We start from the raw sequence: 72,089 nt of genomic DNA, 5'->3' as shown, positions 1-72,089 counted from the left end.
TAAACCATTTTGGCCAGTGTTTTGTGGTCCTCAATTTGCAAAGATTTAGTAGAAATTGCTCCTGAGCCTCAAGCAGTATATTCTAAAAATATACCCATCCATTTTCAACTGACTCTGTATCCAATGTGCTCCAGTCTACCTCTTCTAGGTGCCGTCTCATACCTTCAAGGTTTGCTTTACTAAAATTGTAGACCATTGTTTTAGACTTGGTCCTTGTTTTTTGAAAGAATGCCTCAAAGCTAACCATATTGTGATCACAATTTGCCATTGGTTCTCTAACTACTGTCCCCCTGACTCTATCTTGGTCATTTGAAAAGATCAAGTCAATGCATGCACTCTCCTTGGTTGGTTCCCTGACAAATTGAGTTAGAAAGCAGTCATTTACCATCTCAACCATTTCTATTTCTGCTTCTGTAGTCCCAACTGGGCTTTCCCAGTCTATGTTTCGGAAATTGAAATCCCCCATTGTAACAGTCACATCCTTGCTACATGCAGTCCTGATTACACTGTACAATGCAACATCTTTCTGAATATCTGAGTTGGGTGGTCTGTAACACACTCCTACCGCTAATCCTCCAGATCTCTTGTTCAAAAGTTTCACCCACAAAGATTCTTTTCCGTTACAGGGATCTAATTTGAGTTCTTCTGCCTCAATGTCATTTTTCACATATAATGCTACCCCACCCCCTCTTCGATTTTGCCTGTCTCTCCTAAACTGTGTGTATCCTTCCAACTTGTATTCATCCCCATCATTTTCTGTAAGCCATGTTTCTGTCACTCCTACAACATCGTAGTCACATGCCAGCACTGTGGCTTCCAAGTCTAACATCTTGTTCCTTATACTCCTGGCATTGAGGTACAAACATTTCAGGACTTTCCTACTAGCAGTTTCCCTTGGTTTTCTTTCCTTAGAGGAACATCTCCCATTGTCAGAGCTCCCTGCCCCCCTGGTTCCTAGTTTAAATGATTCTCAATTTCACTGCACATACGCTCTCCCAATGTATTACCCCCCCTTCTGTTTAGATGTAGACCGTCCAGTTTGTACAGGTCCCATCTATCCCAGAAGAAAGACCAATGCTCCATAAACCTAAACCCCTGCCTGTCTCCCTGGCCTGGCACGTGGTACCAGAAGTATTTCAGAGAAAACTACCATGCAGGTTCTGCTCTTTAGTTTAGTTCCTAACTCTTTAAATTTGTCTTGCAGAACCTCTGTCCTACCTTTTCCTATGTCATTGGTTCCAATGTGGACCATGACCAGTGGATTCCCCCCGGCTTTGGCCAGTAGCCTGTCTACTAGTTTAGGGAGATCTGCAACCTGAGCACAGGCAGGCAAGATACCATGCGGGTCTCCTTGTCACTAGAACACACTGTGTGATCTACACCTCTAAGAATTGAGTTTCCTACTATAACTACCTCCTTCTTCTGGGGGGGAGTGGGTACCATGGTGCTCTGGTGCTCAACTGCCCCCCCATCACCCTCTGAGCTGTCACTGTCCAACTCGGTGTCCAGCAGTTGGAACCTGTTGGGCAATTCAAGCTCTTGGGGTGTCTCTAGGGGTTGTGCACGCCCTTTTCTGCGGTTACGACCTACTGTAACCCAGCAGTTCTCTACGCCGTCCTGCTCTAAGGTCTCAACTCTCCTAGGTTTTGGCGTGCAAACCATCTCTCTCATGGGCTGATTGACCAATTCTTCTATATCCCTAATACAGCGCAGATCGACAAGCTGAGCCTCAAGATCACGAACCTTGATCTCTAGGATTTCAACCTGCCGACAACGTTCACAAATGAAGCCTTCTTGGATGAGTTCATCCAGGAAGGCAATCATTCTTGTACATCTTAGATGTGTATTATGGCCAGGGTTGTGAGGTTTACCATAACATTATTACCGAAGAAGCAAAAGATAAAAGAATGTGATTCAAATATAGTGCTGAAGTTTGCAGACACCTGGAACTCACAGAAATCCAGATAAATGTGCATTAATATTATCTTCCTTGATGTGTATCGGTTCACAGTTTGCTTTCATAGGCAAGTCACTGACCATAATTTTGTTAGTTTGTCTGTCTATACTCACAAGAAACATTTAATGCTGCATACAATACAAATAAAACATAAATCCAAGTTATTTGTCATGTTACTTAGGTGGAGTAGTATAATGGGTTGTAGCACGGGTTCCCAATAAAACAACCTGATCTTTAATCTAAATTAAAAGTATCCATGCTAGCAGTAATTATTATCACTTTGTTTTTGTAGCGAGAGAAACCTTTGTCCAGCAGGGGGCTTTTGAACTGTACTTGACAGTCTTTCTTTTTTCCTTGCAGGGAGCTGATCCATCAGGCCAGACCAGACGAGACGGGGAGGTGCCGGTTGACAGAGCTGCAGAGTCCTGGGTCCTTGGAGCGGTCCGGAGGCCGAGGCGAGTGGAGATTGGGACGGACCGGGAGCGACAGGGGACCTAGCCAGAGGGGTCGGAGGACTCCTCACGGAGTGGGTCCCATCCAGAAGCCCGGCCGACCATCTACCCGGAGCCCGGCCTGACCAGGACTGCTCCCCGCTGACGTCACCAGCCAGGATCCAGGAGAGGCCTCGGATTCCAGGGACCGACCAGGCCGATCGGCAACGTCCCTGAGGGAGGCCTCCTGCAGCCAGGGCCCGGACTTCTCCCCGCAAGGCCCGCTCCCTGCAAGAGCCCCGGAGGTGGAAGCTGCTCCCCAGCCAGGTGGACTTGCCCCGACCTCCGGATTGAGAGCCTCCCGACCCTTCTCCAAGGTAGGAAAGTGCAGCATGGCCCAGCGAACCGCCGGTGTGAGGCGCCATAATGCGGTGCGCTTCAGCCGTGAGGCTGGAGCCGAGACCGCGGCCCTCACCCGGCTGGAGTTCAGCAGGTCCGTGCTGCAGAGGGGCCTGGGCTTTGCCCCTTCTGAGCTGAACTGCGTGGTAAAACTGCCTGGACCTAGGGACGTGTTCGAGGTGAGTTTTAAGAACCCTCAAGTGCTGGAGAGTTTTTGGAACCTATATAGGGAGAAAAAAGACAGCATGCCCCTGAATGACTTTGTGGTCGACGCCCTGACGGATAGAGAGATTAAAATTGTAACTATTCAGTTTTACAACGAAGCAGTGGCAGAGTACGACGTAGAAGTATGGCTGAGGAGACACTGTGAGATCCTGTCTGAAAGTAGGAGAGTTAATGATGAGGATGGGGTCTGGACCGGTGCTCGGCGGTGGCAGGTGCGCCTGCAGGTGGAAGTGGCCGCCATCGGCGGAGTACGCCATCTACCAAGCACCGTGGTTTTAGGAGCAAATAGGGGGCTTGTCTTTTATCATGGCATGCCCAAATTATGTAGGAACTGCGGGGCCCTGGGTCATTTAGCCGCAGCCTGTACCATTGTTAAGTGCAAGGTCTGCGGCGGGGAACATCAGACCAGGGCCTGCAAGCAGGAGAGGGCCTGCAACCTGTGCGGTGGGGGAGGGCACCTCTTTAGGAATTGTCCCTCCTCCTATGCAAATAGGGCGCGGGCCCTCGGGGGTGGTGGAGAGAGAGAAAACCAAGCGGAGGCTCCTCCAAAGGTGATACCCCAAGATGGGGGTAGAGAGGAAACAATCCTCAGGAGCCTCATAGGCTCCCTCTCTGACTCTGGGTCAGAAGTGGAGGCAGAGGGAGAGTGGACAGTGGTAGCGGGGAAGAGAAGGAGGGCTGAGAAGAGGAGCATGGGTAGGGGGGGTATGATGAAAAAGAGGATTCATTCTGCAGATTCTCCCCCCCCTGCCGGCTCCTCCCCCGCTCCAGAGTCCCCTCCCTCTAATTTTTATACACCCCACTCTGACTCCGGAGAGGAGAGTGGTGGGCCTTCTCCACTGCCCCGAGTGGGCAGCCTGGTAGATGAGAGGCCCCCTAGAAATAACATTCCTCCTGCCCCACAACTGAGACTCTCCCAGGGGAGGGGTCAGGTATGCCCTCCCGGCAGTAGTGGGAGAGCCGCAGGTCCTCAGGAGACGAGAGTCGGCGCCAGTGTCCTTTCCCAGAAAGACATCAGGGACGTGATGGCAAGGTCACTGGCGCTGGGGGAGGAGGCCTGCGGCGGCAGACAGCCGGGAAGGGAGAGACCACCCCCTCCCCCACCATTAGTTAAAAGAACGACTAGCGGGGTCTATACAGTTTTCTCCCCAGTTGTACATAAAGCCTCTGCCCTGCCATCTGTTCGTCGGGCCTCGGCCTCAAAGGAACCAGGGAGAACCTCCAGCACCACGGGCCCTGAGCCCAGTGGAGTTTTGCCCGCCTTACCGGGTGGCGGGAGCCGAGCCCCCCCCATAGTCTTCCTAGAGGATCAAGCGGTGAGGCAAATGATTGAAATGATGGGTGCTAGCGCTAAGCTAGGTGAGGGAGAAGAGAGGAGTGGGGAAGAGAAAGGTTTCTTTACATGATTGTTACGGAGCGGGTAATTGCCCTCACAGCCATTATGGCATTAACTATTATTTCAATTAATGTGAGGAGCATTGCTGAGGTGAAAAAGAGGACCGATGTTTTAAACTCTCTGGCTGGAATGAAGGCGGATATTATCTGTTTGCAGGAGTGCGGCATCCCGTTCCAAAAAGAATACAAAGATCTCCGGGACACTTGGACCCTAGGAGAATCCTTCTGGTCGGGGTCCAATGTGTCCCGAGCGGACGGGATTGCCGTACTCCTGAAAAACCCCTTCTTAATAGTTAAAACATTCAAGGTTATAGAGGCGGGCAGACTGGCCAGCCTCGATTTTAAATACAAGGGGGCTGTATTGAGGCTGGTCAATGTCTATGCCCCCACCAGCCAGAGAGAGAGAGTCCTCTTTCTCCCTCAGCTACGCCCGCTCCTGATCGGCACCTTGCCAGTTATCATTTCAGGTGATTTCAACTGTGCTCTGAGGGATGTAGACCGGAGTAAGCCCCGCAACGATAGATCCAGCAGGGACCTCGCTGCGTTCGTGGAGGACTTTGAACTCTGCGACGCAGGTCGGGACCTGGTCCCCTTGTTCACCTGGGTGAGTTCTTCTGGCTCCTCCTTCTCCAGGATAGATCTCGTCCTCCTCAGCAAGCCACTGGAGAGGACCGCCATGTCTTCGGAGGCGGTCTTCTTTTCAGACCACAGGCTCCTGACGACAGAGGTGCTCATTCCGAGCACACGGGAGTCGGGGCCTGGGGTCTGGAAGCTCAACACCTCTCTGCTCGATGACCCTCGTGTGATTAAGACCTTTAGCAGACGCCTCGAGGAGTGGAGGACCCTGAAGGACCTTTTTGATTCTCCCATAGAGTGGTGGGAGATGATGAAGAAAAGAACCAAGGGCTACTTCATTCAGCTGGGGAAACGGAAAGCTCGCGAGAGGCGGGCGAGATATTCCCATCTAAACGCCCGCCTCCAGCGCCTGAGTCTTTTACAGCTCAGAGGCTTCGACCTAGCTGAGGAGGTGGCCCGGGTCAAACTGAGTCTCTCCGCCCTCTATCGGGAGGAGCAAGAGAAGATCAAGGTCCTTTCCAGGGTCCGCATCATGGAGGACGATGAGAAATGCAGCCGCTTCTTCTTCAAGAAAACGAAGGAGAGGCGGCCTGCAATGTCCTCCATGATCGACTCCTCGGGGCAAGAGGTGGAGGGCAGAGAGGCTGTTGAGACAGTGGTGCGGGATTTCTACAGGGAGTTGTACGACCAGAAGGTGGTGGATCAAAATCTGATCCATCACTTTCTGTCCCTGTTGGAGTCCCGCAATGAGGGGGACGAGGAGGAGGAGGAGGATCCAGAGATCACCACCACTGAACTCTCCCAGGTGATAAAGAGTCTTAACTCTGGAAGGACACCGGGTCCCGATGGGATCCCTGCTGAGTTCTATAAGATTTTTTGGGAGGTGCTTAAGGAAGATCTGGGCCAGGTCCTGGGGTCGATGTACAGAGAGGGCAGATTGGCCCCTTCGATGAAGAAAAGTATCCTCTCCCTTCTTCACAAGAAGGGAGATCCAAAAGATCTGAGGAACTGGCGGCCAGTCAGCCTCCTGTGCACCGACTACAAGATACTGGCCAAAGCACTGACGCTCCGGCTGCAGCGGCCACTCCCTCAAGTCGTGGGTCCCGACCAGGTCTGTGGTGCCCGGGGGAGATCGGCGGCCGACAACGCCATGCTGCTCAGGGATGTCGTGGCCTACTCGAACGAGAGAGGGCTTCCCCTGGTCCTAATCAGCTTGGACCAGGAGAAAGCCTTCGACAGAGTGGGCCACGAATACCTGCAGCTCGTTATGGAGAGGATGGGTCTCGCTCTTGGCCTGAGGAAGTGGGTGAAGATCATCTACAGCGGCCTAAGCAGCAGGGTCCTTGTGAACCGCCACCTGACCGAACCATTTCCGGTCAGGTCGGGGGTCCGGCAGGGTTGTCCCCTGTCGGCCCTGCTGTACGTCCTCTGCTTGGAGCCGTTCATGCAGGCGATCCGCCGGGACGTCCGGGTGACAGGTTTCCATCTCCCGGGTTCCGGCGGAGAGCAACTGAAGGCCCTGGCCTATATGGACGACGTGGCCGTGGTCTGCACGGACGCTCCGTCCGTGGCCAGGGTCGAGGAACTGCTGGACGGCTTCTGCAGGGCGACGGGGGCCGCTGTGAACAAGGCCAAGAGCGAGGTCTACCTCTCCAGGGCATGGCCTGTCGGCCGGGGCCCGCCGACCGTGTTCCCTGTGAAGCCGTTTATCAAGGTTCTGGGGATCACGATCGACGGGACCAACACGGGCACCCGGAGCTGGGAGGAGGCCATAGCAAAGGTCCAAAGGAAGATCCACGGCTGGAGCACAAGGACCTTGACGATGGCTGGTAAGGTGCTGGTCGTAAAGGCCATCCTCTTCCCGATACTCCTCTACGTAGGAATGATCTTCCCCCCAGACAAGGGTATCGCAAAACTAGTGACCCGAATTATATTTCGGTTTGTCTGGGGGAGCAAAATGGAGAGGCTGAAAAGAGTGCAGATGGTGAAGGGTACCCTGGATGGAGGCAGGGGGGTCCCGGACGTTGTGCGGCTGATAAAGGCGCAGGGGCTGGCCTATGTGGTTAAGAACATCCAGGCTGCTGGCAAGAAAGTGAGTTTCATGAACCGCTTTTATTTTGCCAGCAGCCTGAGACCATTCGGCCTCTGCGCCATGGACAACACCAGGCCGCACTCGTGGGATCCCCCGCCGTTCTACAGGGCGCTCCGAGCCTTTGCGCTCGAAGTAGGCCTCCATAAAGTCGTGCTGGCCTCCTGGGATTATAAGACCATCTGTAGTCAGATGAGATCTGCCCAGGAGACCAGCCGGATAGAAGATTTCCCTCCCGAAACCTGCCGGTTTATCTGGGCTAACGCTACGCACGTTTGCCTCACGAACACGCAGAAAGATGTCTCCTGGATGGCTGTGAGTCGGTGTCTCCCCACCCGAGTGTTTATGCACAGAAGGGGCATAGCTCCTTATGACACCTGCCCCTATAAGGGTTGCTTGGGGAAGGAGACGGAGGCTCACATTTTTAGTGAGTGCCCCTCCGCCCACAGGGTCTGGCTCCTGTTTTCTCCGTTCCTCCACAGGTTCGCCGTTCCTGCGCGGGCGACCGCCCAGCAGATCCTATACGGTCCGGCAAGGGGAATTTCAACATCAACCCTGAGGTGCTGGTGGCGTGTCGTCTGCGCAGTGAAGCAGGCACTGTGGGAGGGACGGAACATCTGTTTGTTTAATAAGCAGGAGCTGGACCCGATCGTCATCGCGCGGAGGGGCATGGTGTTTGTAAAAGACTACGTCAATCTGGAGGTCCATCAGAGGGGCAAGGAGGAAGCCTTTAAGAACTGGCGTATACAAGATCTGGGGGAGCTCAGGATCCCATGATGGGACCCACCTCCGGGGACGGTTAGTTCCCCCTGCTGGAGCCCGAGTCCAAGATCTTTTAAAGATCTTTTAAAGATTTTATGAATGATTGTTTTTAAAAAGAAGATTTTAAATAACAAATCTTAATTGTTTTTAAAGACTTAGTTGTTTTTAAATCACAATTGTTTAGGGTTTCTGGTATAGTTTTGTTATATTTTTTTGTCAAATACATTGACCGTTTTGGGTTTAATTTAAAATGCATTAGACTTTTTTGTTTGTTTTTTATTTTTACTTTTTAATTGTTTCTTTATTTTGTCTATTGCATTTTCTGTTATCTTCAATGTATTTGACTTTTTTGTTGGTGTGCAGTTTTTGCTTTTATCACGTTTTGTTTATTTGATTTGAGCACGTTTATTTTAAAGTTTATTGTTTTAGTTTTGTTAAAAAAATCACAAGATTTTAAAAATTTTAAGTGATTTTAAGAACTGATATTTTAAACGATTTTAATCATAAGTATTAAAATTGAAATTGTTCTATTTTAAGAAATGTAAAAATACTAAACCTAATAAACAGTATTTTACTTTTCTGCGGTTACGACCTACTGTAACCCAGCAGTTCTCTACGCCGTCCTGCTCTAAGGTCTCAACTCTCCTAGGTTTTGGCGTGCAAACCATCTCTCTCATGGGCTGATTGACCAATTCTTCTATATCCCTAATACAGCGCAGATCGACAAGCTGAGCCTCAAGATCACGAACCTTGATCTCTAGGATTTCAACCTGCCGACAACGTTCACAAATGAAGCCTTCTTGGATGAGTTCATCCAGGAAGGCAATCATTCTTGTACATCTTAGATGTGTATTATGGCCAGGGTTGTGAGGTTTACCATAACATTATTACCGAAGAAGCAAAAGATAAAAGAATGTGATTCAAATATAGTGCTGAAGTTTGCAGACACCTGGAACTCACAGAAATCCAGATAAATGTGCATTAATATTATCTTCCTTGATGTGTATCGGTTCACAGTTTGCTTTCATAGGCAAGTCACTGACCATAATTTTGTTAGTTTGTCTGTCTATACTCACAAGAAACATTTAATGCTGCATACAATACAAATAAAACATAAATCCAAGTTATTTGTCATGTTACTTAGGTGGAGTAGTATAATGGGTTGTAGCACGGGTTCCCAATAAAACAACCTGATCTTTAATCTAAATTAAAAGTATCCATGCTAGCAGTAATTATTATCACTTTGTTTTTGTTACTCCTTTTTCACCCGTTGTGATTTTATGTATAACCAGTAAGGACACCAAATTATAACACTGTCTTGTCTACCGTCTATCATTTCCACTTCCACAAAGTGCAAATACCAGAAAGCACTATCATTAGGTTTGATTAAATACATGTGATTGTGATTTTATTTTAAACTACATGACATTAAATCATTTTCTGGAGGGATATCTACAGGTAAAGCTGAATTATATTTACTTGAGGATACAGATGAGTTGGGAACATGTTGTATCCCAATTTAAATAATAATTTCAGTGAGCCCGTTTATTACTTCCCATTGTTATAATACTAAACTCATGACATATTACCATATATTATTTTGGACCCTTAATCAAAGAGCAATGCATGATGTTAAGTAAAGGTGTCAGCAAAGAGTAGTAATTACAACATCTATAATATGCTGAGCTTTTATTGACTTCAGATCAATTCAGTTACCTCAGAAATCAATGGTTTTATAATTATGTTTGTTCACTATTAAATGTTTGCCAATAACAAAAGCCCAATGCAAGATACAATTTTCACAGCTGGGGTATCAGATTTTTATTGCACATGTATACAAGCATAGAATGAAATGTTCCACATCTTTTTCAAATTTCTACTTCATAAAATGCATAGATTTCCTAACTTTTTAAGGTTCGAGTTTCTCTAAGGCACAGATGGTTGGGGTCAATCACAGCTTACAATCACAGTGCTAACATTAGGTAAACAAACACTGGAAATATCACATAATTTTTTCAGACTGTGCCTATAATACTATAGCCTAATCTCCTGGACATCTCCACATTCTTGCTTTAATGCACTCTCTTAAATTATGCTCCTGATTGCTTGTGTATTTATAATACTTCTATAATTTTAAAATAATTTCTACTGTGCCTATCCCACCCCTTAGCACATACCAGCATTTAACTGTGTTCTATTAAGATATATGATTATTGTATTCTTATTCTTATAATTGTATTTTTCTTCACTTGTTATGCTATGAAAATGTGTTTTGTGAAAAATGTCACCCTGTCACTTTGAAATGATAACTGATTGCAATTTAGCAACCATGGTGGTAAATAACATTATGGAGGCTTTACCGATCTTGGTGTCCACTGTAGGGAATAATGACCAGACATGCAAGACCTTGGAGACTAGAATATGTAGAACATTATTTTTTGTTAAACCATGTCACTTAGTTTGGATGAAGGTGGTGCTACATAATCATATTAAGAGATCTGACAGGCCAACCATTAGGAAAGACCAAGAGGATAAAAGTGTTGGCATGTTTGTCTTTGACACAGCTGGTTTCTTGTGGTATTGATCATGGAAATATGTTTGGTAGTTTAAAAGTCTAGAATGTTGACAAAATGTGTTTTTACAAATTGTCAAGAGGTTTTCTGGTGCTCAAATAATTAAAAAATGACAAGTTTAAACCCCTAATGTGGTAGTCTGGTAGAACTCAGAGGAGTGCCTTTTTTGAAACCAACAAAATGTATCAAGTAATTACAGAATAATTAGTACTTTGCATTTGTATTTGCATGGATTGTTATTTCATAACTCCGAAAATACGCTTGCCCAGTTGGGTCAAAATGTTGCTCTTGTCGTTTGTTATGATTTTTTTGTTGTTGTTGTTTTTGTAAAAAACACATTGAATTGTAGTAAAGCAATGTAATTTGCAGTCTAACACTGATTTTTAAGTGGTGGTTTTCATAGTGGAAACCTGTGTATGCTGTGTGCAACTTACATGGGAACCTACCTGTCTGATTTACTTAAAAAACTCCCATCAACTCCCATAATCTATAAGCAACGTTCCTTTTTGCTAGCAACCATGATTATTACCTAATTTTATATGGGTGAAATTGCATCAACAGCATTTCTCTTCAATGTATAAATGTATCTGTGTTGGAGGAAAATAAATCCACCACCAAGGCTTGATGTTTCTGCATTTTGTTAAATTGTATTCTGCCGAATAACTGCCGAATAAAATAGTAGTGTGGAGTAGTGGTTAGGGCTCCGGACTCTGGAGCAAAGGGTCATGGGTACCCTTGAGCAATATTAGCTAGATTGCGCCAGTAAATGCCCAGCTAAATAAATGGGTAAAATGTAAAAAAGAATATGATATATAGTAACAATTGTAAGAAAGGGTGTCTGCTAAGACATTGAGTCTGCGAATGGATATCGCGCTGCTAAACTTTTGTGGTATTAAATCTAACGTGATTTGCGCCGCAAAACAACCTTCTCGCAGCTCAAGGGAATAAAAGACAACTTTCACACAGCCGCTACTAGAAAACTACACAACTGTGCTTGCTTAGTCACACTTTCATGTTTAGGGCCAGATTAAATCAAAACTTTGACCCACCCACTAATAGCAAACTACAGAACTGTACTCAGTTGCGGCTTCATTTTTAGTAAGATGACACTTTCTTCTAATCATAAATGTAACCGCTATGTCAAAGTTTAGATTTAATCCGACCCTTAGTTAAATGCTACTTTCTTCTAATTTTTAATGTAAATCCCATGATGTACAGTTATGTACTTTGCTATTAGCAGTGGTTAAAGTTGTATTTAATCCCACCCAACAATACAGTAGGAGTGGAAATAACTGTTTATTTCTACAGTAACTGCAATACAGGTGTACAGTGCACCTAATAAATTAGATGTTGCGCACAACATCCACTCAAACGAAATATTGCCTAATGTTCGTGCACAGAGAGAATGTTGTCACGGTTACCTCGTGGGAGGACCGTAAAGCTGTTAGAGAAAAGGACCCAAGTGCAGAGCTACTGCAATGAGCAGACAGAAACCAAGGAGAATCCAAAGGCAAGGTCGAGGTCACAGGCAAAAGGTCGTAATCCAGGAGGTCAAGAGAAACAGATACAGAACAGAAAGAGAGAGATAGAGACAAGGACAGGACAGAAAGCAAAAGAGGAAGGACAGGGAGTGAGAGAGAGACAGGGTTACAGGTCAATTTGCTAAGGAGAGCAAGGCGCTAAGGAGAGCAAGGCTTGGTGATGCAGGGAGAGCTGACAACACTTCGCAAAGAGTGAGGGCAGTGAGGGGTGTATAAAGGAGAGCAGAAACTAGGAAGACAAGAGCAGGACCAATGAGAACAAAGGACAGGAGCAGAAGTGCACAAGGGTGAGGAGGAATGTAAATTGATAGAGTGTAAAAAGGAAAGCAGTGAAGGGAGCAGGAAAAGGCAAGGGAACATTGGCGGCCTCTAGTGGGGGAAGAGGGTCAGGGCTAGGGAACTGTGACAGTACCCCCCCCTCCATGCTCGGCGCAGCCGAATGGGACTGGACACAGCAGGGACAGCCACGGGACAGAAGATCAGGAACAAAGGTAGAGGGGAAACAGAAGACAAGAAGGAGGGAAAGGGCAAGATTTCCAGAGAGTGGCAAAAAGGGAAGGTCGGGAGGCCTGGGAGGTGGCCACAAGTCAGGGTCAAAAGGTCTGAAGGACGGCCATGGGATAGGATCGGGTTCTGGAGGTCTTGGAGGTGGCCACAGGTAAGGAACGGGAGCAGGTGGTCTGGGAGGCGACCTCAGGACAGGAACAGGTTCAGGAGGTCTGAGGAACGGCCACAGGACAGGAACGGTTTTAGGTGGTCTGGGAGATGGCCTCAGGACAGAAACGGGTTCAGGAGGTCTAGGAGACGGCCACAGGACAGAAACGGGTTCAGGAGGTCTGGTAGACAACTGCAGGACAGAGGTAGGATCCAAAGGGCCGGATGGCAGTTTCCGGACAGATGCAGAGTCTGGAGAACTGGAAGGCAATCTCCAGAAAGAGGCAGGGTCCAGGTCGGGCAGAGAAGGTGCTGGAGGCTCGGTGGCTTAACTTTGAATGAGCTAAGTTTGAAGAGTAATTTGTACCAAGTCAGAACATCACATTTGAGAGATACATGTTTTCCTCCTTTGATTAGAAACAAGGAATATGTTTTGATAGTAGTTAGCTGAGCTACACACAAAATATGTGACTTTGGAAATTTGAAAGACTCTCTCTCATCAAAGATGGAACAGTCTGTGGAATCATGATAATGGACTTAGAGAGAGATTACTACGTGAGCAAGGTTTGATACTAGAAAAGACTGTGAACATGTGTAGAACAGCAGAGACCACCCATGCACAAGCTAAGGAGCTGTGCAGGGATAAGACAGATGTGCATGCATTAAAGAGAAAGGAGCAGCACACAAAACGCTCTGCAAAACAAAAGCAACAGAGAGAGAAAATCAAATGTGGCAAATGTGGAGGCAGTCACAAACCCAAGTCATGTCCAGCATTCGGCAAATCATGTAATAACTGCAGAAAAAGAATTATTTCTCAAAATGCTGCATAGCAAAGGCTGCAAAGAAAAAGGCTCACTGAGTCAATGAAGAGACAGAATAATTATTTGTTGATTTTGTGCAGAGCTGCAATGAGCTGTTTCTGAGCTGAATGGGTTGTACCATTGACTGTAAATGAGCTTCATACTGCTTAGTACAGCTACTGATCAAGGAGAAGAGCGTAAAGCCAATCCTAGGACTCAGAACATGTGAAAGGTTCAACCTGGTAGTGACATTACAGACCAAACCTCACTCCTGAAGGAGTACAAAGATGTTTTTGAGGGACTTGGATGTTTACCTGGTGAACACAAAATACACGTGGAAGAGAGTGTGTCTCCAGTTGTTCATGCCTACAGTAGAGGAAGAGATGAACTTGCATGGATGGAGAGGATGAACATGATCAAATAAAATGGATGAAACTACATACTGGGTGAACTGGACAGTTGTGGATATGTCTAGACCCAAGGGATTGCAATAAAGTGAGATCAATGTAATTTACTCACAAGAGAAGAGATTATGTCTTAGTTTGGTGGTGCCAAGTGGTTCAATAAGATGGACACGTCATCAGGCTCCTGGTAAATGAAGTTAGATGAGGCAAGCTCGAAGCTATGCACCTTCAACACCCTGAAGGCAGGGACAGATTTCTTTGTCTACCATATGGGATTCTATCAGCACCAAGGGTCTACTACAAGAGAATCCATATGCTATTCGAGCACATACCAGGGGTAGAGACAATGATGGATGACATCATCATATGGGTGTCCATGTGAGAAGAACAAGAGTGAGACAAGTGCTAGACCTGATTCAAAAAGTCAACTTGAAAGTAAACAAAGACAAATGTGAGGCTGATGTAAAAAACACTTAGCTACGTGGGAGATTGTCTCCAAGGCTGGAATAAAGCCATCGAGAACATGAAATGTACACAGAACAAAGATGATGTTAGACGGTCTCTGGGGGTGGTGATGTACTTGGTGAAGTTCATACCCCAACTGTCAATGCAGTCAGTACCACTCAGATGTTTTCTTTAGCAGAAAAAATAGTGGATGTGGTCCCATGAGCAGGAAGAATGCTTCAAGAACCTGAAAACGACAATAATGGAGGAGCCTGTGTGCCCGAAGAGAACTGGCATCCTGTTGCTTATGTATAGAAAGCATTAACAAGTGCAGAATCCATATGTGCTCTAATAGAGAAGGAATGCCTACCCAGCACATAAGCATGTGAAAGGTTACAACACTACGTCTACAGACAAGTGGGAACTGACCATAAGCCGCTGGTGTCCATCTTGTCCAAGTCATCGAACAATTGTTCTATGAGGATACAGTTTATTTGATCAGACTGCGAAAATGATATATACACCATGAAATGCAATTAACCAAAAAAGTGTAGAATTACAGGCTTACATAGACATGATTCTGACGTCTATCATCTGTTTTTTTGTGCTTCAGGATTCTGGCAATCTGAAGGGTAGGCTCAAAATTCCATCTACAGGGTATGGATAAGAAAAAAATTGCTTCAAGAAACAATTACTGCTTCAGGCATTTAGGAGAAAGAGAAAAAGAGGATTCTACAGTCCAATAGACACAGTCCCTTGAGGCTTGGGAGGAATGGTGTGAAAACACACTATCCACTTTCCAACTGTGCCCAGCTGTTCCTCTCCACTTCACAACACACACATACACATTCACACACTGACACATACAAATATTCCTTTTAAACTGGCATTCTGACGTGCAGGATTAATAATGATTTGCCAAGATTAAGACTGCCAGTCAAGTTCAAGCACACTTTAATAGTTTAATTTATGGCAAAGACAGGGGTTTAAATAAAATCATCAAGTGTGGTCGATTAAGCTCATTAAGTGTTTAAAGGCAGTTAGCATGTGGATCTGCAATCAGATTCTTTGAAAATTAGAATTAATTAGGGCTCATTTCTTACTCATCTGGATTAGAGAGTGAGGCCCAGAGGCCTGGTATTTTAATATATTGGGGTTGGGCTTGTAATTGTCTCACTGACAGTACCAAGGTTGATGAAGGCCTCTGGGAAGTGCTTTTAAAGCACTGGCCCAGTTGTCCTTGTCCTTTCAGCACTTTCAGATAGTGATGACATTATTTTTTCCTTTAGTGCCCCAATGTAGACTTGACACTTCTTATGCAAGGTCTTACTACAGGACACCTGCTTTATACCCCTATTACTGGAAATTGGTATAGTTTCAAATTTAGGATGTTTGTAGCTCAAACTAATGCTACCCATTCCAAGAGGTGGGCAGTGAAAAATATGGGTTCATTTTGCATAGCAAACCTAAACATTTGAAAGGTATTCCTATGTCTAAAAGGAGTGAAAGATCCAGTGGTATCCTGGGGATAGTAATCACAAACCATGGAAAAGAATTGACCTGGAAGGGAGCTACATTTATATTCCCATTTTAATTGTTTGTGCTATATTACTTCAACTGGTGCCAAATTAATAACATTTTTCTAAAGAACACACAGAAGTGATTTATGTGTTCTTCCTGTTGTTGTTTTCTAAATCATTTATTAAGATCAAATTCATCTAAACAATAAAGAAGATCTGATGCTTATGTATATAATTACAATTCAACACAAATTAATATGGATACGTCTGAGAATTACTGGCAGTGTTAATTGCAGCCAATGTAATATATATTCTGCTGCTGTGGGAGTCTCTGTCTTTTAAACTAAGAACAGAATATAGAAAACTTTATTCATGACTGGTATGTCAGGTTATTTTATTTTCTATATGAAAGCTTAAATCTGGAAAATTCAAAAAGAAATTACTTGTGCAACTCTGAAATATGTTGCATATCAATACTGATATGACAGTACAGTGGAACAACATGTAATTCATGTGATATCCCCATTTCATCCTGAGGAGACTTCAAGTAAATGATATTTTTGTTCATTAATTGTCATTATCCAAATTGGTAAATTCCCTTTTGTTTATTTCTGTTACATTTCGGAGTGGAATTAATACATTGTGACAGATTTAGGCTAAGAGCTTGTTAGGGGAGTTTGTTAGAAAATTTTGTAGCTCTCTATATAAATTTGTTTCAAACACAACAGAAATGTGTTTCTGTCTATTGCATAGCAAACATGCAAGAGTACATGGATCAGTAAATGAACAGAGAACCTGTCTAAGCAGGTGCCTGTGTGCTGTATTGATGCCATTTTAAGATCTGTACCAGGGAGTAAGTCTGTGGAATTATATCACTGAGGTTTGGATTCTTTTGCATAGCTGGATCATTAAGGTCTTGTTTACACATCAGTATTCAAAGACAATGGTTTAATGTAATGGGAAGAAAAACACATCACTTGTTTCTATGTTTCTATAGACTACAATGCCTGTAAATAGAATATAATGAACAGATGGTATTAGCTAAGACTTACTTCTGTGGCTCTTGGTTTCTTCAGGAGACAACAAATTGGTCCGCTCTATGATGAAAAAAAATGGATTGACAGAGACCTGGAAACCTACAGACACAGGTTGATAAGATTGTGGAGGATTATTGCTGCTTTCACGTGGGATCAGGCCTCGCTCTAGCTGGGCTGTGCCTAGTCAGACAGCTTTTCCAAGTATTTTGTTTTAATAATCAGATTTCAGTTGAAACCATATGAATAACTCCTGAGTGTTTCGATTATACATTTTTTTCACTTTTGACTGGTGCCTATCATGATTTCTGTGTTCTTTTAGATATCCAGGGCAGACGTTGTATATGTATAACAAAACAATAGTGTATCATCTTCATCTTTCTTCCGAAAATAGGAAGTGAAACCAGGTTGCACTTATGTAACTTTATTTAAACAATGAAAACTGAAACAAAAGAAGGAAACAATGGCATTTTTGGAAAGCACATTAACTATAGTCACTTCAGCTTGAAGGCAGACAACGTTGTAAGAATCAGTATGGGGTGTGACCACTAGGGACTGTGGTATAAACTACTTTTGAAGATAAATGACTTTATGTTCTACTGTTATGGAGCTTTTGAACCCTTTTTTTATCCTACAAAGTAATGTTTTATTTTTTTCATTATTTATCTCTGAATTTTATAGCTATGGCTTCAGTTACAAATGGGGATAGATCTTTAAATGTTAGCACAGCAGGGTGATATACCATACTTCCTTTCTTTTGAAGGCTGCCAACCCCATAACATCCTAACACACACAGTGGTGGCAGAAGGGAGGAAGGGAGGGAGGCTTCAGTATTTGATAATGCAACAGCTGATGCAATGAGATAGCTATGCTTCTCATGTAGCCACACAGATGTTAATACCTTCAATATAAGGCTGTAACTAAATAAACAGTTATATCCAGTCAAATGTTAGAGAGGGAAAAAGGCAAAAAGATAGATTGGCTTTTGAATAAAATATTTGCAGTGTAAAAGAATAGTAAGAATAGCATGAGCTCTCAATTATATTTAGAATCATATACAGACTGTAGTATTCACAGCCTTTCATATCAATTTGGTTATTGTGTAATGAAAATCTATTAGTTTCCTAAAAATTGTCTGTTAAACTATTAAACTATTATCATTGATCTTTACAGAATTTGATGAACAAATATTTGGGGGTATGGTATGCCAACTATTGACTTCCACTCCATAGAAATAATCATATATATATATATATAAAATTACACCCTGTGTGTGAAAATAGTAGAATACCCTCTCTGGGCAGTGAGGCAGTGGTCGCCTCTCTGCTGAACACAGCAGTGGTTTCAGCAACATTTTCATCTCCAGAAGCAGCAGACCTTTTCAGGCTTGTGTGGCCCTGGCCAAAGCACTGGATCCGCAGACCACAGATCCTCTAGCTCTGGCAGCACTTCACCTGGCCATTACATTTTTCTTTGGTTCTGGGTTTCTTTTCATAATAAGTGTATTTTCAGTCTAAAACACACTCGGAGAATCAGTGCTGCCATGTGCTCTGCAGCTCATTATTGAAGCCTGCTTTTCTACTTCCTGTGCGCTACTGATCTACTTCTCTACTTGAAGTTGAATCAGGTCAGCTCACTTCCTAAACATTTGGTAACAATTAGGGCATAAGATAGTTTGTTATTTTGTTTCAGACATACTGAACAAGCATATCGGATATTGTACATATCCCAACTATATTCCATGTAACAAGAATTCAAATAAAAAATATATACATTTGAAAATTGTTTGTTTTAGAAACTCAAAGATTTGTTTCATTACTCTTTGTCAAAGGCACACCTAGGTTGAGCAGCTCACTTTAGGTGAGTTAAATTGAGCCTTGTATTGATAGAAATAATGACTTGCTCACAATAATTATTGAAGTAAAACTGAATATCAATAAAAACTTTACACATCCTGGATACATTACATGCCTCAGTGAAGGTTTTTACTGTTATTTACAAATACAAATACAATTAGTTTAATATAATAAATATATGTGCAGACAATGTTACTGTGCAACAATTAGATAACATTACAAATATGGTGTGGTCAAGATAATATGTTTCTGTAGGAAGTTTCATATTTGTTAAATCCAAAATAAAACCAAACTATTCCCTCATACAATATTGCAATAATGGAATGGATTAGCTGGGTGCGGCAATAGAGATTAGAGGCAATTTTATATTTTTAACCTGGCACAGATGCACTTACTTGTGGACTCAATTCAGGTATTCAAACTCATTAAAGACAATGTCAGTTAAGAGGACTTCCTCAATATCGGCAATGATCCAAGGGCTCAGGGACACAAAAAGTCCAAAGGCATCCATTTCTGATTGTGTTGTATCATTAAGTTACTAGCTGTCAAAAACAAATCAAGCACAATGATTAAATGGTCTCCTCTTCTTTGTAAAGTTTCCTAATGCTAAAATAAAAAGAGAAAGAAAGAAAAGATGTACACATTATCTTCTAAGCAAGTCCATTTGGAAAATAATAGATTGAAACACATTTGGAAAATATTTCAACACAACTGGTTCAGATCTTTAAACACATTATTTATGGCAGCATGGCTCTGCTTTCCCTTGCTGCTCCTTGTCTCCGCAGGTGGGCAATATGGTAGCACATTCTTTGCTGGCATATCATTAAAACTGCCTTTATATATGGAACTGTTGCTGTAGAATACATTCAAACAGAAATATATTAAGCTACACAAATTGGACAGCCCTTTAATTCATATTTTTTCACAGTCATCGCTGGTCAAAAAATAAAAATGCTTTCATGCACCCACAGGTAGTTTGGAATGCACAATTTCTCTCTTATTGAGTCTGATTTATTTTATGTTAATTTGTATCTTTGGGGATATATATTTTGATTTGCAGGGCTGCATGAGTGTGTACAGGGAGTAGGGGTGGGATTCAGTTTTTAGATTTTACGCTTTAAAAAATAACAGAAAGGATCACATTGCCACAAGCAAAATGTTGAGATAAAAATAAATAAATAAATAAATGGTTTCATTTGATCCTCAGTCAACATGAAGGACAATCTTCTCAGTAATTAATTTGTTGAATAGACTAGGGTATGCATGTTTGTGTTTATGTGCGAGAGTGTGCCTATGTGTGTGTGTGTGTGAGTGTGATAACATAGAAAGCTTCAGGTCATTCACAAGGGCAACACAAGTCTAAACACATCTTCTTTTGATCAAATAGAAGAAAAGGAAAACAATCAGACAGAGTGGTATGGGGAATTTAATGGGGAGTTATCCGTATGCATTCGTGGTAACAAACTCAGAGTGTTTCTCTCAGATGCTGTAACTGGGTTCTATATATGAAGATCATAGTAAATGTCTACCCTACCCTATCTCCTTTTGATGTTTTGAACTAAATTGCTTCAATAGTGGTGCAAGTCTGAAAGAGAAAGCAAGCAAAACAAACACAAAGGATCAGAATATCAAAAGTACAATTAGTTTCATTTTCTTTAAAATGAATACCAAGACTTAAATGTGTGTGTGTGTAATATATATATATATGAAATCTAAGAACAATTAAGATAATTGGGGATCTCCATGGGGACATCCTTTTTATTGGTATTAAATATTTTGTCTCCATAAAACGAGCTGATAATTTTGTACTAGTAAAAAGCAGTTAATGTTGTTAAATAAATACATACATACAGACATACTTACATAAATAAATAACTGCTTTTTATAAACACAATGCATGTATCACTCAAAAGCAAATGACAGATTTTTGAAAGCCATAGTAAAGTGATTTCTCAACTGACTATCACATACATAGTATAGCTAAGCTGCATGTTCGTACCAAGCAGGCTGAGTAATAAAAAAAACATCCTTTCATTCTTTTAAATGTGTTGACAAGAGAAACAGTAAGTAATACGTCTATTTGCATGATAGAGTGACTCACACTTCATCTGTTTCCTCACCATTAACACTGAATGACGGGGCCAATGCTGTTAGAGTTGCTGATGCCTGAAAAGACAGTGTGCACCACTGTCATTTTTTACATACATTAATGTTTATTTTACATGTTACTTCTGACTAAGATGTGTATAAGTCCCTGACTTCTATCCACATTTGTATATTTAAAAAAATAATTTGAATGTCGCTTGAATAGAAAAGAAAAACAGATGTTGCTTTGCTTTTAAGAGTGAATGCTAAAGGATATCTCTCTTCATACCACTGAATCTGGATATCTGTAGTCAAGAGGTACTTTTACTTCAGTTTTTGACATTGCAATTGGCAATATACCTGATAATGCAACCTGTGACACATAACATCAAACGCAAATAGGTATTTTGTTTCAGAACGGTTGAACAGGCATCATCTTTCAGTTTTTTCTGTTACTATGGTAACACTCTGCTGGAGGCAATGCAAAGAGAAACCTTTATGAAGTTCAATATATTTCTGAATGAGACGCACATTATAACTATGTCAGAACAGGAAAAATGAGGCATAAACAGGACAGATGAAGCCAGAATTCTATAACTTACTTTGTTGTAATGTTTATCTCCTATTGTCACAAAACATGTTTACAACTCTACAATGAACTTGGTAGACCAATTCCCAGTTGTCTCAGTGAAGTCATTCTGACTGGCAAAGTAAACATGTTATTTAAGGAAGAAATCACATTCACTTAACTAACTTATACTCATGCTCGCACACAAACACACAACGCACGGTTTATGTATATTGTAATGCCATCAGCTGGTCAGCTCTGGTGCTAGAGGCCAGCATCAGCCAAGCATGACCTGATTCAGCACGCTGATGATGCATGTGCCGCTGGGGGACCCGAGACCCTCCTGGCGGGGAGTTGCAGACGCTGGGGGGCACCAAGTTACTGCCAAGGCGCCAAGGCAGAAACTGATGTGGGAGGGTCAGAATGGACAAGTGCCCAATCTCACCTGTCTGACTTCATACATGTGGGTAACTGCACGGTGAAGGGCATACAGCTTGCTTTGGCAATGGCTGCGGGCACTCAAAATGAACTGGCAAACAGAAGGAAGCAGTGTGGGGAGAGCTTGGGTGTGATGGCGGCGGACATGAGATACCTGGCTCAGCAGGCCTATCCTCACAACCCTGCTGAGATCCAGACTGACACAGTGCTGCAGACGTTTCTGCGGGCTCTCACCCTGGAGGAAGTTAGGAGAGGAGAGTTAAGGGATGCCGAGGGTAACGGAGATAATGAGGATTTTACTAACATGGTGTGCAACAGGTGTGGGGAGTTGGGCCATGTTACCAGAGCCCAGAGTTCCAGAGCCTCATGTTAGGGAGTATAACACCAAAGGGCACCAGCAGAGCAACCAGAGGAATGGCAGCCCCTCCCCCTGTATCGACCCTTCCCTCTCTCTCCCACACTATCGAGACAGCGGCCTGTACTTTAACTGTGTGATTGATAGGGTAGGCTCCAGTGATAAAGGAAGGCCATGAAGCCTACCCCAACACATGATGTTGATATATATTTATCACTGCTGTATAAATATATATCAACATCATGGGAGGTTGTATGTGTGTAGACATTGGGCTTCTATTTGATTATCCTTTTTCGATGCATTCTAGTTGATTACAATTACAATTACAATTGGAATTCCATATGTTGTTTCTTCTGTTTCAACATTACACTACATTATTAGGTCTTTGGACTATGTCTTTGAGGTACCCCTGCTGTCAGCGTAATGTGTTGAAGAGTGCCTGCCCAGCTGTAAGTCACTCCATTGATGTTGAAAAAGCCAGACTATGATTTGTCCTTTTTGTTTGCAAGGAATGGTTCTTTGATACAAAACACCATATGTTGGCTTGATTTAAGGGTTCATGTTTCTTAGGCTCACTTTGGACTGTCTTCCTTTTCTGGCTGCACCAGTCATCATTCTTAATTTCTTCCTGTCAGAAGCATCTACTCCACCATTTGAATATTAATCTGAATAATATCTGGCAGTTAATTATCATATTGATCACTGATGTTAATCAACTGCTATTTCTTGCTTTTTCTGAGAGCATACTCCAATATTAATCCTATCTTAATTGTTCTGAAATTTAAGGTACTTAAATTTAAACTTTAAAGTACTGCTTTTCCCACTTTAATCTCCCCACACCCCAATAATAGAAATAGAAACTAAACTCAAGCCCGGTTTTCTTAAAAGGGACTGACTTTCCTGAAAAAGACATAGATTTTGATATTGATCCATGCATGTTTTTCTGGCTTTGAAAAACCTTAGTCAATAGATCTATTAGAGGAAGTACTAGCAGTTAACTGAACCACTCCAAACTTCAATAATAGCATGCAGATATATATTAACTAACCTGAAAATGGTCATAACTGGACAGTTCAGCTGAGTTAAATCATTCTCTTTAAAGCATAGGGTTTTATAGAATAATGTGCAAAGTGAATGTGCATGTCACACATATTGCAAACTTTTCTTATTTTATTTTATATTCCCTCGATTGTGTGGCTGAAGTATTACATTATGTGGGACTGAGAAGTCCACAGTTCACAATTAATTGAATTTATTGTAATTCACATAAATTGAATGATTGTATGGCAGATTGTAACTAATATGTGACCAGGAGGAAAACATAATTATCAATAACTACTTGATAATGTATGTATTAAGTTAGTTGTTAATTGTTAGTTACAGATAATCAGTTATTTATCATTTGGTCTCAGCTGTATTTTTGAGGACTTGGCTGAGGTTTAATAATACCAATGTTACAAGATTTACCTTGCTTCTAACTGTTAGCTAATGCAAGAGTTGACTGCTATTGATTGTTATGAACACATGTATAATAATGTGTAACATGTTAAGGTAATAGTAAATTGCTTACTCTATGCTAATACTACCAATCTATAATCATCATCATCATCATCATCATAACAACAAAGCCTCCAATAAACATGTTATGTTTATATTACCTTGTTGTTAGTTAATACCTGTAGCAATTGCCCCTTACAATAAAGTATGCAGAAAAAGCAGCAGATTGTTTTAAATTCTTGGAAGTCACAAACCTTGGTCTTAACATAAAGTTTGGCATACCCATTTCTCTAACTTAAAAATATCTGCTTAAAACCATGTTACAACAGCACAATCATTTTACACCACCCTCTTTTTTATTTGCGATTAAGTTCTATGCAGGATTAACTGTTAGAAGTAGGAGGGAGAAAAATAAAACAAAATCACAAAAGACCCTGCTGCAACACTCTTGATTTCTCCATAGCTGAGATTCAGTCAGATTTGACTCAGCTTTCTGTATTCATTTGCATAGTAATGCCGACAGTTTGTGACTCTGGATGCGAATCAAATTGGTGGACTAGTCACAAACTAGCTGGTGTGAATCCAGGCTGGTGCAGGCACGACTCTCAACATACATTCAACACCATACAGAATAATAAGAACATTAAGAACAATAAGTCTTTAATGTACAAACAGTCCTCCCAGAAATGTGATTTCTGAGCAAATGTTTCCATGTTTTTTTGCTTTTCGTTCTTTCTCTCTCTCTTACCCCCATTGATATTTAATGCAGCAGCCCCCTGGATATGAAAACCAACTGCCTATATTAAAAACGAGTTTTCTTCTAGAGGTCCCCATAGTTGCCTTGATAGACAGCTTAGCCCGCAGTCCTGCTCTTTTAAGGTTTTGCATCAAAGATTTTGTGTTAAACGAAAGAAGAAAAATGAAACAATTATGTCTTCCAGTGTTAATTTTTTGAAATTGTATACTACTAGTTGAAATTCATGGTCTAAATTGGCTTAACCATTTCAATACCCTCCAAGCAGGTTGGCTGCTCTTTTTTAGTGTGTTTTTCCCCTCTGTGATGAACTTACTCTACAGTTGTGTATTTCATGATAGTTCTGTAATAAGAATGTAGTATGTATATGTTTGTAGAATGTAGTGTACAGTGGTAATATGTGATATGATAAAATCTTACTATAATACTGTGTAGTTAAAGACTAAAATATGGCACAAGGAAAGCTGTGTTTTCTACTTCTGAAATTCGTTTCACAGCTGTGGCAAAGGTGTGACAATATCTGTATATTGTTTAATTACAATGGTGCAACTACAAACTGTGGATGTATATATATATAGATGTTCTGCTGTTTCATTTGTGAATATAATAGATAAATAATAATAATAAATACTGAACTGAACTATTTTAAGTTAATATTCATCCAATTCCCCACACAGGACAATTATTTTAAAATATTTAGATATAAGTTATAAGAGTAAATAGTTGAAAATATAAATGAATAAAACTACCCTCAACAACAACAGGTGTAATTGATAATTGATTAAAGGATTACAAGTACAGGAGGTAAATCTGGTTTGAAATCAGAGTAATGATTAGGCTTTAATTATTGTTTGCTATAGAATATGTCAGCTGTTTTTGTCACATGTCTGTCTTAAAGTTTCACTCCCTTAGCTTTATATGCTGAGCTACAAGCAACCTGAAAATATTGGCAGACTAGAAATTCACACCTCCTTAGTAACTTAGTGCCTTAAACCAGTACAGACCAATATAGCTTGGTGAGAGACCAAAGAATGGAATTAATTATTTTTATGCTTGCTTTCTATGACATATTATACACTACATATAACCAACCAATCAGAAATTAATCAGATACTAAAGGAGCATTTGGGAAAATCCTATATATCATATCTAGTGCATAAATGTCACCTTGTGCATGGTATCTCAGTGTTTGATAATACAGCACAACCATAAAATGCAGACAATGGGCAAATCTGGATCTATCAATCCTACTCTAGGGGCTAAATAACTGTTGTTATGATTGCTAGATATTAAAAGGCTAAAAAGAAGGGACTGCCAACCGAGATGTTGAGAGAAAGTGATAAAAGAAATGCTAATATGTGAAAATTGGCAGAGTTCCCATTTTAAAAACAATCCTTTCAAAAACAGGCAGGCAGATGTTAAAAGGAATGTAATGTACACAGATCCGATTCACAATTTAATAATATGTTCAAGTAACTAAAGGGCCCTTGCACTTTCACCCCACATATCCCTGTTGAATGTTTCAGCATTTGTTTTAAGAATTAGTCTATAGTAGACAAGAACAGAGCTGAGTGTTTCCTTAATACAATGTAAACATTATAGCTGATACACTGTATGTGGGAAAACTTCTTAATAATGTGACTGACCTATATTGATAATCAATGTCATTTGAAGGGTTTCTCATATGGTTTAAGTGGGTAATCTCCAGCCATGGTCCTGTAGAGCCGGACATAATCAAGTCTTAAGTCAGAGTATCAATATCATGCTAATATTCACTAGTTCAGCTAATGATTGAGTTGAAAATATGAAATTGTTGTGTAGGCCTGTCTACCTTTTACAAACTTTGGCTGTTCCTACCTGGTTTTAAACTCTAAATAGTATTGTTAATCCATGGTTGTTTCTCAAATACATTTCAGATTTCTTATGACAAATCATTCACATCATTAATTTTAAACTGCAATCAGGTGATACAGAGCAATAATTAATTATTTGATAAAAAAAAAAAACTCAGGTAAGAAGATTTTCTCTGCAAGAGTCTTTACTTTTTATTTGAAGAATTGCATTACAGCCCACTGACTGTATCACTTGAAATGAAGGAAGCTATGAATAATGTGTGATCCTTTGAATCACTGTGATTAAAGTGAGACATGGACGTGTATTGTAAAATTGGTTTCGTGGTGAAAGATCAAATATATGAAATGCATTTAATATGAACACATACCCTGGTGGACTTTTAAAAAGTGGTTTTGTACCACTGTATAAATCAGTCACTCTGAGAAAAAAAAAATGTAAAAAAAAAAAGTGTAAACATCGCCAAAGTACTGTGCTGAGAACCACACCAAATGTTCAGCTGTAAGAAATAATGGGTGGCAGATTGAGACTGTCTTAGTGGGACTTTATGTGGTGTTTGAATTTCGCGATATAAAAGGGACACAAAACTTAATAAAACAAAAACAAAATGTGGTGCTTTGCTTTGATTAAAATGTCAGGTTGGCTACAACACATAACACTTGAGAAATGTACAGAAAGCCCTTAATTATGTAACCACGATCCATTTATCAATCTTTCTGCCCGCCTTCCCACCTGCTTGTCCACATATCCATCTGTTCATTTTAACCACAAATGCCAGTACCACTTAAAAACAATTGAAGAAATGAAAGGGATGCCCAATATGGGTAAGAAGACAACAAAAAAACCTTCAGAATAACAACCAAAAATTATGCTTGTTTCCATTTGTTGTTCAAAGGAATAGCCTAAGAAGAGTAAATGCAGCCTTTCTAATGCACTATACTATTTTAAAGCAAAATTCAAATGCTTTATGCCTCAGATATACAGAATATTTGAATCCCATACAAGATTTGGACCTCTGCAAACTGTTCTTTAACATCTTGCAAAATTCTAATGTATTGGAATATATTCTTAGTACTTGACATTTAACTAGTAAGAATACATGGAGTCAGCCTGGAGAAAGCGGCAATGATTAAACCTTGGACTGCAACTACACTGGTTTATATTCTAATTACCAATTACCAATATGTATCTCTTTGTCCATTTAGCACAGGCTTAGCTGATATGTTGTTAAATCTATTTATTTATATAAAATAAACTCATAAACAATTAAACTCATAAACCTATAAAATAAAAGTATAACCTTAACCTATACAGATAATCTTAAGATTTGTAACTTTGTTTGGAGTTCATTCACCAATGTCAAATATCCATCACCATTTGGTTTACTTGAAACATAAAAAGTAAAATGCAATTTAATATCAAGTTGATGTTTTTTTAATTTTGTTTTGTTAAAAATCATGTAACTAAGCATGCATTTTCAGCAACTATACAACATAAATCATTCTCAAAAATCTTTAAATAGTAGTTTGTTTTATATGCACTGTCATTTCATTTGTTCCCCATTATTCTATTAGTTTGTTCTTAAAAAAAAACAGCATAAACATTTTTAAATGTAATTGGACCCAGAGTATTTATAACAAATACATTATAAGCACTTTCTTTATATGTGGAATATTAAAATCAATAAAATACAACTGACAATATAGTCTGGGCTTCGTGATAAAATCAAACTTGATTGTGATTATAAGTATTATAATTCTTTCAAGTACTAACAAACTGACAAACATCATTCTACACATTATTTGTATTATTATTATTATTATTATTATTATTATTATTATTATTATTATTATTATTATTGTGGTTATTATTATTGTTGTTTTTGTTATTATTATTATTCATTTTATTAGCAGCTGTCAACAATCACAATACAGTACATATAGCTACCCAACTTTCAAGTCTGATCGCCCTCCTACTAAGCTCATCAATATGGTCACACACAACCTTTATAATCTCATCATGATAACACTGAAAACCACAATGCCTTGATGAGTCACAGAAAGAAACATCTTTTCATGTGTATGCTGAAGAATGTAGCTGCACCGGTTTTATGTCGTTTGAAATCCAGGCGGTTCAAGTGTTAATGAAATATAAGTATCACTACAAATGAGCATAATATTGAATTGAATCCTTAAATAAACAATGGCACATTGGGTTATAAATGAGAGGAGGCCATTTTACAAGTTAGTCAGTCTCAGAAGCGAATCCACCTCATCCAGCCAGGAAACCAGTGACATAGCTACATAGCTGGGCAGCTTGTGTCAGACTCCTACAAACTCTTTTTGTAAAGAAGACCTGTTTTCATTAATAAACACTTCTTAATCTCCTGGTCCTGTTTTTGTTGTTGTGGGGTGTGACATTATGCATTATTTGTAGTCTTATATACCTGAATTTCTTAGCCTCTAATTTGAGAAGATGTGAATTTGACAACATACACCCAGATAATGAACTGACTGTCACCAGAAAATAAAAAGATGAATGCATAGAAACTATTAAATGAAAGTACATCAGCTGCTAATATGGATTTTAGGGGGACATTATGGACAAAGGCTGATGATGTATTAACAAAGAGTCTAGACATAATGAAGCATAATAAGCAAGGCAGTCTATTGTTAACCTGATATTCTTCAAATAAAATGTTTGTTAATACTTTTATAAACATTGTGCATCCACACATTATTACAACATGTTTTTTCAACAACTAAAATTGTTGTGGTCTGGTTTCACAGACCAGCGACAGTCTTGGATTACTCTACTTAATATAGCATTGGGTAATTCAAGACTTTGGATACCCTGGGTCTGTGAAACCAGAATAGTTATGGTAAGTATGGTACCCAAGCCGACATGTTACCTGTAGTCAAGATAACTCATGTGAAAATGTGATGTTTATTATCAATATTACATCTATACTTTTTACATACAGTAGTCTTGTGGCCTTGGCATTACCCACAAGGGGTCCCATTCCAACGGTAATTAGATGATGATTGTCTGCCTGACTGACAGTGGCAATGGCAACCGTAGTCAGGGTCAGGTTGCACCAGATACCCCCTCGGTAATGTAGCATGTCAGAGAGGTACACCTCCCAACTAGTGCTTCATGCAGTGGTATAGGGCGAGCTGTACGTGATTAGTCTTGTTGAGGACTAATTAATTTTGCACATTGTTGTATGAATACGAGGCACAATTGTGGGAGGGTCCCTGCTAAATTAAGTCCCTATCATGAGTATGTTTAATTGGGTTATGTTATCTGACATGTAGGGTGAATTTGTGGGGACAGATAACTACCAGCAGGGGGGTTTGACCTGCATGGTAGTCACACATAGAAATACAATTGTGTGGTATACCTCAGGAACATATTATGTATGAAGGCTATTACATAAATAGTTGGATAGTTGGCAAGGAAGCTATTTTCCATCTTCTATTTTGTGACTGCCAGGGCCAACACATAAATATCCATATTCATTACCTTCAGATTTTTTTTTTTCTGAAAACTTGAATCTTTCACACATTCATTATTTAATGGAATTCAGAAAAAAGATTCACTCTGTCATTTGTTTTGTTGTTGTTGTTGATGATGATGATGATTTTTTAATCTAGAACTGAAAGCATTGGTGAACCATTTTTGCATTCAGACTACAATGTCAGCATTCACATTTTTCAGCAGGGACATCACAGCTTTCACCAAGACACCTGACTTTAGGCAGTTTAAAGCATTGTATTTTGGAGAGGCTTTGACATAAACAAAATGCATGATTTGGACTCATTTAAACATTTAAAGTCCAGGAGGGCATTTGTATGCTATTTATCTTAGTTTTCATTTAATGCAGTTGCATCAGGAGAATTCATGCAACATTTGAATATGCAATTTATTCAATTTACTTCTGACATAAAACAGTACATTGCATTGTTTGATCTTATCCTTGGAGCTACCCCTGTACTCATACAAGCTTGTCAAGGCTTAATGTGCCCTGACCAGTGCCAATTAAAGGGCAGAGTGCCTGTGTAGCTGCCTCTCCACCTTAAATGATGCGAAAAGGCAGAAAAAACTGGGTAGGAGACGACAAAATCAATCACACAAGACAACATGATGAGTGTGGTCAGCCTATACATCCCTTCCTTCACATTTCTTAGACTGGAAAAGTTTTTTTTTATTATTACTAATAGAATGGTAAATTGAACAAACTCTGAGATTAGTAAACACACCAAAGGTATTGTAAATATGATTCGGTATTGTTCATAGATTTGGGGATGTTTGTGATGAGTTCTCCACTTTAACCACTGCTTAATTCAATGGTTTCAAAATATGCATGACCTGTTGTTTGCTTTCTTTGTGTTTCTAGTGAATTAATGTGTGCAAATGCAATTTAAAAAAAAAGGCCTGATGAGAATGGTAACCTCAGTGCACATATAAAATATTCACCCTATAGGAGAAAAAAAAAAAGATATGTCCTCAATTGACAAGCAAAAAAACTAAAACTAAAATATAACAAATAGGTGTATTGGATTATAGGGGCATTCTGTATGATGGAATAACTAGGAAAAACAAATCAGAATCACTCTCCACTTGAAATCAAATATGGCAAGATGATTGTTATAATTTATTTATTGTATTCATTTTTAAATCACATGCTTCAAACTAATGAGGAACCTATACAATGCAATGAACTTCCAAGGACACAGAGGCAGTTTTTAAAAAGGTATTTTAAAATACAGTACAGAACTTGGATCAGGTCCTGTACATTATCCTTACTCCCTCAGTTCTCAGGCAATTACAAATAAATCCTTAGACTTAGTAGCATGGGAGCAGCTATCATCATGTCAACAGTAGTTGCAAGTGATTATTAAAATGGATGGAATTTCCAGGTAGACTAATGTCTTGTTTCCACTCAAAAGTGGCTGGGATGAGCCTCCATTTCTGAATGTTTTGCAAAATCAGATAATTGTGGAAAGTTCTTCACATGCTGTAGGAGGTCCCAAAGGAATTGTGGGAAAAAATTGTGTTTCTTGTGTAAAAGCAGGAACAGAAGTAATAGAAGTATTTTTGTATATATTAATTTGTGTTGCACAAACAGTTAAATTAGCACAAGGAAGGGTAAGGACAAGACAAAGAAACCCTTCTATGTGTAACAATTAAGTAGGCTTTTTATTATTGTAACCTATGAAGACATCACTCCATTATACTATTAAAATCTTAATTTCTTAATGATTCCACAGATCTGACATAGTTTATGTGTGTCTCCATATCCAGTTTCTCTACAGATATCCTCATTAATCTAAGGTGGCAGTCAGTCTTTGGTGTTTAAGAGCATTATTGCCCATGACAATGCAAAGCATCAACATATATAACAGCTTCCTACTTCACAATTTCTAATAAGCAACTGCAAAAACAAAAGTTTTCTGACCTGCAACAGGGCTGTAGAAATATATTGCTAAAAGTGGGCACTGTAAAATAAGACACATTGACCAATCCACAGCTGATATGTTGGACATTTCAAAGGAGGCAGAAACCAACGGACGAGTTACATGTGAAAACAGTTTGAAATTATGTTTTCATTAGGGCCCTGCGTTTTACAAGACCTGCACTTAAGAATATAAGAAAGTTTACAAATGAGAGGAGGCCATTCGACCCATTGTGCTCGTTTGGTGTCCATTAATAACTAAGTGATCCAAGGATCCTATCCAGTCTATTATTAAATGTTCCCAAATTTCAGCTTCATCCACATTGCTGGGTAGTTTGTTCCAGATTGTGACAATTATCCATGTGAAGAAGTGTCTCCTGTTTTCCATCTTGAATGCCTTGAAGCCCAATTTCCATTTGTATCCCCGGGTGCGTGTGTCCCTGCTGATCTGGAAAAGCTCCTCTGGTTTGCTGTGGTCGATGCCTTTCATGATTTTGAAGACTTGAATCAAGTCCCCACGTAGTCTCCTCTGTTCCAGGGTGAAAAGGTTCAGTTCCTCAGTCTCTCAGTAGGACTTTCCCTTCAGACCTGGAATAAGTCTGGTTGCTCTCCTCTGAACTGCCTCTAGAGCAGCAATATCTTTCTTGAAGTGTGGAGCCCAGAACTGTACACAGTATCCAGATGAGGTCTAACTAGTGCATTGTACAGTCTTAACATTACTGCCCTTGTTCTAAATTCTACACTTTTGACAATATACCCTAACATTTTTTTTGCCTTTTTTATTGCTTCCCCACATTGTTTGAATGGAGAAAGTGAGGAGTCCACATAGACTCCTAGGTCTTTCTCATGCGTTACTTCATCTAGATCTGTACCTCCCATAGTGTAATTATAGTGGACATTTTTGTTACCTGCATGTATTACCTTGCACTTGTCCACATTGAATTTCATCTGCCAGGTGTTGGCCCACAAAGTCCCTTTGAATAACCTGTATCTGCTGAGCCACCTATTTTAGTATCATCTGCAAATTTGACAAGTTTGCTAACTATCCCAGAGTCCAAATCATTAACATAGATTAGAAAAAGCAAAGGCCCTTAAACTGATCCCTGTGGAACTCCACTAACAACCTCACTCCAGTTAGAAGCAACTCCTCTTATCAACACCCTGTTTCCCATACGTCAGCCAGTTCATAATCCATCTACTTACATTACCCTGAATGCCTACAGCTTCCAATCTGAGGATCAGTCTTTGGTGTGGAACCTTCATTCCTCCCAGCACGGTGGTTATGTACTTAATTAAACTACCTTTGATTAAAAAGCTTGAATTATCTCAAGTAGTCATTCTATTATCACATGTTGATTATGCGGCAGCAACTACAGACATACTAATTTAATAAATTAAATATTTTGGTTTACTAGTAGGAACAATTTGTCAATGAAAGAGTAAAAACAACAGCACTGATTCCCAGAACAATTTATATAAAATACTGAAATTTTAACATAAATTCTGTAACTTACATCTTCGTGCAAAGTTGTTCACAAGCAGCACATTAAGTTACACAGTTTCATGGTAGGAAATATTTTGTGCATTACTTTTTACTATTAAATGTAAGCATTGCCAGTTGGATAACCCTGCCTTTTTTCATAGAATGACGTTGTTCTGTAAAAACTTGGTCTTAAAAATAAACACTTCTTTCAGCATCTAGAGAATTGGTAACAACTGTCAAATACTTTTTAGCCTTCCATGTTAAATTTGGAAATCATTCTTCAGCTGTCAACCAAAATTAATTAAAAGTCATTCTATTGCCATTTTTTTTAACATGATTTACAGACATTATAACATCCTGCAGTAGAATAGAATGGGGTGGTTTCCAGATTCAAACACTATTTGGGGGGTTGAATATCCTAATTGCCATCAGAAAGCTGGTTGAATAAAACATGGTTTCCTTTTGCATTGAGTAATTAGTCAGTTTTTCAGAAACATCATGGAAAGTTTTTACACATATTTTGTTTAATGTGGCATCTGTGCTTTGTACTTCTGGTACCATTGCTCTGTATGTATTTATTTATTCTGTAACTGTATATGTTTGTTTGCACTCTCACTTCATGGCTTTCAAACCACTGAATCACATCCACAAGTCCCATGCTGTGCTTTGCAATCAGGGTGAGTTAAGATTTTATATTTTAAGCATCTTCAAGCAAATTTGGGAGATCATTTAGCACTAGTGTTTGGAATGATATTCAGGAGCAGGATACCAAGTGCCCCACAATGTTATGCATGGCTCAGGTATTGAAGTTGATCTTCTGCATCGGTAGACTTAAATACAGTAAATACAGATACAAAGTCAGACATATTTTCAAGTTATCTTTACATTTCGAAACAGTTCCCAAGGGATTATGGGACATCACCTTTCACTAGGAAGCACGCAACTTTAAGTGCTTGCTATTTCGAGCTGCTTCAGTCACATCTCTCTGTGCATCCTTCTTGTTTGCGTTTTGCAGGCGATGGCTCGAGAGGTCCTTGCAACCGAACCCTGCTTTCTTCCTAAAGTGGCTGCAAGGACATCTAGGGCATAACAGTTGAATTACAACAGAAAAAAAAGTTGTATAATGGACAGGACCCTAGTTATAATTTAATGTAATTAAAATAATAATCTAATTGACTGCACCAGTGGCACAGTAACTGGTGCATTTGCACCTGATAAGGTGAAAAGACCTTCTCAGCACCAATAGGCAAATAAAACACAAATTGTAGGAGCAACAGATCTTGGGAGCAAAATGCATTAGCCACGTGGGGCGAGAGGAAAAAGCAACGTGGAAACTTGCACATGCTGAGCAGATATGAGCCTTTGAGATGTGCAGAATTTGGAGGGACCATTAAAAATGATTGGGTGACCACAAATGTTTGGCATGTCAATTTAAAGTAACAGATTTGCTGCCGGTTATGAGGAAGCTGGAGTTAGGTGGTTACAGTGCTCAAAGGAATGGCTGTGTACTGAGAATACAGTGTGTAAACATAACAAGAGTATAATATTTAAGTGTGACAGCTGAGAGAGCTGTATGAGAAAAGCGCTGTTTAAAGGTTTTGAAGGGCAGCAGGAACCAAAACGTATTTTAAGGGCTGTTTTATACATTTGATTTAATCCCCCCTATAGCAATGACCCACTGCTTTCCAATACAAGTAGCCTGTAATGGGGGAGGGGGATGTCATATTTTCTTACTTTTTTAAAGGACTTTCCAATTCTTTTAACTTGCTTTTACATTTAAGTGGAATTGGACTATAACCTATTACAGAACCCTTTTCACACATTCTGAGCATACATTTTTTTTTATTGTTTTTATCTCTTAACTTTTTAACCCTTTTTTATTATTGGATTTTCTTTTTTTGTTTTGTGAGAGCATTTCAATTTCAATTTTATTTTAATCTCGATTTTTTTTGGACTGCATTGCTGGCAAGGGAAAGGATTAGAGTAGACTTTGCACTAAGGACTTCCAGACCCTGATAGAAGGCAATTGGCACAACCTCAGTGCCACCAGGAATGCAGCTGACCCAGAGGCACCGGGGATTGAAAAGCAATCATGGCCCAGGCTGAGAAAAGTATATCTGTCTGGGGTACCCAGCCACAGCAGTGGTGTACGGGCCCCTAATTAAATGTGCTATTGCCTGGTGTCTTTGCCACTCCCCCTTATTTTCTGTCTGTCCCTCCATCTGTTTATTGGCCTTTCTCCTCTAGGTATCGTGTAGGTGGCTGGATCTATGCATACTTTGTGGTGCGACCTGTGGAGGCGAAAGAATGTAGACGGCTTGGGGATTTTTACTTTTCTTTCCCTCGAGGTGCATGTGTTGGCCAGCATACTTTAGAAGAGGTAGCAGAACTAAGTCAAAATAAGGGAACAGGTCGTAACTTTGAATTTATTGGGGCAGGGGAGGAGGCACTTATGATTGAGGGGGGAAAAATTAACACTCACTCAATATCTTTATTCAGAAAACACACTTACTCAGCTCTTATAAGATCTAAAGGCTCAATTCTGAGACACATACTGAAGGAAGGCTGTTTGAGACACATTCTGACACAGCCAGTGGGAAGACGGTTACAGAGGGAAATGGGGAACAAGGGAAAATAACACAGACCCTTTCATCTACAACATACTGGTCTCTCCCCTCCCCATTGTCCACAGTCCATCATTTAGTCCAAAGGCTGCTGCAACCAAGAATGAGTTCTAGTGTGCTAATGCTGGAAGCAGCCCACCCAGTGCAGCACAGTTTGGCCAGGGAAAAGCGCTACAATATATTACACATAAGTCCTCCATTTAGCTCCTTTTATCTAGCTATACATATAGGTTATACACACATAATGTCTACACTGCAATTAAATGCATCAAACATTGAATATTATCACAATTAATGGGTCATTAATTGTTACTGTTTGGTGTGCATCTCTTCGATATAAGAAAATGTTTGTGTTGCTTTTTCCTCAATTCACAATGCATTTCAATAGATTCAATGTTGTCTATAAAAAATATACTTGCTTTAGTCTAGCAATGTGATACCACTTCCCTTTCCCTCTCAGCGATGCTTTGAAATTGACAGTTGTCAACTCTAAAGGGAATTGTATGATATCTGACCATTTTGCAGGTCTTTTTATATTTTTATTGGCTTTCTCAGAGACTTTCACAGTGTGATAACTTTGATTTAATTTGATTTAATTTGATTTAATTTAATTCAATATGAAATTAGACAAGTGGTTTTATACACACCGTTCCATGCTTTTAACAAAGTTTTGGTTTGATTCTCAAAATATAGCAAATGAGAACCAAAAAGCAATATGTGCTGCTAAATACAATAAGGATGAAACAGGATACAAATGCAATTAAATGAAGAGCAGATATCCTAAGTAAGACAAAAGTTGTGAGACTAAAAATCACAGACAGGATGGAGAGCATAAATTGAAAGGTGGCAGGAACAGCTACTGATGTGGTTACTTATGTACAGTGAGGGAAAAAAGTATTTGATCCCCTGCTGATTTTGTAAGTTTGCCCACTGACAAAGAAATGATCAGTCTATAATTTTAATGGTAGGTGTATTTTAACAGTGAGAGACAGAATAACAACAAAAAAAACAGAAAAACGCATTTCAAAAAAGTTATACATTGATTTGCATGTTAATGAGGGAAATAAGTATTTGATCCCCTATCAATCAGCAAGATTTCTGGCTCCCAGGTGTCTTTTATACATGTACTGAGCTGAGATTAGGAGCACTCTCTTAAAGGGAGTGCTCCTAATCTCAGCTTGTTACCTGTATAAAAGACATCTGTCCACAGAAGCAATCAATCAATCAGATTCCAAACTCTCCACCATGGCCAAGACCAAAGAGCTCTCCAAGGATGTCAAGGACAAGATTGTAGACCTACACAAGGCTGGAATGATGAGAAGGTGAAGGTGACAACAGTTGGTGCGATTATTCGCAAATGGAAGAAACACAAAATAACCGTCGGTCTCCCTTGGTCTGGGGCTCCATGCAAGATCTCACCTCGTGGAGTTTCAATGATCATGAGAACGGTGAGGAATCAGCCCAGAACTACACGGGAGGATCTTGTTAATGATCTCAAGGCAGCTGGGACCATAGTCACCAAGAAAACAATTGGTAACACACTACGCCGTGAAGAACTGAAATCCTGCAGTGCCCGCAAGGTCCCCCTGCTCAAGAAAGCAGATGTACAGTCTGAAGTTTGCCAATGAACATCTGAATGATTCAGAGGAGAACTGGGTGAAAGTGTTGTGGTCGGATGAGACCAAAATCGAGCTCTTTGGCATCAACTCAACTCGCCGTGTTTGGAGGAAGAGGAATGACCCCAAGAACACCATCCCCACCGTCAAACATGGAGGTGGAAACATTATGCTTTGGGGGTGTTTTTCTGCTAAGGGGACAGGACAACTGCACCGCATCAAAGGGACGATGGACGGGGCCATGTACCGTCAAATCTTGGGTGAGAACCTCCTTCCCTCAGCCAGGGCATTGAAAATGGGTCGTGGATGGGTATTCCAGCATGACAATGACCCAAAACACACAGCCAAGGCAACAAAGGAGTGGCTAAAGAAGAAGCACATTAAGGTCCTGGAGTGGCCTTGCCAGTGTCCAGACCTTAATCCCATAGAAAATCTGTGGAGGGAGCTGAAGGTTCGAGTTGCCAAACGTCAGCCTCGAAACCTTAATGACTTGGAGAGGATCTGCAAAGAGGAGTGGGACAAAATCCCTCCTGAGATGTGTGCAAACCTGGTGGCCAACTACAAGAAACATCTGACCTCTGTGATTGCCAACAAGGGTTTTGCCACCAAGTACTAAGTCGAAGGGGATCAAATACTTATTTCCCTCATTAACATGCAAATCAATGTATAACTTTTTTGAAATGCGTTTTTCTGTTTTTTTTTTGTTGTTATTCTGTCTCTCACTGTTAAAATACACCTACCATTTAAATTATAGACTGATCATTTCTTTGTCAGTTGGCAAATGTACAAAATCAGCAGGGGATCAAATACTTTTTTCCCTCACTGTATATGTGAGAGAGAGAATACATTACATCCTCAAATCGACTGTATGACTATTATCCCTGTGACCGATATTAAGTGTTTGTGTCTCAAGATATCAAATGATGGCATAATACATTTGGTTTGCTGTTACTTCAGAAATCTCTTAAACATTTGTTCACCATACATATCATAATTTACATTATACAGATCTATGTTGATGGGCTTGAAAGCATATTTAAAGCATATTGTGAACTGCTATTTTCAGTTCAGAACACAAACTGACTATTGGACCATTTGGCCATAGACTTGGATGTGTGATTCCAATCGTTATAATGCTGGAAAGTCCATTTTCAATCAAGCTAGGGTTTTAGCTTGTTTCTTGCTAAAATGCTATAGCTAGTGCTAAATTTTAGAAACCATCCTTTCCTCAATTCTATGAAAGGCACTAGTTTTGAAGGATGAAAATCCACTCCAGAAAAAAACAAATCTTCCTTCACAGCAGGTATGACCACCTATTTTTCCACATAAGCTTTCACTTTTTTTTTTTGATGCATTTGATTACTTGTATGACTAATTAACAAGCAAATGTATAATTGCATGATTGTCAAAACATTTTATTTGTTGGGGTCTTGTTTGTAAGTATGATGTTTGATGTTTCCAACACACAGTAATTAAAGCTTGCATGAAAGTCGAAAGCATATTTTGTTTTTTGTTTTGCAGAGCAAACAAAATCCAGCTATAACACATTAATAATAGTTAAGACTTATGTGTTTCCTACAGAAACAAGCTGAATAAAAAATGCATCAATCCAGTTACATATTTTCATTTTATAGACATAAATCTGCTTGCCTGCTTTTTGTCTACAATATTAGTGGCACACACTACTTTTAAAATGTACTGTGAAGAGTACCTTTCTAAAATAAAGGATTTTAAAGGAACCATTATCTTCCTTTTGAAGCATTTTAGATCTAATGAACCATGGGGAGTGGTACTGAGAGGGGGTGGATTTCAGACTAATTTATGATTAGTATCTAGTTTTTCCTGACTGTGCAAAGCAAAGCACACAGACACACACAAATTCAATACCTTTAACTTGAGAGGTAATGCTATCAATTGGATTGTCACTGTAACAAATTGCAGTTCTACATGGTTGTCTATAAAGAGCTACAAAACCTTAATCCGTTAAACCTGAAGGCTGGAGACTCAAACAAAAAATGGGTACTCTTATGGACTGGAAGAGCAATGATTATTTGCATTACAGATATTCCCTATGGTGCTGTATTTTCAATCTTATATACATAGATTTCATGGATATAGATCTGAACAGTAGGCCTCAATGAACTGCGAAATAGCACAGACAGAGATTTACTGAAAGGAGAATGGCCACAGTGTGTGTTAACTAAAAGAGAGGCAAGAAATTAATTCAGTATTTTATCTTGATCATGTACCTATACAGAATAGATATCATTCACCTTTGATATTCAAGAAATTAAGCTTTCAAATGGAAGACCATTACTGAGCAGATGTTGAACATCTTGATCATGAACAGGAATAGCATTGCTTGGCTGTTTAAAGATGCACAAATGTGTAGATGTAGATGATTTATAAATAATGCAAATGCACCTTTCTACCGGAAAAACTGAAACTTTCTTATCTCATGGACAGTTATCTGTGGCTCTGTTACTCCAGCAGGCATTTGATATATCTGATTTGAAGTGGCATCTCCCTCAATAATAAAAATGCTCATCATGTTTCCCACAGAGAGGGGCAACAACAATAATATTAATATGAATAATAATACAAACACCACCACTACTTTTACCTCTTCTAATAATAATAAGCCATACCTTGGGAAAATTACATTAATATTACTGGCTCTTGAAATGGAAACGATAAGCTTAGTGAGTTTTAAAAGCACACAGTTACATAATTTTATATTAATAGCTCAGAAGAAATATATACTAGTAGCCATACTCTTGATTTTAAACAATGTTATCAGGTTGTTAATTTTAGTTTAATAAATATTGTTTTGTTGAACATTGATTATGCATAATGAAAAATAAAGGTTCCAGCATGTGGGTGACTTATACCAATTATTATTTGTCAATGGAAACATATGGTCAATTTGGTCTATATGGTTCAAGTTGATTTATCTTAGTATTATCATAAAGAGTTATCAAGTGTGCTGCCCAGTTTGGGTCTAGGTTTTTTTGGAAGAGGCACAACCCTCCTTCCCTAAGGTTGCAAGATGCTGTCTAAATGAGATTTCAGAGTATCTTGTCATATCGACAGCTGCTGTGTAAATAAGATCTCATGTACATCTTATGCATGTGCATCTGTTGGCTTAACACAGGCACAACCTTGAGGGGTTTCAGTCCAGAAAAACTGATGAATAAGTAATAAAGTTCCTATTTTCTGTGATAATTACAAGTATATTTCAATTGGCCCTGAAAGTTCTCCTCTTTAAAATTTAGTGGAGAAGAAACTAAACCTGAGTCAGCAGGGGTTTTCCTGCTTCTGGAGATTTGCATGTGTTAATGTATATTTTTCCCTTTTGGTTCTCATGGCATTTCCCTATCAACTGTAAGATGTAGTTGATAGCTGTTTAATGTTTTCTGATCCCCCCCCCTGCCCCCCTCAACTTATATTTATGGAAAGCTTATTCTCCAAGGGCTTGCCCCAGTAAAAAAAAAATTAACAGGACCTTGAGAGGCATGAAAAACACTTTATTTCATTATTGAAAGGCCATGAAAAGCTGCTGTAAACCCACAAGCTTAAAAAAATACAAATACTATGTATTTTTAAATGTCAGTCAGAATAAAATTGCATATACCATTTTTTCAACATGTTTTGCTTGCAGGAAATGTGTGGTTATCCAGTTCATAAAATGAAACCAGGGCCGTCAATGCAATTGTGACAATCCATTCCTAAAAAGATAAAGAGAGCCTTGTGCTGCCATTAATACCCCATTCACACTGAAACAAATTCTGGCTATATGGTGGCATTTTGTTGATGGCAAGGTCTGTGTGAATGGGTTTATGCCTGCATTTCGATACCAGCAATTTTTCATCTCGGATCCTAGTCTAAATGCCAGCAACTTTCAGTCAACGGGTCTGTGTGAATGGAGCAGGAAAACGAATGCCTGCAATTTACACGTCACGTCCTCGCGTTGTTGATGCAGTGCGTCAGCTGACTGACATAACCAATCAGAATAGGGGCGCATTTTCGCACTTTGACCACAACACGACAAGGTTAAGCCATCATTGAACAAGAACTTGTGACCGTAATGAAAAACGCACCAGGTTGTTAGAAATGGCGGAGGTTGAAAATAATGTAGTCGCAACAATTCTGAGTGTTACTAATGAACCAAAAGGATAGTGATGTAATGCTAATAAGTGTCACACATATGTCAAAAGTTATTGTAACAAGGTGGTACAAGCCTGTTGGCTTTCTTTTCGCAAGGTTTTTATTTTTAAGTTTGGGTGTTGAGCACTGTGTGGGTTGTGGGTTCATTAACACGCGTGAGAATTTTGAATTTGGCATTTTAATTGAGCACGTCTTATTAATTAGTAGTTAGTCAGTGCCAGGTGTGTACGGCTGTGGTTGTTCCCATTGCTAACCTGTGTATATACACTGACCGACGAGTTAGGTAAGGGGGTAAGGGGTCGAAGGTCTGCTGCGGTGCCGGGCAGCTGTACTGTGCCAGCTGTGCCAGCTGTGCCAGCTATTGTGGACTATTGCTGCGTGTGGGGAAAACAGGACACTGATTGACACTCATTGAGAGCAGACCTTGGCAGATACCCGGACGGCATTTTTATCGTTTTAACTAGTGTTTCGAATGACCTGTCCCTGTAGTATATGTAATAAATTGGTTAATGAAAATTCTAGTCCCTCTTGTACAGCTCTGGTATCAATGCTACAAAGAACCGGGTAAAATGGGCTGTTACATTACCAATAAATCATGCCAAATATAATCTCTATACAGGCAAACGTGTTAGACTGCAATACAGTTTACACTGACGGTAGTTTGGATCAATTGCAGATCTGCACACCCAGACTTTTGGTAGATATAGATATACACACTATGCAATGTCATGCTATTTTCTCATTTATTTTAGGTGATTTAACTTTGCTGCAGTATATGTCAAGACCAACACAATGCCTCTTGTTAAGCTGGGTCTAGTGACCACACCGCAAAAACACAAAACCACACAGATTGGCGAACTGCTCATAGCGTGAAAGCGCACCCTAGATTGACATAGCATTTGCGTTTCCCTCTTGACTATTTGTTCTTGCTAGTGAGTCTGAACTGAACCGCCACCCTGGTTAGAACCAATAGCCCGTTAAACACAATGTAAGGAAACTGACAAAACGAGGCAATGAACTTTTACAAACACGTCCAGAATATTGGATTGTGTCTCCTCTCCCGAGTGCACGTCGCACCCATGGCTACAGCGCTCTTGCCGGCAGTCTCTGTTTTCTGTGTGAATGGGTACACCCTGCAATTTGCTGGCATTCAAAGCCAGTGTGAATGGGGGTACAACAGGAAAAAATGTTTAAGATTCCAGGATTTTTGTTGTGTGTGTGTATTTATGTGTGTCGATCTGATTGTTGTACATTATGAGAAACGATTGCTTTTGCTTTATCATGAGGAATGTAGAGATACTGTATGATCATATTATGAAGTCATGAATGTGCAGGTGATTTTCAACCAAATGTAAACTTCGTCATTTAAATAAGTGGAGTCCTACATTTTTTTAATTAATATCCATTAAATCCCAATAAGGCTGTGCACAGCAGATATACAGAATACTTCATTAAAAAATAGATTAGAGTATGTCAAATGACCTGCAAGTCACAGCAATAGGAGACATATGATGAAATCATTCTGACTCTACTTCTCCTCAACTACTTCCTTTCTTCCATACCACTTTCCAATTAAGTAGCCCTCAAGTGGCTAGAGCTGCGAGAAATAGTCCACTAGTTGATGAGATCTGAGATTAGCTGTGCAGGTTAGGAAAGCAAACAGCAGTGTCTCCGTACATGACTTACAAGAGGATTTCCTTTGGGGAACCAACCATGAGCTTGTGTTGCAAGAACCTTTGAGATGACATTTTTCTTTCCACCCTTAAGATTTTTATTAAAATAGTTGGAGGGAGAGATTTTATCTTTTTTTTCCAAAACCTACTATTACCCACACTTCTCCTATGTTTCCTATACATTTCTGTAGAAATCCTGCACTTTATATGCATGTTTGATTTTTGAAGTAGGTACACACTACTTTCATTTACAGGCACTTATTATTATCAATTATACCTTAATCCTTATTCCTGGACTCAAAGCTTCCATTTAGCGGAGAGTAAAGATGTTTTCATCACTCCAGATCTATTCCTCATTGTTAAACGTTTAGTCATCATTAATTGTGTAGCCTTCAGGGATTTTCTATGCAGTGGTCGTCCACAGTTTACACATCTCGGTCTAAACTCAGTTCAGTCAACAGGGATCTTTACAGTTCTTCCTAGGCTGAATCAGTGTCATGCAAACTTTGGAAATATATTTTGACGACTTAATAATCTGATGGAAATGTCTAAAGTATAATTATAGTGTACTTAACTGAAATTTATTTTTTATAAGAGTGTGGGGGTCTTGGTTTATTTTAAGATGAGTCCAATTTCAGACAAGACTTGAATGAGCCTGGGAACAGTTCTGTGTTTGCAAAATCACACTTCCAATTCCTGGTTGCTGACTACATTGCTGGTGATGCTTGCTTCTGCTTTGTTATTTATAAACATGTTCCAGACATCCCAGTGATGCAGCTCCACAGGGTCACCTCAAGTGATAGTTACAGCACAACAGAAGTTTTCAGCCTAAGTGATTTTAATAAGTATATCCAATGCCCTTAAACCTATTACCATTCTCTGCTATGAGACTGGAGTCTGAAAGAGTCACAAACAGCAGTAATGTAATATTAGATGACACATATTAGCTTCTTATTTAAACAACAAAGGGAATTAAACAACAGAGGGCCTCATATCAGCAGAGGAGGTATGCAAATACCTGCTGTATGGCTCTGATAAAGTTTTCCTTTTGGATCAGATGAGACTGAAGAAATCAGTGTGATCGACAGGCAGCTCCTCTGAACAGATGATTCGGGACAGAGGATATAAATAAAATATTACAAAAACAAAAACACACCTTTTATGAAACTCTCAGAACAGACACAGCTGTGATTCACACATCATGCTACAGTGATAGCAAGTAAAATGTGAGATTGCAGCAGCCATTCAGCAGCTTGCCTTCAAGGGCGAAATGCAATTCTTCAAATTTAAAGTCAGAATATTTCATGAAAACTTTGCTGACAATTGCCTCTTTGTCTTTTTTTGTTTGCCACATGTCAGCATTTTTGTTAAAGTTATTTTTACCAGTAAATATTTACCAAAAAACTAAAAACTATATCTATTTTTTTCCACTTTCTTTCACTTCAGAAATGAAAGAAAGAAATCCTACACAAATAAAAACATTAGAAGTCCATATTACCAGTATGTAGCAAAAGCTTGGTTTCTTGTTACTTTTTAATTAAAATGCTTTTTGTGGATTCATTCTGACACCTCTGGGTCTGGGTCTGCTTCAAGTTTCTACACGGAAGCTTTATTTTCCATAAGTGTAGGTTTCTTTTCAAAGCATTTCACAAACAGATGTGGGCTTAAGGCTGTTAGTATAAACCACAGCTTTCTATAACCCTTTGATCACGCAAAACATTAGAGAGAATGCCTCAAGTTTTCATATGTGCAAAAATAATAATAAAAAAGTGCTAATAGAACATCTTTTGAACCAAAGTTCTCCAGGATTTTCACTTCAATGTGAGTCAAATGTTCCTGGATGTATCACAGAGGAGCCCATATTTATGTATTAATTTATTTATTCAGAATTAGAAGTTAATAGACTTTTGTCTGCGCATAATAATCTTCATTTAACATGCCACTGATTTTACAGTTTTCTGAGACATCTGAATGCTCCTACCTGTATGTTCAACGTTCATTACATTATTTTAGTAGAGCTTACCATAATACATAATTCATGGATGTCATAAAATTTTGAATTATCCACATGCTTTAAAAATACAAATATAATAATAATACTGTAGAACTGTAGAACTGTACAGCAGAATCTACACCATCAAAATTATTATCAAAATTATTATAGAAATAAATGTGGAGTCTTATTTTTTTATTTTTCAAATTCAGAGCAGCTTTAAATAATTAGGGCACTTCCAAGTGTTATATACACACACTATGTTCTTCTTCTGAGATAGCTGTTACACATTTAAATGTCCTGATGGAGAAACCGGCATACAAACTGCTGACCTAGATGTTTGATGGAACTTAGTGTGGGGGTTTTACAATTATCTTCCTGGTACATGTGGGGGAGTACATGTGTGTCTTGTATCCCTGTGAGCATTTTCAAATAGTTTATTCCATCCATGGGACAAGCTATAAATATTTACAATTGTACTTGAAAGTATCCGAGCCCTTCATTTGAAACGATTTATATGTCAATACATTTAGTTAAATTAATATTCTTTTTTAAACTATATATATATATATATTTATCAATGGTATCTTTCCAGAGACACATTATTTATGGAACTGAAATTAATGATTGGACAACACAGTTTCAAAAGGAGTAATTTAATGGAGATTATCTTCTGAAGCTGTACAGAAATGTTTTAAATGAATAAGTAACACTAGATCAGCTGCTGCCAATTACATTTATACATAATTTAATGTAAAATTAATGTTAAATAATTGGTAATAACTACATACTAACTGACCTGTACTTATGATTATATGTGTGTTATTAACAGATTGCGTATTGGTCTTTTGTATATTCTTCATTTATAAACTTATAATTCTGTGCTAAGAGATTTGTTTATAAATAACGTATTAAGTGACATTTGCAACCCCTTAACTGTTACTGATAATTGTATGTTCCTAGGAAAACATCTAAAACTAAAAAAAAAAGTATCATACAGTATCAAAGGATAGTTGTGCTAGGGTTCTGCTTTAAGGAACACAATTAAGGATTTTGGACAGGTATCTGCAAGCTACATTAAGAACAGCAGGTGGCAGATTAATTGAATAAAATTACATGGTGGCTGCCACAGCCTTGATTGGCAAGGCACAGGGCTAAATGACAGAGTACTCACTACAAGATCACAAAATTCAATTTTGAGTTAGCTGAGAAAGCTCACTTGGTTCCTGAATTCCTTTGTTCACTCTAATAATATTTGTCTGCTAATTGTTTGAGGTTGATTACATTAAGTGCATAAAGCAATAGCAATGAGGAAATAAGAATTATTGATAACTTGTAGGGACTGCATGGATTCTTAGTAGACACCTAGAATCCAAAGCAGCACCTGGATTCTTTAAAGTGTAGTTACATGCTTTCTCACCCAAGTAAGCAAGGAAAGACTTCTAGGTTGCCCTGTAGGAGTGAACCTGCCATCTAAGGTTTACTGCAGACGGATTTCATAACGGAAAGTGACAACTAGATGAGGACCTTGTTAGCCAGTGAGAATGGAGTGTGTGATTATACTGCTTGTGCTCTTCCAGCTGGGTGTGATACAAAGGTGGCAGTGTTGTACAGCTTGTAGGTAGCTCCTTGGGTCATAACTCAAACCGGTGCTTCTGCCCCTCAGAAGTCAACTTTATCATTGCAGAGGTTCAGTGAAGATTCCACAATGCATTGACAAACATGAAGATGGGCTGGCATCATGGAATTGGCACAAAACTGAGATAGCTGAGCGTAGCCGTGGTAACTTAGAGAGATTCACCCGGAGCTGTGAGTTTAACATGTATGGAAAGCACATGGGGTTTCACTACTATTTTTCTATGACAAAATTTTTCTTCATTTAACTTAACCCTTTATTTATTTATAACACAACTTCACTTCTTATGACAAACTTAATATGCGTTTCAAGAACTGACAACAGTACTCATATTAATTTAGACACTTGGAAGCAACAATAATGACCTGGGTTAAGACATCATACCTCATAATCTCACATTTGCCTGTCATGCTGTCAATTCCAATACTGAAATTGATTAATTTATTTGTCTGAGGATGTCTGTAGGAAAAGCTCCAGCACTGTTTGTAATGCATGGTTGTTGGAAGCTTACCATAGTACCAACTCAAAACATATCTGTCACTGAAAACCCTATAGATAATTCCATACACAAAACAACATTTAAGTGACAGTAAGAGCTGAGAAAGCCAAACAATACAAGAAATGGTGATACACTGCACTAAACTACAAATCAGAGCCAAACTTCAAAAATGCCTGAAAACAATGATTACTTTATTGACATTAACTAATTTACATTAAAAGACAACATATGAACATAAGAAAGTTTACAAACAAGAGGAGGCCATTTGACCCATCATGCTCATTTGGTAACCATTAATAACTATGTGATCCAAGGATCATTAGCAGTCTATTTTTGAATGTGTCTCCAGTTTTCTGTCTTGAATGCCTTGAATGCATGCTGATCTGGAAAAGCTCCTCTGGTTTCATGTGGTCAATGCCTTTCATGTTATTGAAGACTGGAATCAAGTCCCCACGTAGTCTCCTCTGTTCCAGGGTGAAAAGGTTCAGTTCCTCAGTCTCTCAGTAGGACATTCCCTTCAGACCTGGAATAAGTCTGGTTGCTCTCCTCTGAACTGCCTCTAGAGCAGCGATATCTTTCTTGAAGTGTGGAGCCCAGAACTGCACACAGTATCCAGATGAGCTCTAACTAGTGCATTGTTCAGTCTGAACATCACTGCCCTTGTTTTAAATTCTACACTTTTGACAATATACCCTAGCATTCTGTTTGCCTTTTTTATTGCTTCCCCACATTGCATGGATGGAGAAAGTGAGGAGTCCACATAAACTCCTAGGTCTTTCTCATGCGTTACTTCATCTAGATCTGTACCTCCTATAGTGTAATTATAGTGGACATTTTTGTTACCTGCATGTATTACCTTGCACTTGTCCACATTGAATTTCATCTGCCAGGTGTCGGTCCACAACTGAATATTATCTAAGTCCCTCTGAATAACCTGTGCTGATGAAATTGTATCTGCTAAGCCACCTATTGTAGTATCATCAGCAAATTATACAAATTTGCTAATTATCCCAGATTCCAGATCATTAATATAGATTAGAAAAAGCAAAGGCCCTAGTACTGATCCCTGTGGAACATGGATAAATAGCAGTGTAAAAAAAAAAAAAAAAACATATATATAGGGAGTGACTCATATCTCAATTCCATTCAATTACAAATACACTTTGAATGAAGATCACTTGTGCAAGTTACAGATCCAGATATTCTGATAAAATCGTATTTATTAATTTGTAGGCTAGCTATCACTTTGAACTAGTGAATATGGATATTTATCTGTTGCTACTGGCAATACTTGGAGATGATTGGAGCATCCTGGTAATAATGTAAATTTCACAATGATCTTAAGTATTACTTGTCCTTGGTATAACGTGATTGTACTGTATACCATGAGGATATGTGTTGTTAATGTTTAATGGTTATTAAAAACATAAATTTAGTAGGGTGCAAGCAGGAACAATCCTGGGATATCCATGGCAACCAGAGTCCACCTCCCTTTGAAAAGGTATAGGCTGTGCACAATGACGCTTGTATAATGTAGAGCAAATTAACATTACATTAACATAAACAAACTGTATTATCAGGTCCTATCTTCCTCAGATGTCACATATAAAATTTAGATATAAAGTAAAATAATAAAAATTGTCATCTTGATTTTATCAGCTCTATTAAATACTGTCTGAATGACAACTGTAAGACTTAATATCCAAACAGATTATGTGAATTATCTCTGAAGAGATTGCCTATATTTAAAAATTGAAAATGGCACAGCTGACCTTCCAACAACTCCAGCTCCCCTGTGCACCTCGCTTTCATGAAGATAGAAAAAATCTACTTAGTCATTCAGCACATTTCAGGGTTTGTTTTATACCAGTAGCTAAGGCAATGATAATCAATTGTTTTTTAAATGATCCCCAAAATGAGAAAATGATTGGTTTGCATTCTGAGCTCCTAATGAGTCTCAAATATATCTACATTGTCGACAGCAATTTTCTATTTGTATCCAGTATCATGTAAGTCATGTAAGTTTTATGCAGTTCTTTTCTTGTTTGTTTGTCTATTGTAAAGCAGTGTTTACTTACCTCATTATATATGTTTTGTAATTGCGTATTTGGTTTTCCAATTATTTTGCACTTGTTCATAGCACTGCCACCTAATGTGGATTTTGGTAAACAATCTGCGGGAGATAAAAAGTGTCATACTGACATTGGTTTCCAGTCCATGGCTTGAATTCGTGGAATAAAATGGATGATGCAAGATTGGTAGTGTTCTGTTTACAAACAAGAATAATATAACAGTAATCTGAATTTGTACCAACTGGTATTTGTATTTATTTAATTAGATCAACCCGATTTAAGTTGCTATTTAAGCTTGCTATGCGTTTTGAGCTTTCTCACTCAGTTATGATATTCACCCTCTCACAAGGCTAGAAGTGTAACATTTAATGTCTTGTTCAGAGATGCAACCTCAAAACCATAAAAAACCTCTGGGATTACCTGGAATAGCGAATCAGGAAGAGAGCACAGAAACCAGTTGATATCTTGCACTTTAGACTGCACTTTGAGAGGAACAGTACTGTTTCCACCAGCCATCCATCTAAATAATTACAGCAGTCATTAAAGCCAGCAGTGGTCCTACAACCTGTTAAATACACTGTGAAGTCTTGTAAAATGTGTTTGTTGCTACAACATACATATATTTTGTATTAATAAAACCCCACTGAGATGTAATCTGCCTTTTTTCTTATTTTGTTATAGAAGAAACATAAAAAATATAGAAACAAAGCATTTCAAAAAAGTTATAAATTGATTTGCTCAGCTCGTCCACAGAAGCAATCAATCAATCAGATTCCAAACTCTCCACCATGGCCAAGACCAAAGAGCTGTCCAAGGATGTCAGGGACAAGATTGTAGACCTACACAAGGCTGGAATGGGCTACAAGACCATCGCCAAGCAGCTTGGTGAGAAAGTGACAACAGTTGGTGTGATTATTCGCAAATGGAAGAAACACAAAATAACTGTCAGTCTCCCTCAGTCTGGGGCTCCATGCAAGATCTCACCTCGTGGAGTTTCAATGATCATGAGAACGGTGAGGAATCAGCCCAGAACTACACAGGAGGATCTTGTTAATGATCTCAAGGCAGCTGGGACCATAGTCACCAAGAAAACAATTGGTAACACACTACGCCGTGAAGGACTGAAATCCTGCCGTGCCCTCAAGGTCCCCCTGCTCAAGAAAGCACATGTACAGGCCCGTCTGAAGTTTGCCAATGAACATCTGAATGATTCAGAGGAGCTCTTTGGCATCAACTCAACTGGCCGTATTTGGAGCAGGAGGAATGACCCCAAGAACACCATCCCCACCGTCAAACATGGAGGTGGAAACATTATGCTTTGGGGGTGTTTTTCTGCTAAGGGGACAGGACAACTGCACCGCATCAAAGGGACGATGGACAGGGCCATGTACCGTCAAAATCTTGGGTGAGAACCTCCTTCCCTCAGCCAGGGCATTGAAAATGGGTCGTGGATGGGTATTCCATCATGACAATGACCCAAGACACACAGCCAAGGCAACAAAGGAGTGGCTCAAGAAGAAGCACATTAAGGTCCTGGAGTGGCCTAGCCAGTCTCCAGACCTTAATCCCATAGAAAATCTGTGGAGGGAGCTGAAGGTTCGAGTTGCCAAACGTCAGCCTCGAAACCTTAATGACTTGGAGAGGATCTGCAAAGAGGAGTGGGACAAAATCCCTCCTGAGATGTGTGCAAACCTGGTGGCCAACTACAAGAAACGTCTGACCTCTGTGATTGCCAATAAGGGTTTTGCCACCAAGTACTAAGACGAAGGGGTCAAATACTTATTTCCCTCATTAACATGCAAATCAATTTATAACTTTTTTGAAATGCATTTTTCTGGATTTTTTTGTTGTTATTCTGTCTCTCACTGTTAAAATACACCTACCATTAAAATTATAGACTGATAATTTCTTTGTCAGTGGGCAAACGTACAAAATCAGCAGGGGATCAAATACTTTTTTCCCCCACTGTATATATATATTTGATTGTTTCTGTCATAGTCATAAAGGTTGACTAAAATGTCTATGAGATATAGTCACATTTTAGTCATAAACTCTTCTTTATTTTTAGTCAATTAAAAATGTACTAAAATCTTTGTTTGTTTTAGTTAACTAAAATTACACATTTCATATTTACATATTTAATTAATGAAGTCTTCAAAATCATGAAGGCATCGACCACATCAAACCAGAGGAACTTTTCCAGATCAGCAGGACACGCGCACCTGGGGACACAAATGCAAATTGGGCTTCAAGGTATTCAAGACAGAAAACAGGAGACACTTCTTCACACAGAGAGTTGTCACAATCTGGAACAAACTCCCCACCAATGTGGCTGAAGCTGAACATTTGGGAACATTTAAAAATAGACTGGTTAGGATCCTTGGATCACTTAATTATTAATGGACACCAAACGAGCATGATGGGTAGAACGGCCTCCTCTCATTTGTAAGCTTTCTTATGTTCTTCTTATGTTCTATTATTATTTATTTCTTAGCAGACGCCCTTGTCCAGGGGGGCGACTTACAAATTATAAGAGCAATACAAAGTGCAATAATACAGTGCAGTTCAAGGCATAATACATTTTACAAATTCCAATTTACACAAGTGTATACAAGATATACAGTAAATAATATATAAGGTCTTACATCCTAGATTGTAAAAGCTGATACAGTATCTTGCGAAAGTATTCACCCCCCTTGGCATTTTTAATTACTCTAAGAATATATAAGAATCATGGACTGACTTACATTCAAAATAATTATTTGACCACCAAAGCCTTCACATGTTTGTCTAAGAAATAAATTAACACACAAATCTTGATTTCACTCTTTAGATTCACTTCAAATTAATTGAATTATTGTCATATTGTAGCCACATTCGGTTTTGTTTCCTGCAGTTAATATCTTACAAGATGTTTTCTTCTTTTGCTCATCAGATATGAAGTACTGCCAGACTGCAGATTTCTTTCTTCCAAGTACTGAATTAATGGTTACTCACAATTTATGAACTAACCAGTGGTAGCCTAGCAACTTTTTCTTTTTTTTGAGGAAATGATTGCACTCTCAAAACTCTTGGCTTTGCGTTCGTGTAGCACAGATTTTCGAAGATCTGTGCTGCTCCACCAATGGGATCGCTGGAATTCTGCATATTTGCGCTACAAGAACACAACATTAATTCTCCTGAACTTTCCCCACTCCTCCTTCACCAGCCCGTTATAAGCCAATTATAAGCTGCACTATTATTATTATTTATTAGAAGCGCTGGTCACAGTGCTGGCGGGTGACTATGATGCTGTAGGAGTGATGGAAACATGAGTTACAGAAAATGATGGGTAAGAATACAAGTTGAAAGGATACACACAGTTTAGGAGAGACAGGCAAAATCAAAGAGGTGGTGGGGTAGCATTATATGTCAGTAATGACATTGAGGCAGAAGAACTCAAATTAGATCCTAGTAATGAAACAGAATCTTTGTGGGTTAAACTTTGAATAAAAGATCCGGAGGATTAGTGGTAGGAGTGTGTTACAGACCACCATGTAACCATTCAGATACTCAGAAAGAAGTTGCATTGTACAGTGTAATCAGGACTGCATGTAGCAAGGATGTGGCTTTTATAACGGGGGATTTCAATTTCCCAAACACAGACTGGGAAAGCCCAATTGGGAATACAGAAGCAGAAATAGAAATGGTTGAGATGGTAAATGACTGCTTTCTAACTCAATTTGTCAGGGAATCAAACAGAGAGAGTGCATGCATTGACTTGATCTTTTCAAATAACCAAGATATAGTCAGAGGGACACTAGTTAGAGAACCAATGGCAAACTGTGATCATGATATGGTTAGCTTTAGCATTAAATCAAAAATGTTCGCAAACTGCGAACGCAAAAAGTCGCGGAAGAGTTGCAGGAGGGGATCTCGCAGCTCAGCTCCTCGCTGAATTAAATCTAAACTATGAGGAGCAATTGAGGGGGGAGGAGCCTGTTATGAGGGCGTGGCTTCTGGTATGGGCGGGCAGCACGAGTCACCGCGAGCCAATCACAGTTTCTGAAATTGAAGCGAAACCGGAGGCGGAAGAGCAGGACGAGCTGAGAGGAGCTTTGCGACCGAACAGGATTTCCAAATCCCACCTAAACTGAACAATATATTTAACTTGCATTAGCGAAACCTTTGCTGAGATTAATCCTGTGATGGAATTGCTACCGAACACAGGGATGTTACTTTGATCGTATTTACTTACTGGCTAATTAAATATTAACAAAATAAAAAGTAAATAGCAACCGGTTGCATGGTAATCTGGTACGCCTAAACACAGCAGAGACTGTCCACAAACAGCGAGAGCGATGCGTCACAATGGCAGACACGGGAAACTAGGCGAGCTCTTGGAAAATGTCTTTGCCGCCACAGGAGCCTGTGTCCGCCCGCGTTGTCTAAATGTCGCTGCTGTTTCTCTGGGATGTCGCTGTTGTTTCAATGCCTCTGTCATGTTTCAGGTGTTTCCACTCTTTCTCTCCACTGGTTGCTGACGTGTTTTCAAAGTTAGCGCCCCTCTCTCTCTCTCCTGTAGCAGCAGCGCCTTCTTCTGACGCTGCTGACGTGTTTCAACTGTTACAGCCCTTTCTCTCCTGTGGTCGCTGCAACGTCCTGTTAACGAGTTTGATTTGCTTTTGCAATCCTCGGCTTCCGTAGATTTGCCGTAATTCCTTAGACTACAATGGGGAGCTAAATGGTGAAGGCTCAATGCATGTACCTTTGTTTCCGGTGCCCTCCCCCCTCGTCTCGTTTGCATTAAACATTCTTCTGCTAGGCGCTTCGATGCATGTAGAATCTCGAGGATCGGGTGTTTAAATTACAGGTTGTAATGCAACAAAATAGGAAAAACGCCAAGGGGGGTGAAAACTTTCGCAAGGCACTGTATGCCATTTTTTTCCAGCCAATCTGAATACTAACACGAAGGCAAAAATATGAACACTAATAGGTTAGGTTAGTTAGCTTGTGTCTTCGTTTTACACACAGCATGTCTGTTACTAGCTGCCATCTGAATTAATGGGCACTAAAAGAAGCAGGAAAAAAATAAATGTGCAAATCATTGATCAAAGCAATGGATTAACAAGCTCACCCGCCACAGGTGGTGAGGCAGACAGGCAGAAAATGACTTGTTTATATCTTCCGAATTCTCACCCCAATGAGATGCTGAACCTCTGATGTGCCATGAACAATTCTTCTCTGTTGGCTGTCTTTGGTTTCCATAGGAACTCCCTCTCTCAAAAAGTTTTTTGAGAAAGTGTAAACGTTTCTGACCGGAGGTAAACCTGTGCAGTCGAAAAGAGATGGCTTGATTTGAAAATGCAATTTAATATAATTCTCTTTAAGTAGGAAAAATAAACCACGCATTTTAGTAAAGCTCTATGTAGAGTGTTATACAACAGAATTTAATTTATATTAAATTATATAACATAAATTAAGTCAGTTGGTTGATTAGGGTGCAGTAAAGATACTTTTTTAATCTCTCAGAAAGATGGAATTATTTAAAATTTACCATCAATATCATTTCTATTTCCATTTGAACCTTTTTTGGGGTAATATTCATTGAATTCAGCCCATCTGTTGACTTCTAAGTTACATATTATAGGAGTTGATTAAATGTCCACTAAGAATGCATTTATGAAAGTCAAAATGTTCCTGTATGTCTAATTTGCATTTGAGTTTTGCAGTGTTTGCATAAATGTTTTTGCAACTGTTGCTGGTAGATGTAAAGTATAGAGATTATAAATAAATGATTGGTTACAACTAATATATATTTTTAGAACATAAGAACATAAGAAATACTCTGAAATACTTCCGGTACCATGTGCATGGCCAGGGAGACAGGCAGAGATTAGAAAGTTTAACACATGGTTGAAATCGTGGTTTAGGGAAGATGGGATAGATGGGACCTGTACAAACCGTACAGTGTGTGTGTGTGTGTATATATATATATATATATATATATCAAATATATATTTTGGTTTATACTTGATCTCAATAGATTATATGGCAGTTTAAGTCCTTGATCTGTGTGTTTTTGGGCCATTCTGTTCGACTTGGAAATGTCTTTGTCTTTATGTAGGAGTTTTGATCGGTAGTGTAGATGCTATGTGTAGGAGAGAAGGCCTAGTCAAGAAGTTGAGTAACTGAAGAAAACAAAAAATGAAGAAAACTGCAATATATATAAATTCATAATTACAATCCAATGTTGAAAATAAATGTACAAATTTCATTCCAAGGTTCTTGTTGTCCTGGGCTTTGTTGCTCTCTCTGATGCCATTCATTGTGTTGTCCTGTTCAACCTTTTGGAGAGAATTTGTAGTTATCTCGGGCACCTATCTTTGTCTTGTATTCTATTTATTTAATATGAAGCCATTTATAATAATGGACAGTTTTACATCTGTTAGGAGCTGGTCTGTCCCTCTGGGCTCTATTTTGGGATGTTTGTTATTCAGTATTTACATACAAACATATGGCCAAATAATGTTTCATTAATCTACCAAAACAGCACTAGGGTCTAGTTACAATACTTATTAAAGTCCCCTTGTTTGTTAATGATTGTGATTAAAATTCCCAGATGTGACTGAACTCCACTGAGATGAATATGTTACATAGGTGAGGCACCATGATCAAAATTGTTTCTATTTTCATTATGTCATAATTACTTTATGATCTTTCTGAAAGCAAAATTTAAGTGCTTTAACAACTGCTTCTACACTCTCCTATGATTACTGTGCCATTTAAATACCAAAATGATTGTGAGTATTCATATCCCAGCATCAGAAATGATCAGAAAAAAACATGTAATTATTATGGTATAAGCAAAGTATGACACATACACATATACAAGAAATAATGCTGGCAGTACAAACATTTTAGTGTTATTTTTGTACCATTTGGTAAATGGGACCAAAATGCATGTGAGGCCTTTGATGTGCAATGACCCCAGTTGTTAGGACAAGAGGCCCAGGTTGGATGAAATAATTGTTTAAACCATGACATAGTGGTATTAGAAGATGCAGTATTTTCTTTTCAAAAACATCCATACACAGCATGTGTTTGCAGCAACAAGAAACAAATAGTGAGCAAGACAAGAGTGAGCAAAAACAAAAAATACAAATTAAATTCATAAACATTTAAAAAATAACTCAAACTCATCCTTGCAAGGGAATCAAATTACAAATTACAAATCCCAAGCTTGCACAAAAAATAAGAAATAAATTAAGGGTCCAGCAGTGTTAATTTTGGCAGCTATTTTAGATTTAGTTTTACATTACATTATTTGTCATTTAGCAGACGCTCTTATCCAGGGCAATTTACATTTGTACCCATTTATACAGCTGGGCACTTTACTTGAGCAATCTAAGTGAAGTACCTTGCTCAAGGGTACAACAGCACTGCTCCACCTGGTATTTGAACCCACAACCATCCAGTCCAGAGCCCTAACCACTACTCCACAATTTTAGTCTTACTCTTTTGACTAAAATGCTTAGTTTTAGTCACATTAATCATTCCATCTTTCATTAGTTTTAGTTAATACTAGTAGATTTTAGTCACATTTTAGTCCATGTATTTTATTTTTACTTCATTATCACCATTATGCATTATGTCTGATGTCAGGTGTCAATTAGTGGATGGATGCAAAACATAAACATATTGATTGACTTAATTTGAATTTTCAATTTATTTATGTAATCCCACAGCTGCATTTTCATTTTCCATTCATGCACGCGTTATTTAGATAAAAATGCAAACATAATGCCATTTGTATTTTTATATTCCATTACACACATTCCCTGACAATATTAACATTTCAAATGTTTTTTCCATTAACATTTAATATTCAAAGACTTCCCCCACAGATACACAAACGATTGGATGTTTAAAGTGATATTAAAAGCATAAGCATCTTGTTAAGCCCTACTGTAGCCAAGCGTGAATTGCACTTCATGCTGTAAGCGCAAAACGTGTCTTACTGTACATTAACCAATTAGATCCTAACTTTACTAATTACAAGATCCGCACTTACTAGTCCTATATACAAAAGAACAGGCGTATAACGTCAAACAATCTGTATCGACTTCACGTTGAGCCCAATAAAACCACACCAAGCACGTTCAACGTTTAGCGAAACACACGCTTGGGTACAATCTGGTCAGACTAATTAATGAGGTCTACAAAACTGAAGAAACTTCAACATGAAATAGCTGGAGAAGACATTTGAGAGCTTCACATCGTGGTCTGCACAGGGTGCTTTGCAGAATACCAGCCAGGGAAGCTAAGCACATTTATTTTGTGTGTTGGGATATACACTCACCTAAAGGATTATTAGGAACACCTGTTCAATTTCTCATTAATGCAATTTTCTAACCAACCAATCACATGGCAGTTGCTTCAATGCATTTAGGGGTGTGGTCCTGGTCAAGACAATCTCCTGAACTCCAAACTGAATGTCTGAATGGGAAAGAAAGGTGATTTAAGCAATTTTGAGCGTGGCATGGTTGTTGGTGCCAGACGGGCCGGTCTGAGTATTTCACAATCTGCTCAGTTACTGGGATTTTCACGCACAACCATTTCTAGGGTTTACAAAGAATGGTGTGAAAAGGGAAAAACATCCAGTATGCGGCAGTCCTGTGGGCGAAAATGCCTTGTTGATGCTAGAGGTCAGAGGAGAATGGGCCGACTGATTCAAGCTGATAGAAGAGCAACTTTGACTGAAATAACCACTCCTTACAACCGAGGTATGCAGCAAAGCATTTGTGAAGCCACAACACGTACAACCTTGAGGCGGATGGGCTACAACAGCAGAAGACCCCACCGGGTACCACTCATCTCCACTACAAATAGGAAAAAGAGGCTACAATTTGCACAAGCTCACCAAAATTGGACAGTTGAAGACTGGAACAATGTTGCCTGGTCTGATGAGTCTCGATTTCTGTTGAGACATTCAGATGGTAGAGTCAGAATTTGGCGTAAACAGAATGAGAACATGGATCCATCATGCCTTGTTACCACTGTGCAGGCTGGTGGTGGTGGTGTAATGGTGTGGGGGATGTTTTCTTGGCACACTTTAGGCCCATTAGTGCCAATTGGGCATCGTTTAAATGCCACGGCCTACCTGAGCATTGTTTCTGACCATGTCCATCCCTTTATGACCACCATGTCCATCCCTTTATGACCACCATGTACCCATCCTCTGATGGCTACTTCCAGCAGGATAATGCACCATGTCACAAAGGTCGAATCATTTCAAATTGGTTTCTTGAACATGACAATGAGTTCACTGTACTAAACTGGCCCCCACAGTCACCAGATCTCAACCCAATAGAGCATCTTTGGGATGTGGTGGAACGGGAGCTTCGTGCCCTGGATGTGCATCCCACAAATCTCCATCAACTGCAAGATGCTATCCTATCAATATGGGCCAACATTTCTAAAGAATGCTTTCAGCACCTTGTTGAATCAATGCCACGTAGAATTAAGGCAGTTCTGAAGGCGAAAGGGGGTCAAACACAGTATTAGTATGGTGTTCCTAATAATCCTTTAGGTGAGTGTATGTCATTGACCAAGAAAAGACATTGTGGGTTATGAGACATTTTATTTTGATCGCCCCTTACGCTGCCACTTTTGCTGGCCGTGTCTCCATTTGCAATCTGCACCTGCAAAAGAAAGGAGAAAAGAGAGGAGTTAATATACTGAAAAACTCATATTAATTTCCCTTTTCACTTACCTGGTAGTTCTGGCATGGCGGGGTCCCTTGAGTGGCAGCAGATTCCAGAGTCCTCAGGCCAAGGAAAGCTGTGGAGAGAGAAAAGCTCAGCAGGGTGGTGAGAAAGGGAGAAAATAATAAAAGTGAATCCTTCTAACTTACCAACGTTTGTGGTGCGTGTCCTAAGATCTCAGTCGAATCTGCACGGGGTTGGGGGGTAGTTGTGGTGGTAGTGGTATAGGGGTTGTGTAGTCACTTATAGGGCTAGAGGTACCCCAAAGACACCACCCACAGAAAAGAATGGAGCATTCCAGACACACAAAGGACTGTATGTAAGCAGGTGCTTGGATCCTGGAGCAACAGTGTGTAAAAACTATCCCCAGTGGGGAGAAAAGCCTGAGGCTTCAGATTGAACCACTGAGAAAATAAGTCATGTTTTTATTTGAAAGTTAACATGAGTAGAGAAAAAGGCATCTAGTATTTCTCAGAGAAAACAAACATTAATGTTATACACATTGTCTATTTATTTTTTCCATTAGGGATCCTCGTAAGTGGGCCAAATGAAGCAAGGTGAGTTTTTTTTTTTCTCCAATTAATAAAGTCTTATTTTCTGAAAAAAAAAGAAAATATTAAAAAGTCCTCATTGTAACTGAGAAAACTATATGGGAAATTAACTAATTTAATTAAATTGAATTGAGGGCAGGACCTAGTTCGTTAGATACTCCCCCCCCCTCAAAAGTCTGTCATTATCAGCAGAACTAGATTTGCACTTAAACAGCTGGAGTGACCGATTCCAATGAGATATGTTTGCATTGGTGTTCTTAATTTTCTTCTTCCATTGGAGAGTTTATAATATATAATTAACTATTCTTAGCAGGTAATAGCACAAAGTGTCAGACACTCCTTTTCCACCACTAAATTATTATTATTGTCAATAATTTATTAGCAGACCGACTTACAAAATATAAGATATCTGGTTTCTCAGGGGAACTCCCTACTAATATAGGTAACAGGATGTAGATCAGATTCCTTCCCTGGCAACAAAACTGAAGTACCTGTTTACACTTTATTTTTTGTAATAATGGATTGTGGCGCAGACTTTCTTTCCGCCGAAGTGGAAGTCCAACTCAATGGATTGCCAGCCTCTTTGCAAGTCAAATCAGTGTAGACAGTTGCTTTGGTAAAAAAGTTGGGGATAAAGTGAAGGTACCAGCCCCTCAAAGCCTAACAAGGACCACGCTTGTTTCTTGGTGGTTGGCCGAGACTTGATCCAAATAACTTCAACCTGGGAGAATAGTGTAATATGTTTCAACTGAAGTTTTAACGCTTCTCCTCTAATGATGTAACCCAGATACTGAACTTCAGCATGGGCTAAGCACCAGAATTTACAGTCCTGGGAGAACTACCACCTACTTTTAGGAGCTGCATTTCCGATTGTAGAAGTGACAAAATATACAAATATCACACAAAGCTCAGATCAGAAATTATTACTATTAGCATACCAAATTTATTATATAAACAGATTTTTTGCACTGAATTAATTTTCATTATCACTATCACTTTATAGTACATTTATAGTTAGTTATTTCTGAAACCGATACTCAGAATACTACATCAGGTGGATTCACTGATATTTGTTTTGTGGTGTATAATATAATGGGTCAATTAAGCAACTTCTGTATTGTAATCACTGATAATATACATGTATAGAATCGGGCAGGTAGGATTGGGCTCCTAGGGATATTTATGGCTGTGTTTGATGTGTTTAGGGTTGTTTCTTACTATAACGTATAGTGGGGTGGTGGGGGGCAGGCATATTTGTTTTCACAGTGCACCTTATATGTACAATAAATGATTAAAGTGCAATATTTATTTCTGAGTTTCTAACGTGTTCTTTAGCTTAGCTAACTTCAGTCTACACTAAACAGTCTATACTAAGTCTATAGTATAAGTTGGGGCTGGGTATGTAAAACTATTTCTAGAAATGTTTTGCAATGACTTACCTGTCACCTACATAAATTTCATTACAAAGTACTGAGACAAAACAATATCTTTGCTGTTGGTATCCAACAAATGTGATTGGCTAAACCTCTTAAACACATTAAATGTGTTGATATTGTAAATGTTATATACCTGCCACTCTCTTTCATGTTCTCACATAACTCCTTTGTGTTTCTTTGTGTTTTTCACTGTTGGCTAGCATTTTCAAATTTTCAAGCAAAGTTTGCAAACACCTTGTGGTTCTTTTTTAATTAATCCATAGTAAGAGTTGTTTCCACAACTTAATCAAGGCATCACAATACAGAGAACACAGACACAATTACAAATAGACTGGATGTGATCCTTGGATCACTTAGTTATTAATGGACAGCAAACAAGCACAATGGGTCGAATAACCACCTCTCATTTATAAACTTTCTTATTTATGTTCTTATGTTCTAATAAACACTTGGAATAATTAAAAACAGCTGACAACAATGCATAATTTGCTCTGTACAGACAAACAAACATTTAAGCAATTCAACAAAACCATTTTTTGCACAATGCTATATAAATACATTTTGAGATATATTTATTAATTTACTGTAATCTATAAAGCTGTAAAGTGCATCATTAATCAATCTACAAAGCTTTTATTAGCTAAGAAGATTTTGAACACTATGTGAAAACATTTTCCTTTGAAGTCCTTGCTAAGTCTATAAATGCATAAGTACATAAATGATCGATACAAAACAGCTTTAATCAGATGAAACAATTCAAATGAGAAAGTAAGATCTGAACTAAGATATGAAAAGATTTTAAAATGTAATTCTTCATAAAGTCCATAAGGATGTGAAGTGCACAAATAATTAATCCAAAAAGCCTCATGTCTTTTATCTATTTTGTTCCAAATTGCCTGATCTTCTAGGTTAATTTACCATGCCTGTATATCTAATATTAGCAATATCATGATTAGCTCCACAAAAAGTACAGCTACAGGATTATTAAAACCGTTGCTATGTATGGAACTTCTGGGCTCTGAAATTCCTGTTTTAAGTTCTCGTCCACTTTCTCCTACATACGTACACTTATTTCTTATTTCTTTCTCTTTGAAGAGCAAGCTTCATAATGCCTTTGATGTTGATACATATTTTTAAACTCCAGTGGGCGAGTTATTTCCAGGTTATTTATTGCAATATACGCTTCAAGGTTTGGAAATACACAGTGAGTAATGAATGCAACTACCTTTGCGAAGGTGCTTTGAGAAATGTTTCACCTGTATTTTGATACTATCAGCAAGGTATGCTAGGCTGTGAGGGAGTCCTTGTACTCAATAGAAGATTAACAAAAATTGTGATTGTAAAAAACTGTTGGCTTTAATGTTTGCAAAGACTGATTTGTTACTATTGTGTCTATGGCAACTCTGATTTCCTGATGCTGCTTGAAACAATGTGCAAAAATGCAATCTTTCCACTTCTCCTCTACTGCTATTGTTCTCACAAATTCTCTTCACTCTCATACAAATCAAATCATTATTCAATTTTATGCAGCATAGGATTGTTTTGAATTGTTTGGGCCACAATTAGATAAGTAAATTTACTCTCTTGAATGAATTAGTAATTCTAATAATGATACCCCTAACTAAGAGCTTTCATTGTACCCTAGGAGAAAAAACACAGCTCCAAAAGACCATGACTAGACAGCTGGTCAGCCACCTAATTCATAGTTTTTCAGCCTAGTGTGTTTTCATTCTAACCAGGACTCTGAATTATTTCCCTTAATTGAACTATTTCATTAGCTTTTTTGTAAGATTTAATTGTGCCTTGGTTTCAGAAATCCCCAACTTTAGAACAATAAGTAATAGAATGTGCTTCTACACAGAAATTCAGACATCAGTATTAACCCTTCAGTACCATATACAGAACAGAACAGACATAATCATTATTAAAACTAACATAATAATCACATCTGTTTGAATGATATAAAACAATTTGGTGATTCTGCTAAGGTTTACTATGAGGCCTTCAAAATGTTTAGTTTGGGGAACATTTATGCATCAGTTTGGCTGTTTATTAGCTCTCAAGTTATTGTGATCAGGAAGTCGAATGAAATGTACTATTTTGCAGTTTTAACGAGCTGCTTTGAGTTTGTGACTGTGAGTGAAGAACGTCCTTTTATTTAACGTCCTTCTTTAAAGTACACGTTAGTTTCTTCTGTTCTGATTATTAATCTCCTCAGTCAGTGTCATTCTAGAAAACATTATCCTAATAACTGTATAATTACTGATGTTTTATGTACCTTAGTTTCACTGCATACCTGTTTGAATACTGGAGGAGGGGCGAGTGGGTGGCAAGTTAAATTAAAGGAAATTAGTACAGTAAGAGATAAAGGTAAGTAGGAGACTGCTATGTGTCTTTTCTCTTTTTTTAAAAAACTTCCCTTTACCTCTACCTTTTCTTTGTATGCCCCTCTTGCCACAAAATTACAGCTTGTCACAGTATTCAAACAGAATTAGTAGAATAAAAATAGGTATGGATTTTTGAACTTGCTAAACAAATATGTCACACAAAGACTTTCTGTCACTGGCAATCTCTCTGAATGCTGTCAGTTTTATTTATGAGACCCCCATTCATAGCCTCATAGTAGTGCTTACATAAAATCCACTTAGTCGTACACTAAGGCTAAAGAACTATGGATAGAGGATCTGGAATTATAATGACAACAAGAGCTCAGCGGTTGCCAGGGATATAAGTGCTAGCATACTGTGTTTAAACGAGGGAGGATGGATGGGAGGATGGATGGGGGGGGTGGTCTGATCCGGGTCAACTTTTAATACAACAATGCCCATAGCCAATCCCTCTCTGGACTCGAGTGTGTGCAGGTAGGGGCAAAAAAAAAAAAGACAAAGAGAGGAATCCAGACCACCTGACTACCCTATCTTGACACACAGGATTAACTGTCATACCTGAAGCCGGGAGCAATCACAGAGAGTAGTGCAGATGTAGGAACATGCAATTATATAGGCCTACAGGGAAGGGACACGCTTAAATAGACCATTTACTGAAGGGCTTTGTAGCCTTGCAGGTGAGAAAAGAAATCTGAAAGTAGAGGCAGAAATGTGCTTGGATTGGGAGCCATGTGGTTCTGCCCAGGTTTTTTGTTTTAATACATTTAATACAAATTAATACAAGAGAAACCAAACCCAAATCTTTAAGAAACACCTTTGTGTGCATTTTCTAATAAATAAAAAAGATAATACATGCAAATACTCTACTAAATACGTACTTAATACACATAATACATATTAAATACTATTTGCTTGATTGCTCCTTTTCTTCAAACTAATGTTGGTTCTTTAGATAATAGGCATTCAAAAATACTAATAACACTGTACCAAGTCCTGGGTGTAAGTTTTCCCTTCTTTTAGGTGAGCTGCTAATTTAACCAGTTGACACAAACATAATTAACATGGGTGTATTATCTCATTTTTTAGTTTCTAGTACAGTGTGAAAATAAAAAAAATCTTACAATGAAACATCTTCAAAACCCCAAACACTTGAGAAGCACACACTCTTTACGAAACACCCTTTTGTGCATTTACTAATACATGCAAATACTATACCATACTGCCTCTATTGTCCTCACATTCTAGTATAATGTGAAAAAAAAAAAAATCTTATAATGAAACACCTCTACAGGTCCATAAGAGAGAGGCTGATCCCCCAGACCCCCCTCAGACACATTTCTATTTCCCAGCTAGAGACCAAAAAGAATAAAACAAAGGAAAAAAGCAGTCTGGGGGCCCATGGAATGAGTCCATCCCAGGCGGTGTGGGTTAAAGTGACGATCCATTTCTGACAAGAGTGTCAATACAAAGCAATTTACGAGCGCATGAAAAATCGACCCGAGGTAACAGGCAATTTCTCCGCTCCACTGGTTAGATGGAGAAAGTCCAGAGAGCCCCAGCTACCATGATTAGAGCTCATTGGCTTGCCGGAGACACACGCAGTATCTAACTGCCTTGTATTTACCGCCGGGCGAACGGAGGAGGGAGCTGAGTAAATGTGCAGGTTAGGCATTGCTCTGAACTAGAAGGGGAAGCAATCAGACCCTTTTCTGGGGTATTAATCACAATGAATGTAAGGGGCGGTCTTGCTGGCTTAGTTTTTAGGTGTAGGGGAGTGGAGGGGGTTGAACTCTCAGCATTAATTTTAGACTCCACAAAGTGACCAGTCTTATAGGGTAACAAGTTCTTTACAAATAAGGTATCTGGACATTCATAGTGTGGATTTCAGATAAGAAGATGTTTTCTTTATAGCCTGATTTAAGTAACAGAATCATTTCATTTATATTTTTAAAGGTGGAAGTATGATGTTTTATATAAAACCTGTGAATGGTGTTCATGAAGTGACTAAATTACAAACTTTACTTTGTTCCTGTATAAACTAGATATGTATAATATATCCAGAATCAAATTTAATTATATCAGCCTCTAAAATAATATAACAGCAGATATTCTTGGAATTCAAGCTACCATGTATTTAATATATAATTATGTCTTCCCCAACAGAGCACCAGTTTATACCTCGAGTAAAATAAGCATTCAGAAGCAGCAGTGAACTAGGCTATGGGTGAGATGAGAAATAATGATCTGATTTCTTCCCCAGCTGCTTCTGCTTCATACAGAGACAATTCACAGTTAAACTTGATCATCCATCACTATTTCTGAGACCTCTCACCTTTGCTATGGAATCCTGTAAACAAAACATACACTGTGCTGTATTATTTATGCACACACTTTAACAGCTTTTATTTTACATTATATATATATTTTATTTGCAGACTAAAATACTGACACATTCATTTGAATTAATGATATTAATGATTTTACTAGTTCAATTAGTATCACAAGCACTGTTCATTGACATTATTATTTATTTATTACCAAATTTCCTTACCCAAGGTGACTTTTCACTTGACCTATTTCAATTGCATTACAAAGTGTAGTACATACAATCAGTGCAAAGTACAATACGCATACATCCTAATATGAATGAGCTAAAACAAAAACAAAATAATGTATATCCCTAGTGTATGCAAAAAGGAAGGGTAGGCATAAGTACAAGAGTGGTTACAGCTGGTCAGAAACATATCAGTTTAATAATAAAGTGTAAGTAACGAGTAAGAGTTCTAACATGACCAAGAGATGTTGGCTACAGTATTACAGGTGCAGTCTGAACAAGTGTGTCTTCAGTAGATGCCAGAAAGTGGTCTGGGACTGTGTGGTTCTGACTTCAGTCATCCCACCACTTTTGGGAGAGTGTGCAAAAGGAGCAGGTGTTGGAGGAAGGAAAGTAGGGAGGGGGGTATAGCAAGTCTTCTGGAAGGCTGGAGTGGTCTGAAAGGAGTGTAAGAGGTGTGAGAGTCTGGAGGTAGCTAGGTGCAGTCTGGTCGAGATAATGGTAGGCGAGAGCCAAAGTCTTGAATGGGATGTGAGTTTTTTTGTGATACTCATCTATCAATCTTAACTTTTTAATGTTTATTGGACACCGTTACATTCTATTGGGTAGAACTAAATGACAGAGACAGAGGGTTCGAATACTTCTGTCTTAAACTCCATAGATTTCGCTCACTCTTTCTTTCTGTCTCTGTGTGTATAATATACTACCAACAAACTAAATTATGTCTATATAAAGGTACAAGAAGAGTTTACAATAAGAGATGTTCTGTTTCATTGCAATGTAATTTGACAATTTTAAAGAGAAGATTATCTTTTCAGTGATACTAATATATTACTGGGGATTAGTGTGAAGAAGAATACTTACCTTTCCGTCTCTTGACCTGTGTGGTACATCAACAGAATGCAAGTAATATGCAGAACAAGACAGAAATCTGTCACTTCTTCAGATAAAGAGACTTCACTTTGCTAATGGACATGCTGACATATGAAGGCTTATTCTGTCAAACACTTGCTCAAGTTATGCTTCAATGTCGCTTTTTAAAAATAAAAGTTGTGTATCCAACGATTGAATGGAATGGAATTTCAGTTTGAATGTTGGTGGAGAAAGGATTATTTCTGCAAGCTGATTGAGAGTCAAAAGCACTAATTTGATCACTTCCGCAAATGACACATAACATGTTTATTGGCTTGATTCACAAACCATCACCACTTGCTACCTCCATTATTCCATAAATAATGGAAGCCATGAAGAGCTAATTCCCTTTTGCACAGCTCATTCTTATAGTCCCTGCACTGCTGACTTGCATGGGACAGCAATCTAATGCTTCAACATGATGTAAACACTCTACCATACAGTTTTATTAATTAAAAATGTGATACGATAATTGCATGTGGCAGCAAAAACCTTTAATTTGAATTAAAATCATGAACAACTTAACAGTAAATGAAAATTAAGTACACAATTTTTTTTTTAAAAAGGGGAACTAGCACAGTTCCTAAAACAATAGTTTTATGCATCTTCATGTTTAGTTAATAGTAAATAAGTAACATGTATGGCGCATTTTTCCAGTTCTATCATATAAGCAACTGTTAACACTTTAAAATGTAACACTCACCAAATAATGACAGATGTCAAAAGCCATCTTTTGTGTGCTATTTCAGGTTTTCAGGACATGTCATAGCTTCCTGGACTGTGGAAACAGTGGAAAAACTACAGAAGCACAGATTTGTCTTCCCCACAGCAACAGTCACTACGTTCACTGGTGCTTAAATGTTAATGTCTTACCCAAAAATAATAACAGTAACAATGATTTTTCATTCAAACATTTAAGGTCACAAAAATGAATAATTTTAGCTTTAAAATTATATATTGTATAGCCATAATTCATAACTGATGTGATTGTCTTAGTGTAACAGGGCTCATTCAGTATATAATGAGCACATTACAAATAACATCTCAGTAAAAGTAGTACAGTGTTAAGCCTCCTGTGTAGTAATCTTGAGGTAAAATTGCTGTATTGTGGTGCGGGAGAATGGGGTTTGAGTCCCTGTCATTAAATATATTTTAAATTCTGAAACTGACATGGGCAATAGATCCAGGGCTTTGGACTCTCATTGTGGGCATCATTGACTTCTTTTTGCCTTTATATAATCTATCTGAGCAAGGTATTTGTGCATCCAGATCTTTGCTACCATTCAGTGGAGAAATGTGGCCTGTTGCCTGAAAAAACTGGAGGACAAAATACATGCAAAATTAATGTTCTGCACACATTAAATGTCTTAGAAGAAGTGGCTGCAGCAAAAAGTATGGAGGCTTATAGCAATATATTTAACCTGGTAAGGTACCAATCATTGGCTGACTTACCCACACTTTAGACTGCTTAAAAAAACCAAATACAAATTATTATTGTATTTTATTTTAAATGTTAAAAAACAAACAAAAAACAAACAAACAAAAAAACAACAACTATATGCTGAGAATGAATTATATCCTCCTACCCACAGTTCTCAAAGCACTGTTTCATTTAATGAACTGCACGTTTGTTTCAGTGACCTCACCCAAGGACTAAAGGTGGTTTGCAGTAATTATATCAGAATTAAAGCCGAAGTAAATTTGATTCTATATATATATATATATATATATATATATATATATACACACACTCACCTAAAGGATTATTAGGAACACCTGTTCAATTTCTCATTAATGCAATTATCTAACCAACCAATCACATGGCAGTTGCTTCAATGCATTTAGGGGTGTGGTCCTGGTCAAGACAATCTCCTGAACTCCAAACTGAATGTCTGAATGGGAAGGAAAGGTGATTTAAGCAATTTTGAGCGTGGCATGGTTGTTGGTGCCAGACGGGCCGGTCTGAGTATTTCACAATCTGCTCAGTTACTGGGATTTTCACGCACAACCATTTCTAGGGTTTACAAAGAATGGTGTGAAAAGGGAAAAACATCCAGTATGCGGCAGTCCTGTGGGCGAAAATGCCTTGTTGATGCTAGAGGTCAGAGGAGAATGGGCCGACTGATTCAAGCTGATAGAAGAGCAACTTTGACTGAAATAACCACTCGTTACAACAGAGGTATGCAGCAAAGCATTTGTGAAGCCACAACACGTACAACCTTGAGGCGGATGGGCTACAACAGCAGAAGACCCCACCGGGTACCACTCATCTCCACTACAAATAGGAAAAAGAGGCTACAATTTGCACAAGCTCACCAAAATTGGACAGTTGAAGACTGGAAAAATGTTGCCTGGTCTGATGAGTCTCGATTTCTGTTGAGACATTCAGATGGTAGAGTCAGAATTTGGCGTAAACAGAATGAGAACATGGATCCATCATGCCTTGTTACCACTGTGCAGGCTGGTGGTGGTGGTCTAATGGTGTGGGGGATGTTTTCTTGGCACACTTTAGGCCCCTTAGTGCCAATTGGGCATCATTTAAATGCCACAGCCTACCTGAGCATTGTTTCTGACCATGTCCATCCCTTTATGACCACCATGTACCCATCCTCTGATGGCTACTTCCAGCAGGATAATGCACCATGTCACACAGGTCGAATCATTTCAAATTGGTTTCTTGAACATGACAATGAGTTCACTGTACTAAACTGGCCCCCACAGTCACCAGATCTCAACCCAATAGAGCATCTTTGGGATGTGGTGGAACGGGAGCTTCGTGCCCTGGATGTGCATCCCACAAATCTCCATCAACTGCAAGATGCTATCCTATCAATATGGGCCAACATTTCTAAAGAATGCTTTCAGCACCTTGTTGAATCAATGCCATGTAGAATTAAGGCAGTTCTGAAGGCGAAAGGGGGTCAAACACAGTATTAGTATGGTGTTCCTAATAATCCTTCAGGTGAGTGTATATATATATATATATATATATATATATATATATATATATATATATATATATATATATGAGAGAGAGAGAGAGAGTTTATATCGTTTTTTTCTTTCTTTTTTTGACGACGGCTCTTATTTTAAAACGACCCATGTAATACAATAGACAAAACAAATGATGCGATGCAGATTGTACTGGGTTAAGAAGTTACAATTTACCTTGCGAACATTCGATTCACAAATCCGCGCTGATCACGTGATTCATGTGCGCAGAAGCCTGTGCGCAGAAGCCTGTGCGCACACACCAGCCCGGGCGAGGGGTGACTTCAGTGATGCCCGTGCTGGAATGCACTGCGATTGAAGTGATTTACTTGCACAAACAATCTCCACTGCACATTGATCTGTTTCCTCTGCAAATGAGACAATAATAATAAAGACTTAACTGGTTTTCCTGCATCCGTGTATACAGCTACACTTAATGTTGTCTACGGAAACTATAATTAATATCAAGGAGTACACACTGTTGACTTTATAACAGTCATGACTTCGGTTGCCATGTGCTTTTGGATCGGAGATGTGGGAGTTTTTCCACTGAGTTTCCACTATCCAGGAAGTTACGTCACGACACATCCAGGAACCCTGAAATAGCACACATACTGGCGTTTGACATCTGCCATTATTCGGTGAGTTTTACATTTTAATGTGTTGCTTATATGATATATGATATCTTACGTATTGCATCACACAAAGACACACAAAAACATAATGGTTGGAACCGAGTTCCAAGATTCTTCTTATAAGAGTCAATTCAACATCATTGCTAAAGATGAAGGTGTCTGGTGATCCTAAGAAATCTGTTACAGCGAAAACTGGAAACGAATAGCAGTTTTGAGTTTTGGATATTCCACTGTTACAAACGATTGGAAAGATTGATAACAAAAATAAATATGTAAAGCGTTAAGGTAAAGATGGACATATGGGCCACAGGCATGGGGTGTTTTTAAAGACACTAACACAGAAGCATAGCAGATGTCAGTTACATAACTGTTTTTATGTCTGGAAAGCAACTAGAGGACAGTATATTTGCATGAAACCTGCCCATGATATAATTCACTTTAAGGTGATCAAAAACTATGATCTGATATTTATACAGGTGCACTTGATCAGGCAGTTATTAATTTGTAGTGCTTGTCCATACTTTCCACTTCATACCTCCAAAAATATCACAATTTGAGCATTGTTAAAAACATGAGCTTGAGCTTGAAATATAACTGTAGCACATGACCAGCAAAAAAGATCAGACGAAATACATTTTAAGAACAGGAAGGTTTTATTAAAAAAAATCAAAAATCAAAGGCAATGTTCATTTCTGACCTTGAAGGAATAAAATGAAAAACTTCAAAAGAAGCATCTAAAAAGATTGTTGGGAGCTCAGCTGTGAAAAAGTTCTGCAAAAAAAAAAAATCTACCCTCATCCATAACACACTGGTAGGGTTATTACGCAGAAAAAAAAAGTTTTCAGAACTCTATAATAATGTAATGTATGTAATTCAGTAATATTGGATTATGTGTAGTATTGCAGAATATAGAAGTGCAGAAATGTAAAAAATAAGATTTTATGATCCTATTGTACTGATTCAGTTGTATTAATTGAATAAATACTGAAACAGTATGTGGGCTCCTGAGTGGATCAACTGATTAAAGCTGCTGTGCCTAGTTGCCAAAAACAAATGTTTACCCTGAAGTATTCCTAGTTTCAGACTGTTACACGAAGTACCTTAACTCACTGAAGTCAATATGATAGATAATGAATAAGGGATAAGATGTTTTTCAATACTTAAGGTGTTTTATGGAACTGGCTTCAATCAGTTTTGGGCTGTTTTGGGTTAAATCCACCTGATTGATTGGGTGGATGTTGGGCATAACTTGGGCTGAGGTTCCCTAGCTTGCCACAAAACAGCAATCTCTGTAGCTTATGAAACACCTGTGAGCTCTGTTTCATCAGTGAAAGTTTCATTAGTTGCATACGGTGCTTGGCTGTTTACTCTTTGAAATCATAGCATGAAAGAAGTGGATGGATTAATGGCATACATTTCAAAGCGGCACCTGTACATTCTGACATCTC

The sequence above is a fragment of the Amia ocellicauda genome, chromosome 3, assembly GCF_036373705.1.
Source record: "Amia ocellicauda isolate fAmiCal2 chromosome 3, fAmiCal2.hap1, whole genome shotgun sequence".
NCBI lineage: Eukaryota > Metazoa > Chordata > Actinopteri > Amiiformes > Amiidae > Amia > Amia ocellicauda.
The sequence above is the reverse complement of the archived record's forward strand: the minus strand, read 5'-3'. Positions refer to the sequence as shown.